At 42.9% G+C, this 71,301-nt stretch overlaps 2 protein-coding genes, 2 long non-coding RNA genes and 2 pseudogenes across 6 annotated transcripts; 1 reads left to right on the top strand and 5 right to left on the bottom strand.

The window, feature by feature from the left end:
* Window positions 1-12,235: 12,235 nt before the first annotated feature.
* LOC105940604 (uncharacterized) lies at window positions 12,236-14,323 on the bottom strand. Its single transcript, XR_003022206.2, has 4 exons — window positions 14,220-14,323; window positions 13,756-13,857; window positions 13,032-13,226; window positions 12,236-12,796 (listed from the first exon to the last, which is right to left on the bottom strand). It is a non-coding gene; the product is annotated as an uncharacterized LOC105940604 (long non-coding RNA).
* Window positions 14,324-20,559: 6,236 nt separating this feature from the next.
* On the bottom strand, window positions 20,560-24,640 carry LOC112432090 (nuclear factor 7, ovary-like; annotated as a pseudogene). Its single transcript, XR_013095159.1, has 2 exons — window positions 24,358-24,640; window positions 20,560-24,256 (listed from the first exon to the last, which is right to left on the bottom strand). The product of XR_013095159.1 is annotated as a nuclear factor 7, ovary-like (transcript).
* Window positions 24,641-32,787: 8,147 nt separating this feature from the next.
* On the bottom strand, window positions 32,788-35,320 carry LOC112432086 (uncharacterized). The gene is made up of 4 exons (XR_013097177.1): window positions 34,869-35,320; window positions 34,405-34,506; window positions 33,669-33,863; window positions 32,788-33,433 (listed from the first exon to the last, which is right to left on the bottom strand). It is a non-coding gene; the product is annotated as an uncharacterized LOC112432086 (long non-coding RNA).
* A 5,634-nt stretch (window positions 35,321-40,954) lies between these two features.
* Window positions 40,955-43,047, bottom strand: LOC112430858 (nuclear factor 7, brain-like). Its single transcript, XM_024799358.2, has 2 exons — window positions 42,917-43,047; window positions 40,955-42,815 (listed from the first exon to the last, which is right to left on the bottom strand). Exon 2 carries the CDS (start codon window positions 42,796-42,798, stop codon window positions 41,404-41,406), a length of 1,395 nt encoding a protein of 464 aa, XP_024655126.2. The 5' UTR covers window positions 42,799-42,815; window positions 42,917-43,047; the 3' UTR covers window positions 40,955-41,403.
* A 4,417-nt stretch (window positions 43,048-47,464) lies between these two features.
* Window positions 47,465-58,088, top strand: LOC112431198 (piwi-like protein 1; annotated as a pseudogene). The gene is made up of 21 exons (XR_013097022.1): window positions 47,465-47,541; window positions 48,673-48,778; window positions 49,079-49,196; window positions 49,300-49,514; window positions 49,821-49,942; window positions 50,157-50,237; window positions 50,627-50,824; window positions 51,180-51,288; window positions 51,560-51,686; window positions 52,032-52,149; window positions 52,519-52,633; window positions 52,713-52,900; window positions 53,057-53,129; window positions 53,369-53,569; window positions 53,925-54,028; window positions 54,195-54,265; window positions 54,350-54,503; window positions 54,791-54,913; window positions 55,030-55,177; window positions 57,505-57,558; window positions 58,083-58,088. The product of XR_013097022.1 is annotated as a piwi-like protein 1 (transcript).
* A 15-nt stretch (window positions 58,089-58,103) lies between these two features.
* Window positions 58,104-67,017, bottom strand: LOC143416644 (E3 ubiquitin-protein ligase CBL-like). Its single transcript, XM_076882086.1, has 11 exons — window positions 66,814-67,017; window positions 65,707-65,828; window positions 65,453-65,590; window positions 64,898-65,007; window positions 64,692-64,731; window positions 63,141-63,426; window positions 62,752-62,859; window positions 61,427-61,644; window positions 59,834-59,937; window positions 59,484-59,666; window positions 58,104-58,378 (listed from the first exon to the last, which is right to left on the bottom strand). Exons 1-11 carry the CDS (start codon window positions 67,015-67,017, stop codon window positions 58,104-58,106), a joined length of 1,788 nt encoding a protein of 595 aa, XP_076738201.1.
* Window positions 67,018-71,301: the final 4,284 nt, after the last annotated feature.

Raw genomic sequence — 71,301 nt, 5'->3', positions numbered from 1 at the left:
TCCCCAGCCGCAATAAAGACACTGTCCGGGTGTGCTACCAGGCTGTTATTGATGCTGCTGCTCAATTGTGCTAACGCTAGCTTAGCATTAGCATCTGGTGGAATGTAAACAGTGCAGATGTAAACGGCAGAAAATTCCCGAGGGAGATAGAATGGACGGCACTTTAACACCAACAGTTCTACCTCTGTACTGCACAGTTTTTCCGTTACCGTGACGTTCGTGCACCAAAGGTTGTTAATATAGATGCACAGCCCCCCGCCAGTCTTCTTACCCGAGTCCGCAGACCTGTCGGCTCGATAGGCGGTGCGGCCTGCTAGATCGATAGCCGCATCGGGAATGGCGCTGTCCAGCCAGGTTTCAGTGAAAATCATGCACGAACAGTTATTAAAAGTCCGTCGAGTGGCGATCTGCAGTCGTATTTCATCCAGTTTGTAACGGATTGAACGGGCGTTGGAGAGGAATATGATCGGGAGTGGTGGTTTAAATGGACTAGTCTTTAGCCGTGCCCACAGGCCTCCCCGCTTGCCTCTCTTCTGCCTCCGCTCGCAACGTCCCTTCCTGCGGCTTGCTGTTGCGGGTAGCCCCGGGGGTTGCTTAACGATCTCCGGGGGGATGAGATACTCGGATGTTAGTTGAAGATCTCCACGGCTTAGTTGTAGTAGATCATCTCTGTTGTATTGAAGTAACCCCAGACTGTGTGAAATAATACACAGTACCACCAAAAGTGCAAAAGTGTAGGAGCTCCGGGCCGCTGCGTCTGTGCGCGCCGCCATCTTCCAGATATAAGGAGCATAAAAGCTGAATGCAGCTTCTCCGTGTCTGGTTCTGACTCTGGGAACTGATAAAAGACCGGATCCAGATGACCTGAGGGATCTGGAAGGTTCATACTGGGTCAGGAGGTCACTGATGTATTTTGGTCCTAAACCATTCAGAGCTTTATAGGCCAGCATTAGAACTTTAAAGTCTATCCTCTGACGGACAGGCAGCCAGTGTAAAGACCTCAGAGCTGGACTGATGTGGTCCACTTTTTTGGTCTTAGTGAGGACTCGAGCAGCAGAGTTCTGAATGAGCTGTAGATGTCTGACTGATTTTTTAGGTAGACCTGTAAAGATGCTGTTACAGTAATCAAGCCTACTAAAAATGAATGCATGGACTAGTTTTTCCAGGTCCTGTTGAGACATCAGATCTTTTATCCTTGAAATATTCTTGAGGTGATAGTAAGCTGACTTTGTTATTGTCTTAATGTGTTTTTCTAAGTTTAGGTCTGCATCCATCACTACACCCAAATTTCTCGCCTGGTTTGTGGTTTTTAGATGTATAGATTGAAATTCTCTGGTGACCTGTAATCGTTTTTCTTTGGCGCCAAAGACTATTACCTCAGTTTTGTTTTTGTTTAGCTGGAGAAAATTGTGGCACAACCAGTCATTGATTTCCTCAATGCATTTACCAAGAGCCTGTACAGGGCCTTGGTCTCCTGGTGACATTGTGATATATATTTGTGTGTCATCTGCATAGCTATGATAGTTTATTTTGTTGTTCTTTATAATCTGTGCCAGTGGGAGCATGTAAATGTTAAACAGAAGGGGTCCCAAGATGGAACCTTGGGGAACTCCACATGTGATACTTGTCTGCTCGGATGTGAAGTTACCTATTGATACAAAGTATTTCCTGTTTTCTAAGTATGTCTTGAACCAGTTTAGTACAGTTCCTGAAAGACCTGTCCAGTTCTCTAGTCGTTTGAGTAATATGTTGTGGTCAACTGTATCAAATGCTGCATTGAGATCCAGTAAAACTAGGACTGACATTTTTTCACGTTCTGTATTCAGACATATGTCATTAAACACTTTGGTCAGAGCGGTTTCAGTGCTGTGGTTCTGTCTAAAACCTGACTGGAAGGCATCGTAGTAGTTATTCTGTTTTAAGAAGTAACTGAGCTGTTGAGAAACTGCTTTTTCAATGATCTTACTTAAAAATGGGAGATTTGAGATCGGCCTGTAGTTGTTCATTTGTGTCTTGTCAAGATTGTCCTTTTTCAGTATAGGTTTTATTACAGCAGTTTTTAGTGATTCTGGAAACACACCTGATAATAAAGAAAAGTTGACGATCTGTAACAGGTCTGACTCTAAAGTCTTTGAGACCTTTTTGAAAAAACTTGTTGGCAGGACATCTAAACAGCAGGAGCAGGAGTTCAGTTGACCTTAGATGTCCTCCAGGTCTTTGCTGTTAATCGGGTGAAGCTGTTTCATGGTGTTTAAACAGTTTTTTGGTGGACACAGTACATATCCTGGATCTGCTGTTGATGTACCAATTGCTTGTCTAATTTTTTGGATTTTTTCTGTGAAGAATTTGGCAAAGTCATTGCAGGCCATGGTCGAATGAAGTTCAGCTGCCACTGACACAAAAGGGTTTGTTAGCCTGTCAACTGTAGAAAATAAGACCCGAGCATTATGGCTGTTTTTAGTGATGATGTCAGAGAAGTAGGACCTCCTTGCACTCCTCAGTTGTAAATTATAATTGTGAAGTTTCTCTTTATATATGTCATAGTGAACCTGGAGGTTTGTTTTTCTCCATCTGCGCTCAGCTTTCCTACACTCTCTTTTTTCATTTTTTACCAGTGTGGAGTTTCTCCATGGAGACTTTTTCCTTCCAGAGATAACCTTCACCTTAATGGGAGCAATAGTGTCCATTACATTTAACATGTTAGCATTGAAGCTATTGACGAGCTCATTGACTGACCCTCTGGACAGGTCAGGTGTTAATGGGAAGACCTGGTTAAAAATTGCACTACTGTGTTCAATTATACACCGTTTTGTGATCACTGTTGTTGATATATTTGTGTGGACTGAGATTTTACTTTCAAAGAAAACACAGTAATGATCAGACACGCCCACATCAGACACAGTAACCTTTGAAATGCTCAGGCCCTTGGAGATCAGTAGGTCAAGAGTGTGTCCTCTATTATGTGTGGCCTCCAGCTTTCTTGGAGTCCCGCCTAGGGACTCCAAGAAAGCTGGGTACTCTGAAGCACAACTCGGCGCATAAGCGCAGACGACAGTCAGGACCCGCCCGACCAGAAGGAGCAAGCAACAAATCCTCCCCTCCACTGGGAGAAACCCAAATATACAGGCAGCAAGCTGAGGGATACTAGAATACCCACCCCAACTCGTCGCATCTCACCAGGGGCAACTCCAGCCCATGGACAAAATAGCCTCTTGGATCCCTGGGACACACAAACCTCTCCACCACGATATGGTAGCGATTCACAGCAGGAATTTTTAATATTATTTAACGGTAATAAACAACATTTCTGACTGAAATCGTCTATGAATTAGTGAAAGTCAAATTGAGGGAATAAAGACAAGGACTTAAACTCAAAGGTTAAACTCCATCTTGAGCCGTTGTTTGTGTCAGACAGAATTTGATGTTGATGCTGTTACAATAACTGCTAGCACTTCAGTGAGAGGACCCAAAATCTGCAACAAATTAAATCCACCTTAACATCACCTGTATTTGTGTGACAGCACTACACTCCAATTAAAGGGGACCTGACAAATAACCAGAACAGTCTAAAATAAAAACTGCCAAACAGCTAAGTCACACTTTATTGTATGAGATTCAAAAAAGATTTTGTTTCCTGACTTGCAGTGAACATCTGCACTCTGCTGTCATACTCACACATTTATAACAGGAAGTGGAAAGAAGCTCGATCCCTCACGTCACTTACATGCAACAAACCAGGAAACAGGATGTTCTTCTTCATCAGTGCAGAGAGACGCACAGACGATCATACTGAGCTCAGACCAAACTAGCAGCTTCCTCTGAGTGAGTCCAGCTACAGGAGAGAAAAGTGGAAAACTCCAACACTGCTGCTTCAAGCTGCTGACGCTCCACACACTGAATGTGAGTTTGAGCAAAAACACGACTCAAAGTAAGTTTCAGTGAAGGTGGTAGAGGAGGGAGGGGAGCCAGGACTGACTGTACTTCCTGTCTGCTGTTTTCAGCTTCACTCACAGACTCAATGGCTTCCAGATCAGAGGTGGATCTCTGCTGTCCGGTCTGTCAGGAGGTCTTCAGAGATCCTGTTCTTCTGTCATGTAGCCACAGCTTCTGTGAACACTGTTTGAAGAGATGGTGGAGAGAGAGACCAACACACGAGTGTCCAGTTTGTAAGGAAATATCAGTTTATGAACCACCTTTAAACCGAGCTTTAAAGAACCTGTGTGAGTCGTTCTTACAGGAGAGAGATCAGAGAGCTTCAGAGGCTCTCTGCAGTCTGCACTGTGAGAAACTCAGACTCTACTGTCTGGACCATCAGCAGCCAGTGTGTCTCGTCTGCAGAGACTCAGAAAATCACACCAATCACAGATTCAGACCCATCGATGAAGCTGCACAACAACACAAGAAGGAACTTCAGGAAACTCTGGAGCCCTTAAAGAAGAAGTTAAAGGTTTGTGAAGAAGTTCAAGTGAAGTTTGATCAAACAGCAGAACACATTAAGGTCCAGGCCCGACACACAGAGAGGCAGATTAAGGAGCAGTTTAAGAAGCTTCACCAGTTTCTCGCAGAGGAAGAGGAGGCCAGGCTGGCTGCACTGAGGGAGGAAGAGGAGCAGAAGAGTGGGATGATGAAGGAGAAGATGGAGGCTCTGAGCAGAGAGATAGCAGCTCTTTCAGACACAGTCAGAGCCACAGAGGAGGAGCTGAGAGCTGAAGACGTCTCATTCCTGCACAACTACAAGGCTGCAGTGGAAAGAGTCCAGCGCTGCCCCCTGCTGGATGATCCACAGCTGCCCTCAGGAGCTCTGATAGACCAGGCCAAACACCTGGGCAACCTGACCTTCAACATTTGGAACAACATGAAGGATGTGGTCTCCTACACTCCTGTCATTCTGGACCCAAACACTGCTGATCCAAACCTCATCCTGTCTGAAGATCTGACCAGTGTGAGAGAAGGAGAGAAGCAGCAGCTTCCTGATAATCCAGAGAGGTTAAATGGATTAATCTTCTCAGTTCTGGGCTCTGAGGGCTTTAACTCAGGGACTCACAGCTGGGATGTTGATGTTGGAGAGAGTACATGGTGGGGACTCGGTGTGTTAGCAGAGTCTGTGCAGAGGAAGGGAGACATACAGTCTGGATTATGGGTAATAGGGTGCAGTTTAGGTACGTACTACACACACTCGCCATCAGCTCCTCTCACTGATCTCTCAGTAGAGAAGAAGCTCCAGAGGATCAGAGTGAATCTGGACTGGAACAGAGGAAAGCTGTCGTTCTCTGATCCTGATACTAACACACGCATACATTCCTTCACACACACTTTCACTCACAGGATGTTTCCATACATTAACACTGATGATACAGTGAAGGTGTTGCCGTTGAAGGTGTCAGTGTCAGTGCAGCAGATGAGTTGAGGATGATGATGTTTCTAATGTTGTTTCCTGTCAGTGAGTTGAAGCTGTTAAACTGCAGCTGTCCTCCTGCTGCCCCGTTGTTCCAAAGCTCTTTGTTTCTCTTTTAGTTCTCACTGTTTCTTTCTGTTTCTTCTGTCCACCTTCTCACATGGAAAATCATTTCACTGTTTCTCACTGAATGACTCCCCAAACTAGATTTGAAATTCTATCAAGTTTCTAATCATTACAAGTGATTCATGTTTCTATTTGATGTGTAAATGGAGATGATTTAGTTTGCTGGGATATGGACTGACATGTGTTGAATGGGAGGAGCAGTTTGTTGTTGTCTTCTTGTCTGTTTATGACAACAATAAATATGTTGTTGAAACAATGATTCATGTTTAACTCCATATATGAAATGTTTCTGATCTTTGAATTCTGTTTGATTAAAGACTTTCTTCATGACACAAATGAGATTTCAGTGTATTAATAGAACTAAATAAGCTCAGAGTTGAAAGGCTGGAGTATTATGTACGTGCTTCACTGTCAGGATCTTCAGGGGGATTCAAAGGGAAACATCAAACTGCTGTAATGAGATAAACTAGTTGGGCTGAACACACTTATCTGTAGTTTGTCTCCATCCAGGATCATCAGAATATAATGAACATGTGTGAAGAGCCACAAAATGCTGCTGCCCTCTCAGCATGATGAGCCTTTGTTAGCAGGACAACAGGAAACATGAGACAACTTTCAGAGACAGTAACCAACTGTGGCCACAAGATGGCAGCAGCTGATCTGAGATCCTTTATTGGACAGAATGACTCTGCTCTGTGACATCATCAGAGAGACGGCCTTCACTTTTATATATCTGAAGTCATGTCTGCACTGCCTGCCTTGTTTGTCCTGAGCTCCTATATGTGAATGTAAGGAGAGAGAGCAACAGCACAGTGGATCAAAGCTACAGATGATGATCACACACACACCTCAAAGTGTCACGATCTTGGGTCTTATGACCCAGCGTTTTGAGTTTTAGTTTATTTTGATGTTTATAGTAAATGGTAAATGGCCTGTATTTATATAGCGCTTTACTAGTCCCTAAGGACCCCAAAGCGCTTTACATATCCAGTCATCCACCCATTCACACACTGGTGATGGCAAGCTACATTGTAGCCACAGCCACCCTGGGGCGCACTGACAGAGGCGAGGCTGCCGGACACTGGCGCCACCGGGCCCTCTGACCACCACCAGTAGGCAACGGGTGAAGTGTCTTGCCCAAGGACACAACGACTGAGACTATCCAAGCCGAGGCTCGAACCGGCAACCTTCCGATTACAAGGCGAACTCCCAACTCTTGAGCCACGATCGCCCACATAGTGTATGGTTAAGCTCATTAGGTTTTCTTTGTTCATTTGCTTATTAGTCTGCCCTTGTCTTTTCAACCCCTCTGTTAAGTCTCTCTTGCCCTTCATGTGTTTCATGCCTGGATGTCTTTTGTTAAGTTCATGTGTCAGGTTTGCGTTTCAATATGTGTCCTGTTTTATCTTGAAAATCTGGGAAAGTCTATGCCAGCACCCTGGCATAGACTTTCCCAGGGAGGCTGAGGAGTGTGCCCCTGATCTCCATGCAACATTGTAGAGGCGTGTCAACCAGGATAGCCCTACAACGTCCAGAGCCTTCAGGAACTCGGGGCGGACCTCATCAACACCAGGGGCTCTGCCACCAAGGAGTTGTTTAACTGCCTCAGTGACCTCGCCCCCTAGAAATTGGCAGATCATTCCACTCATCCCCAGACTCTGCTTCCTCCTCGGAAGACGTTTCAGTGGGATTCAGGAGGTCCTTGAAGTATTCCTTCCACCGCCTGACAATTTTTCAGTTGACGTCAGCAGCGCTCTGCCAGCACTATACACAGTGTAGGTAGAGCACCGCTTTCCCCTCCTGAGACGCCTGACGGTTTGCCAGAATCTCTTCGAGGCAGTCCGAAAGTCTTTTTCCATGGCCTCTCCATACTCCTCCCACACCCTAGTTTTTGCTTCAGCCACTGCCTCAGCTGCATTCCGCTTGGCCTGTCGATACCTGTCGGCTGCCTCCGGAGTCCCACAGGCTAACCAAGCCCGATAGGACTCCTTCTTCAGCCTGGTGGCTCCTTTCACCTCTGGTGTCCACCATTTGGTTCGGGGTTACCACCACGGCAGGCACCAGCCACCTTGCGGCCGCAGCTCAATGCAGCAGCTTCAGCAATGGAGATACTGAACATAGTCCTTTCGGACTCAGTGTCCCCAGTCTCCCTGGGAATGCTGTTGAAGCTCTGCCGGAGGTGTGCGTTGAAGATCTCGTGGAATGGGGCCTCTGCTAGACGTTCCCAGCACACCCTCACTACGCGTTTAGGTGCACCGGGTCTGTCCAGCGTCCTGCCCGCCACCTGATCCAACTCACCACCAGGTGGTGATCAGTTGGCAGCTCAGCCCCTCTCTTTACCTGAGTGTCCAGAACATATGGTCGCAGGTCTGGTGATACGATTACAAAATCGATCATCGATCTGCGGCCTAGAGTGTCCTGGTGCCACGTGCACTTATGGACACTCTTGTGTTCGAACAGGGTGTTCGTTATGGCCAAACTGTGATTAGCACAGAAGTCCAATAACAAAGCATCGCTCGGGTTCAGATCAGGGAGGCCGCTCCTCCCAATCACGCCCCTCCAGGTCTCGCTGTCGTTACCCACGTGAGCATTGAAGTCTCCCAGCAGGACAACAGAGTCTAAAGGTGGAGCACCTTCCAGCACCCCCCCGGCCCACGGACTCTAAGAAGGCTGGGTACTCTGAACTGCCACTCGGCGCATAAGCGCAGATGACAGTCGGGACCTTTTCCCCGACCCTAAGGCGCAGGGAACAAACCCTCTCATCCACCGGGAAAAACCCCAACATACCGGCAGCAAGCCGAGTGCATATTAAAATACCCACCCCAGCCCGCCGTCTGTCACCAGGGACAACTCCAGACTGAGACAGAGTCCAGCCCCTCTCCAGGAGACTGGTTCCAGAGCCCAAGCCATGCGTAGAGGTGAGCCCGACTATATCTAGCTGGTACCTCTCAACCTCACACACTAACTCAGGCTCCTTCCCCACCAGAGAGGTGACATTCCATGTCCCTATTGCCAGTCTTGGCAGCCGGGGATCAGTCCGCCAGGGCCTCTGCTCCTGGCCGCCACCCGGCACACAATGCACCCGACCCCTATGGCACTCCTGCGGGTGGTGGGCCTGCGGGAGGATGGGCCCTTGTCTCCTCTTCGGGCTGTGCCCGGCCGGTCCCCATGGACTAAGGCCCGGCCACCAGACGCTCGCCCTCGGGCACCCTCCCCGGGCCTGACTCCAGGGCGGGGCCCCGGTAACCCTATCCCGGGCAGGGTAAACTGTTCCCTCGATGTTCTCTTCATTAGGGTCTTCTGAATCGCTCTTTGTCTGGTCCCTCACCCAGGACCAATTTGCCATGGGAAACCCTAGCAGGGGGCAAAAGCCCCCAGACAACATAGCCCCTGGGATCCCTGGGACACACAAACCCCTCCACCACGATAAGGTAGCGATTCACGGAGACATAAACATAAAATAATTAGAACACCATACATTACAAATTTTCACAATATTACACTACAATTATGCCAAATACCTTGTAGTGTTGGTAAACTAACCAGGCTTTTGCAGATAGCTCGCTGAAGTCCTTAGCGTGATTATTAAAAGTGGGCCTCACAGCCTATATTATCACGCCCAAACCTCGTGATAATAGTGGTGCAACAAAACCTTGTTCTTTGTGACAATGTAACTCATGGTTATTTTATTGCCAATTGTATTCTGTTTTTTATCCTAATTTGAAGTTTTACTGTTTTGTTAAATGCTGAGTTTTCCCATGTACCGTGAATGCACCATAGCGCGTGCGTGGTGACTTTCTTTCACTGCATCCGCCTGCACGGAGCTAGATGCGCAAAGCTGTGTGGATATTCAGTCTTGTAACGTGTTGCGCTACGGAATTAATGTTTCTATGAAGAATATCCCTGTGAGTCTCACAGTTGCAGTTTAAGTTGTGATTCATAGTCTAGTTTCTGGGCATAAAACCAGTCAGGATACAATGCTTGTCGGAAATGTGATATTTGTCTTAGAACCTGCTAACGATTGCTTAGCTGTGTTAGCCTGTGGAAAGTATGCTAGCGTACCCACATGTGCTCCCTGGGCTAATGCGCTTACATGTGAAGTTTTAGCTAACGCACCACGGAGACACTTTTCATGCTTCATGATTTGCATTGAAATGTATTTTTGTTGTTGATAAATTGTTATTGGCCAATAAGAACTGTATAGATGTGTGATGTGTGAGGGGGGAAAAAAAGGGATAACACTAGAGAAACACGTTTTATTTTACAAGTGAGTGATTGCACTGCACGTTGTGTGCAGGCTGGTTTTTTTTACGTGGTAGGAATCTGCTGCAAGGACCGAGCGGTGCCATCTAAGGACTGGATGCCAGTGGAGGTGCCTAGAAAGGATGTTCTCAATCTGAAGGCCACCTGTTTCCTTGGAGGGTGGTAGGATACAACGATTTGCAATTTTTTTTTTGGATTAACGTTTTTTCTGAGACACTTTATGTTGTTACTTTTTTTCTTTTTTTTGGGTCAGATCTGATTCTACTTAACACAAAAAACTGATGCATCAAAAAGCAAAACTGTGACTAAAGACAATTAACACTTACTAAGAACACTGAATACTAAGTGCACTGAACTGAAATGGACAGCCTACCTGATACATTTATGGACACTTTAAGTGATATATTGTACATTGTTGAGATTTACATGGTTGAAATGGTCTAAATGTTTTGTTCATGTCTATGTTTTGGAGCATTTAAATGTTGAATACACTCAAATCACTTTTCTCCCTTTAAGTTGTTGTCAGTGTCTCATTCTGAGTGGAGGGATATTCCTTCTTTAAGTTGAGTTACCACTGCCAGTCTCCTTACGATCCTAACTGAACCCAATGAGAGTAGATTCTCAAATATTGTTTTTTTCTTGACTTTGTATGACAGATTACTGTGGATTTGACTGATTTTGGACTACTCAGTTAAAAAGGGTGACAACTAGATAAACATTTATTATTGTTAAGGTTCAAATATTGAGGAGGGATACAGGAGGAATCCAAATAACAATACTGGTCTGGCCGGTTTAAGTCAAACGATGATTTTTAATGAACACACGTGGGGAGATGTACACTGCAAAACATCAGCTGTAGATCTCCGCCCAAAAATACACCCGCAGTTGTTTTGTATCATCAAGGTATTATTTGTGACGCCCCCTCATGCGTCAAAGCAGATACAATATATGCATAAGTCTCAAAACCACAAATGTTCTATTGACAACTTTTGGCACAGTTTGAAAAGAACATTCTCCTCGCCTACAAGCCAGGTGCTTCCTGTTCATCTTCTGACTCTCGCTTATTGTCTGGAACATCAGCAGCACGTCCTACAACAAACTGTCACGTATGCCAGCACAAAATGCAGCTACAAGCAAAATATGTCTGAACTCTTACTTAGACCTAAGTTCACCTACTCTGCATGTGTGTATGTCACGACCTCAACTGCACTGTCTCACCTCTCAGCAGACAGAGGCCACTCTCATATGGGAAACACACCTGATAATAAATCTAAGTATGTAACTGCTTTAATTAAATGCCACTACTGAAAGCTTAATCAAAAGATATAAATGAATAAAAGATAATAATGAATAACCTGATTATTCAAATAGCATCATCCAAACAGCTCCTCAAAATAAGTTACACTTACTCTCTCTTAGTTTCACTTTCGCAAGCACGCTCTGCAAAAGCATGCGTTTCCTGTCAGCCTGCAACCTAGTCTTTCACACTGACGTCTGGGCCTCTCCCATACAAACCAAAATAATCAGCATATAAACATTTAAGATTATAAAAAGCATTTAGGATTATAAATTAAACTCAACAGTTTAAAGTGGTTATAACTGCACCTGCAATAAAGGCTAATTGGGTGCCAATATGTTTAAACATCTGAATGCAATATCTATACTGTAGACTGTATTATTAATGCAATGGTAATGATAATGATTATGAAAAATAGCAGTAAAATATTTCCCTTATCTCCACATTATACACAAGATTAGACACACCTTTACAATATTGTGCACAGAAATGTACAAGCAAAAACATTTTAACTGCTGGAACCAACAATTAACCTTCTTTTTAACCTACATAAGCCTTTTCCGTGACACTTACAAAAACAATATTTCACAGAGCTTCACAAATGAGTGTAAACACCTTAAACAAATTATCCATAATGACTGATAATGCAGGAAATGGCTCTTGAAAATTTCAGAGTTTGGAGTTTCTTTAGTTCATTCCTGGGATTCCGCCTTCCTCAGTTTGTAGTCTGTCAGCTTTAGTCAGACAAGATGGCATCCAGGCAGGTTCAGTTTCAAAATGGTCCTGAATGAAAAAATTCATGGATATTTTTGTGTTTTGTATATATTTATAGATATAAATCTTAAAAGGTTTGACATTCAGGCACACTGGGAAGAAAAAGCTAAATTTTCTGTATCACAATAATTTGGGCCCTGGGCCTGAATTCAACATCAAAGAATTTATTGACAAACAAAATCAATAACATTTAATGGATTCCTTGATGTTCATATAGACTTTTGTTTCATTATCATTCATGTTTTCGTACACATATTGTATACAAAGACCATTTGTTAAGTTGTTAGAGCTGTGTACATCATGCAATCTTTTGTATAGACAGCATACAAATGCAAAATAGGCATGCTACAATAAAGTGTTACCACAAAGGAAACTGAGGACTCATCACAAGACTTTATTTCATTTTGACATGAACAGTATGAGCATTTTCATTTATTTAATTGTAACATTAAATCTCATATTGTAAAGACTCAACATTGTAATAAGCATTATGTTGTTCATTTAGACTATTTAGGTTTATCCTTTTTTCATGCAAAGTGTAAATCTCAGCTAAAACTATTCTCAGCTAAACAGTCTTTGTCATTGTCAGTGTCACCAGCTGTCTTACTACATAATCAAACATGGATTTTGATTATGTGGGACATTAGGTCCCTGCCTCTGTGGAACAGGCAAACTCTCACTTTGGGACGGGGCCAAAGGACCCTGTGCTCCCACAGTGTTGGTTGGTTCACTAATATCATTGTGTTTCTGTAATCCTTGTTGTATCTGACAGACTGCCTGTGCATTCTTCTGACATCTCAGTAATCCTCTCTCAGTCTTATGAAAGAGAACATCAACATGCAGGATTACATTTGGAAATATCTGAGACCATCCTGTCCCACTTGTTGAGTAGTTTGTCTTTCGGGTATGGTGCATCACAACCAGGATGATGTCTTTATTACCTGCACACAGCAGAAACATCCCTAAATAAATATAATCAAATAAAAAGCCATTGCATTGTTACTGTTTTGGATGGTTAGAGGGCTGAAACCATAAGAAAAGATGTTTCCATGATTATCTTGAAAACTGAATTAAAATATTCATATGTATATTGATAGTGAGTAAAGTAAAAGAGAAACTATAAAACTATAAAAAACTGAACATACTTTATATTATTGTGACCAAGCTTTATGATACCTGGTGCTTTAGCCATGGCTGCCTCCACATCTGACCGAACACGAGAGTTGATTGGGCAGAAAACAATGACAGTGTTGCATTCCTGTAGGTCTATGCTTTCCACCAGTAGCTGTTGAGACAAATTTACTTGGTACAGCACATCTTTGTCTGCCCCGAAGGTCTCAGCTGTACAGTAACTGTAGAACTTTACTGCATCTGCACACATTTTGAAAAGAGGAAAAACTTAACAGAAAAGCTTTAAAACTTTTTTTTACTTTGATTGGACGCTCACTCAGATGGCAAATTTTGTCTTCTTGATAAGAAACGAGGTTGTATTTACCGTGTAATGAAGTAATGCATACTGTGGTACACAATGTGGTGTGATTTGTTAAAAAAGGGGGAATTGGCAAGAGGTTGAAACTCTTCTTTGTCCCTCCCATGGAAAATACTCTGGAAGCACCGTTAATCTACCAATTATTTAATTATTTTGTACAACTTTCAGTGTCATGTAGAGAATATTTATGAAAGTCATCTAAACAAGTTCAGAGGGTAAATGTATAACCACTGCATTTACAAGAATATTTAAATTTATTTATCAAAAAACAAATGAAATCATTTTAGTAGCTCTCTTTTATTAAAGATATAAGAAATCTGATAAATGCTATTTTTTCATACCATTTTGGCCTGAAATTGTATAATGAAAAGGTGAAATTTATATAATTCATACAGGTATTTATGCACATACCTGTATGAGGGTGTGTCACGAAATCAACGAAGCATTTGAAGAATTTGTTGATTTTATCATCCTCATGGCGTTTTTGATAGGCCACCAACAATGTTTTAGCAGCTGAAAAGATAAATGAGAGTTTCAGGCTGCTTCACTGTGAATGGTTTTTAGCTGCTTCAGCTGAAAAGTAGAAAAGTATTTAGTTTTCGCTTCCAATTGTTTGTCCAAGGTATACCAGGAGGCATTACTGATGGAGCTTTGGAAAGCGAAGGTTTTCTGTGTCAGAAATTCATTAACAAATTCTTACAGTGTGACAGTTACACGACAAAATGAGCAGATTAATATATGGCATGAAATGATTCAGAACATACTGACCAATAGGGCATGTGGCAGAGAAGAAAACTTTGCATAATTTTATTTAGAAATGGCAATACGGTTTAAGAAGTCGAAGAAGAAATACCCTTTAATTAGTTGGTACATACCCTCCCTGTATTCTTCTGGAAGATTGTTAATGTGTTTGTGCAGCTTCTGGAAGAAATTGCAGACAAATTGATTTATTTACAAATCAAACTACTGTTGATTTGCTGCTTTGACTCACTTAAAGGAATGACAGCTTTATTTTTGTTGTTTTTAATGAAGTGAATACTAATTAAAATCAGAATCAGAATCAGAAAGGGTTTTATTGCCAAATGTTGAGCAGGTTTACAACATTAGGAAATTGCTGCAGTGCTTCAGTGCAAACATACTGTCATAAAAATATAAAAATAAGAATAAGAATTAAAAGTGCTAAGTGGATAGATATATACATGATATATACATGAGTGCAGGTGGTGATCAGTGCCAAACATGGAATGATTCAGTGAACACAGCGTAGGGTCATGTGTTAGTGGCGGGTACAGTCATATGGTTATTGTTCATGTGTCCAACAGCAGAGGGGAAGAAACTGTTCTTATGGCGAGAGGTTCTGGTGCGAATGGACCGGAGCCTCCTGCCTGAGGGGAGCAGGTCAAACAGACTGTGTCCAGGGTGAGAAGGGTCAGCTGAGATCCGAGCTGCACGCCGCAGTGTCCTGGAGGTGTACAGGTCCTGCAGAGATGGGAGTCTGCAGCCAATCACCTTCTCAGCAGAGCGCACAACACGCTGCAGTCTCTGTTTGTCCCTGATAGTGGCTCCAGCGTACCACACAGTGATGGAGGAGGTGAGGATGGACTCGATGATTGCGGTGTAGAACTGCATCATCGTCCGTGTTGGCAGGTTGAATTTCTTCAGCTGCCTCAGGAAGTACATCCTCTGCTGGGCTTTCTTAATGACGGAAGTGATGGTGGGCTCCCACTTCAGGTCCTGGGTGATGGTGGTACCCAAGAAGCGGAATGAGTCCACAGAGGTGATGGGGGTGTCAGTCAGGATGATGGGGGGGGAGTGGGGCTGTGTGCTTCCTGAAGTCAACAATAATCTCCACTGTCTTCTGGGCATTCAGCACCAGGTTGTTATGGCTGCACCAGGACACCAGACGTTCAGCCTCCCTCCTGTAGGCAGACTCATCCCCGTCCGAGATGAGTCCAATAACGGTGGTGTCATCTGCAAACTTGATTAGCTTGACAGACTGGTGGGTGGAGGTGCAGCAGTTGGTGTACAGGGAGAAGAGCAGAGGAGAAAGAACACAGCCCTGAGGGGAGCCGGTGCTGATGGTCCGGGAGTCCGAGACATTCTTTCCCAGCCTCACATGCTGCTTCCTGTCCGTCAGGAAGTCAGTGATCCACCGGCAGATGGGATCAGGCACATTCATCTGGGAAAGCTTGCCTCGGAGATGGTCTGGAAGGATGGTGTTGAAGGCAGAGCTGAAGTCCACAAACAGGATCCTGGCGTAGGTTCCTGGGGAGTCCAGATGCTGCAGGATGAAGTGTAGGGCCATGTTGATGGCGTCGTCTACAGACCTGTTGGCTCTATATGCAAACTGCAGGGGGTCCAGGAGGGGGGCCGTGAGGGTCTTGAGATGGGAGAGAACTAGGCGCTCAAATGACTTCATGACCACAGATGTCAGAGCCACGGGTCTGTAGTCATTTAGTCCAGTGATCCTAGGTTTCTTGGGGACAGGGATTATGGTGGAGGACTTGAAGCAGGCAGGCACATGACATGCCTGCAGTGAGGAGTTGAAGATGCCAGAAAACACTGGGGCCAGCTCGTTTGCACAGTGTCTGAGGGTGGCAGGAGACACACCGTCTGGGCCGGGAGCTTTTCGAGCATTCAGACTCTTAAACTGCTTCCTCACATCTGCTTCATGAATATGAAGAGTTGTGGTGGGAGGAGGTGGTGTGAAATCCTCTTTTGTGTGGGGTGAGGAGGGGGGTGTTGTAGGTGAACAGTTTGAAGGTGGTGATGGCTCTATGGAGGGGGGAGAGGTGGGGGAATGAGTGTCCAAAGTGTCTCTATTGTTGGGGCCGTTGGAGGTGTGAAGGCTGCCTGATGGCTCGTCAAAACGGCAGTAAAAGTCGTTAAGGGTGTTGGCCAAGAGCAAGTCATCAGTGGAGTGGGGGGTTTTAGGCTTGTAGTTGGTGATATTCCTAAAACCTTTCCACACAGAGGCCGAGTCATTCTCTGAGATCTGCTGCTGCATCTTCTCAGAGTGCTGATGTTTAGCAATGTCCACTTCTTTAGTGAACCTGTACTTGGCCTCTCTGTAGCAGTCCCTGTCTCCGCTTCTGAACGCCTTTCTCTTTTCCAGCCACAGCTTTTTGAGTTTAGGAGTAAACCAGGGTTTGTCATTGTTATAACTCACCCTGGTGCGTGATGGCACAATGCTGTCCTCACAGAAGTGGATATAGGAGGTGACAGTGTCCGTAAACTCGTCCAAGCTGTTAGAAGCAGCCTTCATTGTGTCCCAGTCTGTAGACTCCAAAACTCCTGTTTTTTGCATTTACGTGTGGACGAGGAATACAGAGTTCGTCACGCAACATCACAGGTATGAGCATTTTTTCACGTCACGCTGTGCGCCACGTTATTGTTTACATGAGATTAATTGCAGAATGGCAGATAGTCAGATTAACAGTATTTTGTCACTATCTTCAGGTTTTACATGCTTACACACACACACACGCAGTTACTGTGCCTCCATTTAGAAAGTCAGAGGCGTTATGGTGTAATTATTTTACATGTAGTTGTTTTTTCCCTGTGTAATAATATTCAACATTGCTATCAATATATTTTTCAAAAAATGCCTCTCTGTGTAAAATGGGCTTAAAAACATAAACAACTGTAGGATACTGTTTGTCCGTGATTTGAACCGGGGGAACAAATCGTGGCAGGATCAGCCTGATATTATTTGTATCCCGCTGTAACTTTACTGTATAAAGAGCTAACATCTCCAAAATGTCAGGAGTAGTTAGTCATTATGAGAAGTGTTTGTGAACTAAATATCAAGAATGTGGGATCCTGTTTGTCCATGATTTGAAGAGCCCAGCACTGCTCCCGACGAAGGGAAAACCAATTCTGCAGGGGAGACCTACCTTGGCACTTGTGCAGGTGAAACCAAAGGGAAGATATGCTTCTTCATATTTATAGTCTTTGGCTTAGAATGAAGTTGGTTTGGAAACATATTCAGCGATGCTTCATCTCCTGCTTTGCGTTTCTGTGGGCGCTAGCAGTGTCCAAGCGTTTTGTTTTTTTCCTTCGATCAGTAGATGACCTGCTCTACCGCCTGATCTACAGCCACCCAGTACATATACTGAGACTAAGTCGAAGTTAAAAGACAAAAAATACAAAAAATGATAAATAAATATGTTCCATCTATCTGTTTGCTTCCTCTTATCCTCTTCAGGGTAGTGGAGGTCGCTGGAGCCTATCCCAGCTGTCATAGGGCAAGAGGCGTGGTACACCCTGGACAGGTCGCCAGTCTGTTGCTAAGAAATAGAGAAATATTTTTAATGCGTATCCGCTCATTAGATTGTTTTATGTATAAAAGAAGGCCAGCTTTGAGACTAGGTCACAGGCTGACAGGAAACTGCATGTTTTTTGTAGAGTTATTGCAAGTTATTACAAGCTGCACAGGAAGTTTTAGTGCACAGGCATATTAATAGATAAGACACAGAAAAGAGGAACTTTGCCATATAAGCAATGTTGGTATCGAAACTGTGTGACGTGTAAAGTACAGAAATAACACCATATAAGACACATGTTGAGCTTGTAATGTTAGAGATCCTGCAACTGGCATTTGGGCTGTGCAGGGGTCTCTCTCTTCCAGAAGATGATTGAATAAAAAGAAATAGAAATGCTTTAACACACTGAGTCAGTTTTCTTTCTTTGTGCTTTCATGTTATATGACCCTTTGATCAACACACACACACACACATACACACACATACGCTCAATGGAGTATAAATAAAGACCGGGGCAGTTCTCTCACTGGAGTCTCTTAGAGTGGAGGCTGCCCTTGCTAGCAAGAAGTTCTGTGTGTTTCTCTTCTCTGAGTCTTTACTGAAGAAGTGTTTTAGAACATTTTCCCTAACACATTACTAGTTACTTCTCTCAAAAGTAACTCAGTTACTTCAAGTTACTCGTTACTTTCAAAGTAACTAGTTACTAGGGAAAGTAACTTTGGTTTTACTCAGAATTCTCTGGTTAATGTGTTTCTTCCATAACTTTGCCAGTCTTCTAGCTTGCTTACTTGCCACAAGTGCACTGTGCCACCTACCAATAGAAAGGAAAAGATAATGTACATATTTCCACGAGAGAAATCCCACGCCAGGACCGTCATTGACTGCTGCCATGATTCAAGCCTACGTCACAGCGTCATGTGCGCCTTTTACATCCAACACAAAAACTGCAGTCGTGGTGCTTTCGATTGTACTCAGAACTCTGAAATTCTGCCTTCTGAATAGGAAGATGTAGGTAACACCAGACTGCAGATGAGCTGCATACAGGGCTGGACTGGGACAGAAAATTGGCCCGAGCATTTTGACTAGAGACTGGCCCACCATTATAGGAAAAATCATAAAGCCTTTGAATGAAAACAAACGCTGTTGTGACAGTGATGTACACTGTTTTGATGGTATATATGCATCAATCTATCAATCGTTTGTTGTAAGATTCAGATAATTATTTTTTAAAAGCGAGACATTTTAAATGAGAATAAGAAAGAAAAGTATTTCTTTGTGCCCCCCTCTCCCTGTTAATGCCCTACATGCCCCCCTGGCAACACTTTCCTAGATCCGCCCCTGCACAGTTACCAGCTGTCAGCTACACAAAAAAGGATCCTGGGGTTATTTGTCTCTCAGAAACAGTTCATAACTTCCCTTCAACTCATTCATGTCACCTAAAAGGTAAACCTGTTTCTCCATCACCTGTTCAGCTCTGATGATTCAGTAAGGTTTCATCTTCATGTTTCCCTCTCACCAGATAACCAAACCATATCATGACCAGCAGCTTTTTTGCAGCTGTGGCTCCAGCAAACATCAGCTGATACTAGAAATTAATATTAAATAAATTCTAACAATAGCTGATCAAGCTTAAACGTGCTGCTGTTGTTTAGCGCGACATCCGCTGGTTTCCTCTTTCGGCGCAAAGTGAGCGATAAACAAACAAGAGAGCCGATCAGCTGATCATTGATCAGTTTTCATGATTGAAGTAGAAACAGGAGAGGGAGGGGGGAGAATGAGAGAAGAAGAGGCAGCTGTGCAGCAAAGACACAGAATAACTCCAGCTTTGTGCCTTTTTCATTGTAGCTGAATTACGGGACAAACTGTTCCTTTACACCTCAATAAGAAACGCGTAATATATTTTCTCTGAATACCAGACGGGACGGTTGGCAACTCTAATAACTTATGAACAAAATAAAGTTCAACATCATTAACTTCATAGCACCACCCAGCTGTATAGAAACTCCGTCATGCTAGCTAGCACGCAGTACGGAAAAAGTCAGCATAACGAAAATAAACTCCACCTAAACTTGGTTTATATCTGACCCAGAGAGACTGCAGGTCAGAACTTCTTACCTGAAGTTCAGTTCACACTTGGACCGGCGGCCGCCTCGGGTCTCTTTTCCTTCTGCGTCCCTTTTCCTTCATCCACCTGCTGGCCTCCACCACTTGCTAATGTTACTGAATCTGTGGAAGCTCCGCGATGCCACCACACGAAGTAACGAGTAACGACCCTATCTAAATCCCAGTAACGAGTAACGCGTTCCTGATTTTGGCATAATAACTAGTTACCGTGCTCGTTACCACAATAATAACGTAGTTACTGTAACGCGTTATTTAATAACGCGTTAGTCCCAACACTGCACTTAATACAGGAAATACATGTTTGTCTGTTTTGATGATGAAGGACTTCTTCAGCTCTGTAAACAGCTACACTTGAGAGGACAGAGGTGATTTCATGGATCAATAACAATGTGTTTATCAGCTTTCATCATCGCAGTGCAGACATGACGTCAGATCTATCAGAGTGAAGGCCGTCTCTCTGATGATGTCACAGAGCAGAGTCATTCTGTCCAATAAAGGATCTCAGATCAGCTGCTGCCATCTTGTGGCCACAGTTGGTTACTGTCTCTGAAAGTTGTCTCATGTTTCCTGTTGTCCTGCTAACAAAGGCTCATCATGCTGAGAGGGCAGCAGCATTTTGTGGCTCTTCACACATGTTCATTATATTCTGATGATCCTGGATGGAGACAAACTACAGATAAGTGTGTTCAGCCCAACTAGTTTATCTCATTACAGCAGTTTGATGTTTCCCTTTGAATCCCCCTGAAGATCCTGACAGTGAAGCACGTACATAATACTCCAGCCTTTCAACTCTGAGCTTATTTAGTTCTATTAATACACTGAAATCTCATTTGTGTCATGAAGAAAGTCTTTAATCAAACAGAATTCAAAGATCAGAAACATTTCATATATGGAGTTAAACATGAATCATTGTTTCAACAACATATTTATTGTTGTCATAAACAGACAAGAAGACAACAACAAACTGCTCCTCCCATTCAACACATGTCAGTCCATATCCCAGCAAACTAAATCATCTCCATTTACACATCAAATAGAAACATGAATCACTTGGAATGATCAGTGTTGGGGAGTAACGGAATACATGTACCGCCGTTATGTATTTAAAATACAAAATATGAGTAACTGTATTCCGTTACAGTTACCGTTTAAAAAGCTGGTATTCAGAATACAGTTACTTTGTTGAAATAAATGGATTACACTGCGGTACTTTCCTGTTTCATTTTGTCGCGGGTCAGGACTGTTTGGGTTTTGTTAGACAGCTACGTTCTGTTGTTCCAGGCGGCAGCGTTACGGTTGCCATGGTTACGACGCTCTCTCTCTCTCTCTCTCTCTCTCTCTCTGCGACTGTGTGTTTCCTGGGTGAGAGAGCGCCTTTTCGTTGTTGTTGTTGTTGTGCTAAGCTAACAGGCAGAATGCTACAAGCATAGCTCTAAAGAATGTAGCATCATGGGCAGTGTAGTCAGTGCTGCAGGGAGAATGGACTGCCATACACATTATGGGTCTGTGAGCTCGAGGAGGGAGAAAAAGGGGAGTGGAAAGGTACGAGTTGTCCTCGAGGAAAAATGGGAGCTGGAAGCATGTAAATATAATAATAACCACTTCAGCCAAGAAGAGTGCCTGACGAGCCCAGTTGTAAGTAAGCTATTAAGACTCGACTGTACACCGTGTTCGTGTTTTCCTCCGAAAACAATAAGTTCCGTTGGAGCAGCCTTTCAACGCCTCTCTCTGTCTCTCGCAAGAAAAGTTGACCCACACAACAAAGTAAAGCTATTTTTCGGCTACGAGCCGACAGGGACCCCGCCGTATTAGTCAGAGGTCCCTTTACTACAGTTCAGAGTCGCGGACCTTCAGTAATAGTAATAAATCACACAGCAATAGTACATTCACGTTGTTGTAAAAAGCATGATAATATATTAAGTAATCCAAAGTATTCAGAATACGTTACTGTCATTGAGTAACATAACGGAATACGTTACAGAATCCGGTTGTTCAGTGATGACGCGATGAATCCTACTTCCGGGCCTAAAGTAGTCTGCGTTTAATATGGCTTTTGTGTTGTTAACATGTTTAATGTTATGTATTTTCTTCTATTTGATCTCAAAAAGCTCATAAAACAGTCAGTGATCACTGTTGACCTCCCTCGGCTTTTATTACCACTAATCATTTATTTAAGCTCAGTTTTTAAAACCTTAGGATGTAACTACAGCCCAGCCCATGCAGCAGTATATGAATGACTAACCTCGTATTGTGGATGGATTATCTCAGTTGTTCTCCTGGCTGAAGTTTGGTCCTTTTACAGCGATTACATTTGTTCCTGACCACCGAGAACACTCACGTTAACTTTTATCGAGTGGAAAAAAAGTTAGCTTGTTTATATTATGCTAACATAGCTGTGTTGCTAGCGGTCATGTAGCACATCATTATATACCAGCTAGCCCAACTTCAGTAACTCTAAAAACGTCACTGCTGTTTAATTTTCTGTCTTCATTTATGCTGGAAGTGATAACAGAGCTGTACGTTTTAATTTGTTTCCAAAACCCCGCAGTCAGGACATGCTATATTGTATTTAGATAGAAGCTAGCGAGCTAACTCCCTGCTAACTTCTAACTCCGTTAAATGTCATAAATTCCGTTTTCATGGATGCCTGGATGTTAAACTCAATTGTTACACCTGGTAGAGCAGAACGCTGATCATTTTATTAAAGATGAAAGACTTAAGACAGTTTTTCAACTCTCAGTAATGCCATAGTGATCGTTTGATATATGGACCTGCAGCGGAGTTTAGGCCCAGACACGGCTAGTGACGTCAGACTGAACAACCGGATACATTTTGGGGCATGCATTCTGTATTCTATAATGGAATACATTTTAAAAGTAACCTTCCCAACACTGGTAATGATTAGAAACTTGATAGAATTTCAAATCTAGTTTGGGGAGTCATTCAGTGAGAAACAGTGAAATGATTTTCCATGTGAAAAGGTGGACAGCAGAAACAGAAAGAAACAGTGAAAACTAAAAGAGAAACAAAGAGCTTTGGAACAAGAGGCAGCAGGAGGACAGCTGCAGTTTAACAGCTTCAACTCACTGACAGGAAACAACATTAGAAACATCATCATCCTCAACTCATCTGCTGCACTGACACTGACACCTTCAACGGCAACACCTTCACTTTATCACCAGTGTTAATGATTGGAAACATCCTGTGAGTGAAAGTGTGTGTGAAGGTGTGTATGTGTGTGTTAGTATCAGGATCAGAGAACGACAGCTTTCCTCTGTTCCAGTCCAGATTCACTCTGATCCTCTGGAGCTTCTTCTCTACTGAGAGAGCAGTTTCACATGATGGTGAGCGTGCTGAGTATTTACCTGTAGAAAACCATAATCTCCATAATCCAGACTCAATGTATCCCTTCCTCTGCACAGACTCTGCTAGCACCCCCAGTCCCCACCATGTACTGTCTCACACCTCGACATCCCAGCTGTGAGTCCCTGAGTTAAAGCCCTCAGAGCCCAGGACAGCGCAGGAATGATCAAACCTCTCTGGATTATCAGGAAGCTGATGTTCATCTCCTCGTCTCACACTGGTCAGATCTTCAGACAGGATGAGTTTTGGATGAGCAGTGTTTGGGTCCAGAATGAGAGGAGTGTAGGAGACCATGTCCTTCATGTTGTTCCAGATGTTGAAGGTCAGGTTGCCCAGGTGTTTGGCCTGGTCTATCAGAGCTCCTGAGGGCAGCTGTGGATCATCCAGCAGGGGGCAGCGCTGGACTCTTTCCACTGCAGCCTTGTAGTTGTGCAGGAATGAGACGTCTTCAGCTCTCAGCTCCTCCTCTGTGGCTCTGACTGTGTCTGAAAGAGCTGCTATCTCTCTGCTCAGAGCCTCCATCTTCTCCTTCATCATCCCACTCTTCTGCTCCTCTTCCTCCCTCAGTGCAGCCAGCCTGGCCTCCTCTTCCTCTGCTAGAAACTGGTGAAGCTTCTTAAACTGCTCCTTAATCTGCCTCTCTGTGTGTCGGGCCTGGACCTTAATGTGTTCTGCTGTTTGATCAAACTTCACTTGAACTTCTTCACAAACCTTTAACTTCTCCTTTAAGGGCTCCAGAGTTTCCTGAAGTTCCTTCTTGTGTTGTTGTGCAGCTTCATCGATGGGTCTGAATCTGTGATTGGTGTGTTTTTCTGAGTCTCTGCAGACGACACACACTGGCTGCTTATGGTCCAGACAGAAGAGTCTGAGTTTCTCAGAGTGCAGACTGCAGAGAGCCTCTGAAGCTCTCTGATCTCTCTCCTGTAAGAACGACTCACACAGGTTCTTTAAAGCCAGGTTTGAAGGTGGTTTTGACCGTGAAGATCTTCTCTTACAAAGTGGACACTCGCGTGTTGTTGTCTCTTTCCACTGTCTCTTCAGACAGTCTTTACAGAAGCTGTGGCTACATGACAGAAGAACAGGATCTCTGAAGACCTCCTGACAGACCGGACAGCAGAGATCCTCCTCTGATCTGGAAGCCATTGAGTCTGTGAGTGAAGCTGAAAACAGCAGACAGGAAGTACAGTCAGTCCTGGCTCCCCTCCCTCCTCTACCACCTTCACTGAAACTTGCTTTGAGTCGTGTTTTTGCTCAAACTCACATTCAGTGTGTGGAGCGTCAGCAGCTTGAAGCAGCAGTGTTGGAGTTTTCCACTTTTCTCTCCTGTAGCTGGACTCACTCAGAGGAAGCTGCTAGTTTGGTCTGAACTCAGTCTGATCGTCTGTGCGTCTCTCTGCACTGAAGAAGAAAAACATCCTGTTTCCTGGTTTGTAGCATTTCAGTGACATAGAGGCCGGAACATCATTCAGCGTGAGTGTGACAGCAGAGTGCAGACGTTTGTTGCAGATCAGAAACGAAACCTTTTCTCAAGCGTAGAAAATAAACTGTGGCTCAGTCGTGCAGCTGCTTGGCAGTTTTTATTTCAGACTTTGTTCTGGTTATTGTTCAGGTTCCACAGCAGTGGGAGTGTAATGTAGTCACACAAACACAGGTGGATTTACTCTGGAGAACTTCAAGACATGGTGAGGAGGTAATTTAGCCATGTAAATCAGCTGTATTGGATCAAGGACACATCTAAAACCTACAGGACACCGGCCCTCAAGGCCTGGAGTTTCCCCATCCACGAGTTACTGTAACAGCAGCTACTTTTCCATCAGACCAACACCAACATCAAATTCTGTCTGATACAAACAACACTTCTAAATGGAATTTATCCTTTGACTTTAAGTCCTCCTCTTTATTCTCTGAAACACACTTTCATTCATTCATTGATTATTTTAGTCAGAAATGTTGTTTGTTACTATTAAACATGAAATATTAACATTAAAGAAGATGTGATGAAGGAATATTTGGAATATCTGGAGCTCTATTAAGTCATGTAATAACAACATGTGCATCATAGTGCAAAAGTAACATAACAAAGCTTTGTTCAGACAGTTACCTTTCAGTCGATTCACTCGGTATAACACATAAATATTAGAGATGGACCGATCCGATATTACGTATCGGTATCGGCCCGATACTGACCTAAATTACTGGATCGGATATCAGAAAAAAATAAAAAATGTAATCTGATCCATTAAATATCATGAAAGCACCTCACAAAACTTGCAACACGCCGTAACTCGCCTCAGAATGTTAGCAGGTCGGAGCAGTATGCATCAGGTGATAGAGCGGCTGTGGCCTGTCGGTGGTCTGGATAGTTTTGGAGCTTCGTTAGCAAACTGGCATTTCATCTCCGACAAAAGTATCCCCGAGAGAAGTAAAGCAAGTGTGTAAGTCCATCTCTGAATGTTTGTAAAGCATTCCTGCGTTAAGCTTAACAAGCGACTGCCTCTTCTTGCTGCTACTTCATCCATCCATCCATTCGCTTCCGCTTATCCTTTTCAGGGGCGCGGGGGCCTATCCCAGCTGTCATAGGGCGAAAGGCGGGGTACACCCTGGACAGGTCGCCAGTCTGTCGCAGGGCCAACACACAGGGACAGACAACCATTCACACTCACATTCACTCGCACAGTCACACCTAGTGACAATTTGGATTAATCAATTAACCTATCCCCACAAGCTGCATGTCTTTGGACGGTGGGAGGAAGCCGGAGTACCCGGAGAGAACCCACGCAAACACGGGGAGAACATGCAAACTCCACACAGAAAGACCCCAGCCTGATGGTGGAATTGAACTCAGGACCTTCTTGCTGTGCGGCAACAGTGCTAACCACTGTGCCACCGTGCTGCCCACGGATGGATGGATGGATGGATGATCGGCTGTCCGTCTCTCTTGTTGGTTTTTGGCCCACTTTGCACCAGAAAGAGGAAACCAGTGGATAAACAACAGCAGCACGTTTAAGCTTGATAAGCTGTTGTTAGAATGTATTTAATATTACTTTCTACACCAGGATCTTTTTCTACATAGCTGACGCTGGTAACTGTGCAGGGGCGGATCTAGCAAAGTTTAGCCAGGGGGGCCGATAGATATTAACAGGGAAAAGGGGGCACAAAGACATACTTTTCTTTCTTATTCTCATTTAAAATGTCTAGCTTTTAATAAATAATTATCTGACACCCAAAGTTTTAATTTGATGTAAAATGAATAGAAGTCAATTACTGTATATAGTAACTATTAAGTCTAATATACCCTAGTAAGCTATAGTACTTTTTCCTTTGGGAAGGTACCATCTATGCAGTCTGCAATTTTGTTGAAAAAAGATGTTGAATCTATTTAATATTTCTTGAAAAATAATTGATTTCTGTGCATTTTTTTTCCACACTGCATCAAATTAAGGTTGATTACGTCGATTAAGCATCATGAGGTGGAGCGTGAGGGGTGGTTCCCTATTTTTTATTTATTTATTTTTGTTGTTGCTGGGAGTTGGAACCCTATTAGTTAGGTTGCTTAATATTTACGCTAAGTACTCTTTAAAATACCAGAATAGGGAGGATGGTGTAGGTTTAAGTTTATTAGATTGATCAGTATTGCTGAACTATGAAATTTTTTTTTTTGCATACAGGTATAACAGAATAGCTTTAGTGTAGTGTTGTTGTTTTAAACTTATACAACTTATACAAAATGCAGCAAGATATTTAAAAAAACAGTTTTGTTGATTAAAAAACACTATATCGGATTCATATCGGTATCGGCAGATATCCAAATTTATGATATCGGTATCGGACATAAAAAAGTGGTATCGTGCCATCTCTAATATATATGGGATATCACGCTCCTTCGCGTGTCCTGGCTGAAGAAACCTTTATTCACGCCTTTAAGGCAGATGACGTGTGATGACACGCACACGGCCCCGCCTGCACATATAGCCACTGTCATCACAGTCATCCCTCAGTTCTTACGCTCTTCAACTCGCCGAGAACACCTCTGCTGAGTTGGGCTAGCTAACTGCTGCTAGTTAGCTCCGTTGTCTGCAGACTTGAACTTTGCTTAACTGCCCCTGTTGGTGTTAGCCTCCACCGCACAGTTGGTGTGTAGGCTGCCCGTGGTGCGCTAATTTCAAGTTTTTCCCGTGCAGTGTTTTGCTTTGTGTTTTGTTATGGACTCTAAACCGAAGCGAGCAAAGCAGAAATCTTCTGATCGCCCCTGTCCTCAGGGATGCCCTTTCTCTTTGCACGACAGCGACTAGCACAATGTCTGCCCTGTCTGCCTGGGGATCGTCCATGCTCGGAGAGCGTTGACGGAGCCCGAAGCCTGTGCGTTTTGTCGCCAGCTCCGGCGCTCGACCCTGGAAAGACGGGTGACATTTGTGGAAAAAGTCGGCTGTCGCAAGGCAAGACCCTCACCTTTCCGAGTCTGGAGCCCCAGCTTTCTCTGAGTCCAAAGACGAGGATTTTCCGGTCGATGTCCCTGCAATTAGCTGGGCTGACCACATGGAATATGTTGACAGGTTAGCCGATGACGAGCCGGAACCATGCAGGAGCGCTGACGGGCTTCAGCAGATGGAAGCTCTGCGCGACATCATCCCCAGACGTCAGCCCAAGCCCGCAGCCAGCTCTCACAGGCCCGCCGCTCCTCTAACGACTGGCAAGAGACCAGCGCCCACTGCTGAAGTGGGTGTGCCGCCAGCGAGAGCACATCCTCCGGCCCGAGCTCCACGCCAGTCGGCCTGGAGCAAAGGCCCACCCTCGGGCCCCCGGCTGGACCTGACGTCCAGGAGGAAGAAGCCTCAGCCCTCCTAGTTGTGGCTTTGAGTGGAGAAGGGGTCTAGCAGCAGGGAGATGCTGTTTTTACCCCTCTGTTGCCGCACAAGAGGTGCCGCTTAAGTTCTGTTCAGGTTGTCAGCCCCAGAAGGTGTTGCACATTCCTAACAATGTCTCCCAAGCACAAAACCTCTGCACACAAAATGCCTCAGGTAACCCTCTGTTCAGGTGTGCTAAATGTTCAGGTGACCACATCGAGTGTTCCCGCTGTTTTTCATTGTTGTGTCCCAGAAAAGGTGCCTCCAACAAAATGTATGAATGTACATGTGTCATGGTCCGTGGTCCTGTGCCTGCAGAATGCGTGATGCTCGGGTAGCCACACCCCCGGGCTGGGCCATCACCGACACACCTGCTCTCCATCGCGGTGATTACATGAAGAGCTACTTAACCCGGCGCTGACGGATGCTCCACGCCAGTCCGTTACTCACCTCACAGTGGTAACTAGACTTCCCCGAAAGCGTGCGTTCACTTCTGGTTGGAACTGTGTTTAATCCGCCTACTTGTGTCCAGGTTTTGACCCGGCATCCGGCATCTGCCACCTGTCTGTCCTCTGGCTCAACTGGATCACTCGGTGCATCATCTGGCCCATTCGCTATCCCCACGGACTTCCTGCTCACGGACTGCCACACTTCCCTCCCGAGCTCCCACGGTCCCGCTCTATCGTAAGCCCCCCTACTCTGACTCAGTCCCCACTTCCCGGCTCCCTAGTAATCCTCTCCCCTTTCTATTGCAGCCTCCCACGGTCCCGATCCCGGCTTCCTCGTGTCATTGTTTCCCCGGGTTTTTAGTTCCTCGTTTTGCTCCCTAGTTTTCCCGGGTCGCCTTTCGTTATTATAATAAAGTGTCTTTTTCTGTTAGCGCTGAGTCTGCGACTGGATCCTTTTGTGCACGCGCGGCGCATGACAGTACGGACTGGCCAGAATGGATCCAGCAGAACCAATACGTTCAGCTATTAATAAGCAGGGTGCCATGCTCGGCCGACACGATCAGTTACTTCTCTTACTTCAGGATCAGTATCAAGAGCTTAGCGAGAAACGGGGAGAAATGCGCGCTAAACAGCCCGACCCCGGCATACCGTTGTGTGACGTTGTGTTTCCACGGCGAATTGGACCAGTGTGGGGTTTCCTTTTTCAGTGTACCCTTTTCTTCAGTCGCTCGCCACTCGCCTTCCCCACTGACGCGGCCAAGATTTCCCACTTTGTGGGACTGCTGAGTGGAAGCGCGTTGGCGTGGGCTGAAGCCTATTTATCTTCTAACCCGATACAGAGTTGCGACTTCGATGACTTCCTCCAAGAATTCAAAGCAACTTTCTCCCCACCAGTTTCCGAGGATGATGCTGCTCAAAAGCTAGTGGCGCTCTGCCAGGGCCGGTGTAGTGTTGCGGAGTATTTAGTGGAGTTTCGCACAGTGGCAGCCGCTGTTGGCTGGCCCGATTCGGCCCTAAGGGGCATTTTCCTACGCTCCCTGAACGATCAGATGAAAGATCAGCTCGCGTTTCACGAGGCAGCTAAATCATTCAAGGATTTGGTGTCACTCGCCCGTAGAATTGATAAGCGTCTACGGGAGAGAGAGGCTGAACGGCGGTCCAAGCCACCGAAACCCGTGTTGTACCCAGAACTTCGCGTGTCACCGCCCCTGCCCCCATTTAGCTCTCCAGCGGCGTGCGCTCGCTCACTGTCTCCTCCTCCGCCGGAGCCGATGCAGATCGAGCGCTCTCGGCTCTCGCCGGAGGAAAGGGAACGCCGTTTTCGGGCCGGGGACTGCTTATACTATGGGAAGCTGGGACACCGCATCGCCAGCTGCCCGGTTCGCCCAAACGGACCAGCTCACCGGTAGGTTCGGGGATACGGGTGGGCAGCACATTAAATGCTATTAGACCCCGATTAGTTGTGTCCGTTGCCATAGTAACCAACAAAAAGACTGTTACATGCAGCGCATTAGTGGATTCTGGGGCGGAGCAAAATCTCATAGATGAGAAGCTGGCTAAAGAGCTGGAAGTACCACTCACTCTGTTGGAACCTCCCCTCCCTGCGTCAGCGCTGAATAAACAAGTGTTTGCTTACATCACCCATCAGACTGCGCCTGTGAAAGTAATCACTTCCGGGAATCATAACGAATCACTTTCATTCTTTACCTTCCCGTCTCCCGACACCGCGCTTGTGTTAGGTTACCCGTGGCTGCAAAGACATAATCCCCACATTGATTGGGCAGGGAGCAAGATCGCCAGTTGGAGTTTGTTCTGCCTAGCTAATTGCCTGAGATCAGCAGTTCCCGCTGCACCAGCTAACCTGACTCCACTTGTTACACAAGCACATGACCTTTCCTCCATCCCACCCGAGTACCATGACTTACAGGAAGTGTTTAACAAGGACAAGGCTATCTCTCTGCCACCTCACCGCCCCTATGACTGCGCCATTGACCTGCTACCTTGAGCCCCGCTGCCCTCCAACCAGTTGTACAACCTGTCTCGCCCTGAGAGGATGTCGATGGAAAAGTATATCCAAGAATCACTCGCGGCCGGTATTATTCGACCCTCTTCTTCCCCTGTAGCTGCAGGCTTCTTCTTCGTGGGGAAAAAGGACGGTTCGTTGCGGCCATGCATTGATTACCGGTGCTTAAATGACATCACTGTAAAGAACAAATACCCTCTTCCGCTGATAAACTCTGTTTTTGGATGTCTCCAGGAAGCCACCATTTTCACGAAACTGGATCTGCGAAACGCGTACCATCTGGTCCGGATAAGGGAGGGGGACAAGTGGAAGACCGCTTTTAACACACCACTGGGCCACTTTGAGTATTTGGTTATGCCATTCGGCTGGTTTAAAATGGAGCACTGTAACAAAAAATAATTTCCCCCAGGGATCAATAAAGTATTCTGATTCTGATTCTGATTCTGATTAACAAATGCCCCTGCAGTTTTTCAAACTCTAGTGTGCTCCGAGACTTCCTGAACGTGTTTTGTTAAGTCTAATTGTTGAATGTTGCCATTGTGTTTCTTAAATTTGTACAGTCTTAGTTTAAGCAGTAGGATCAAAGCCATTCCTTTGATCCTGACCACCTCTCCAACCACTCTGTGCTGGGGGAGGTTTTATTGTAGATACATCCTATCTGAAAGATCTGTTTCTTTTGATGTAAACTTCCTGGGTTTACGACCCTTTGGTCAGCAGGAGGTCTGACACACACACACACACACACACACACACACACACACACACACACACACACACACACACTCTTACAGAAGTTCACACATATACATAAAATGCTTTGTCTTAGAACACGCACCCTTTGTCTTAGAACAAAGGGTGCGTGGCTTTGTTCTGACGTGTTTTGTGTGAACTGTCTCCCAATAAAAGGTAGCAGGAGGAGGTCAGATCTGGGGGTCATTGTCGTGCTGGACACAGATGAGAGGCCTCCCTTGCGCAAATAATAAATCGATCGACTGTCTTGTTTTCTTCATGATGAATAAGTCTCTAGAATTAGCGGGGCTTGTGGAAACACAGACCTTGTTGTCCTTCGGAGCCGGAACCTTGCATCCACCGAGGAGAGGGAGAGGACGCCACCGCAACGTCTGGGATGATTGACGTAAAGCCCTGGTGTTTCACTTTGCTTTGTCACCAGGCCGGGAAGTTTGCGCCTGAACTCCCCTCGGGATGGATGACGATTGATGGGATCCAGAGACTCTTCCCATGAACGTAAACAAACAGTTAGTACAGAAGGCCTTAGAGAGCGGCTACGTGACCCTGCGTTGACCGCAGGTACGGGAGCGCGCTAGCCGCGTGAGAGAGACGCAGGCTTCTCCGCCGTTTGGGGCGTGGAGACAACCTAGGTTCGGTAGCTCCGCCGTGAGGAGTGTTCGGAATCTCCGCCATTTGGGTCGTTTGGAGAGTGTCCGACGGTTGAATTCTCCGCCATTTGGGGCGTTTGAGAGTTTTCAACAGAGAGCGCTAGCTGTGCGTGCAGACGCAAGCGATAGGCCTATGTTGTGTGTGTGTGCGGGCCAGACGTGGTCTGCGTGAGTGTGGCTGATTGTTGTCTTGTAATGGAGAATAAAATGTGTAAGTCTGCCTTAGAAGGTAATGTAAAATTTATGGAGAAATTTTTACCAGGCAGCACGCAGTATGTAGGTTGTTGGCGTGAGAAATATGGATTTGAAGGGACATTAGTGGAAGTTCAGTGTAAAATGCTTGTAGAAAGAATAGCTGTAAGTGTAGCAGGTAAAACAGGGAAAGCGAAGCAGAGGAAGGAATTGCAGTTAGCAGTTGCTAAGTTGTGGCTGGAGCAGGCTCAAAAGAGAAGAGAAGCACAGAATGTTAAAAGAGCAATATTGCAAGCAGTAGTTGTGAAACCTGAGGATGAAACAGCTCAATCCACTGCAACTACTTTAGAACAACAACACAAAATTTCAGAGTTTGGAGTTTCTTTAGTTCATTCCTGGGATTCCGCCTTCCTCAGTTTGTAGTCTGTCAGCTTAGTCAGACAAGATGGCATCCAGGCAGGTTCAGTTTCAAAATGCTCCTGAATGAAAAAATTCATGGATATTTTTGTGTTTTGTATATATTTATAGATATAAATCTTTAGAGGTTTGACATTCAGGCACACTGGGGAAAAAAAAGCTAAATTCTCTGTATCACAATAATTTGGGCCCTGGGCCTGAATTCAACATCAAAGAATTTATTGACAAACAAAATCAATAACATTTGAAGGATTCCTTGATGTTCATGTAGACTTTTGTTTCATTATCATTCATGTTTTCATACACATATTGTATACAATTACAATATACCATTTGTTAAGTTGTTAGAGCTGTGTACATCATGCAATCTTTTGTATAGACAGCATACAAATGCAAAATAGGCATGCTACAATAAAGTGTTACCACAAAGGAAACTGAGGACTCATCACAAGACTTTATTTAATCATTCATTTTGACATGAACACCTACAGTATGAGCATTTTCATTTATTTAATTGTGACATTAAATCTCATATTGTAAAGGCTCAACATTGTAATAAGCATTATGTTGTTCATTTAGACTATTTAGGTTTATCCTTTTTTCATGCAAAGTGTAAATCTCAGCTAAAACTATTCTCAGCTAAACAGTCTTTGTCATTGTCAGTGTCACCAGCTGTCTTACTATATAACCCAACATGGATTTTGATTATGTGGGATATTAGGTCCCTGCCTCTGTGGAACAGGCAATCTCTCACTTTGGGACAGGGCCAAAGGACCCTGTGCTCCCACAGTGTTGGTTGGTTCACTAATATCATTGTGTTTCTGTAATCCTTGTTGTATCTGACAGACTGCCTGTGCATTCTTCTGACATCTCAGTAATCCTCTCTCAGTTTCATGAAAGAGAACATCAACATGCAGGATTACATTTGGAAATATCTGAGACCATCCTGTCCCACTTGTTGAGTAGTTTGTCTTTCGGGTATGGTGCATCACAACCAGGATGATGTCTTTATTACCTGCACACAGCAGAAACATCCCTAAATAAATATAATCAAATAAAAAGCCATTGCATTGTTACTGTTTTGGATGGTTAGAGGGCTGAAACCATAAGAAAAGATGTTTCCATGATTATCTTGAAAACTGAATTAAAATATTCATATGTATATTGATAGTGAGTAAAGTAAAAGAGAAACTATAAAACTATAAAAAACTGAACATACTTTATATTATTGTGACCAAGCTTTATGATACCTGGTGCTTTAGCCATGGCTGCCTCCACATCTGACCTAACACGAGAGTTGATTGGGCAGAAAACAATGACAGTGTTGCATTCCTGTAGGTCTATGCTCTCCACCAGTAGCTGTTGAGACAAATTTACTTGGTACAGCACATCTTTGTCCGCCCCGAAGGTCTCAGCTGTACAGTAACTGTAGAACTTTACTGCATCTGCACACATTTTGAAAAGAGGAAAAACTTAACAGAAAAGCTTTAAAACTTTTTTTTACTTTGATTGGACGCTCACTCAGACACATGACTAGATGGCAAATTTTGTCTTCTTGATAAGAAACGAGGTTGTATTTACCATGTAATGAAGTAATGCATACTGTGGTACACAATGTGGTGTGATTTGTTAAAAAAGGGGGAATTGGCAAGAGGTTGAAACTCTTCTTTGTCCCTCCCATGGAAAATACTCTGGAAGCACCGTTAATCTACCAATTATTTAATTATTTTGTACAACTTTCAGTGTCATGTAGAGAATATTTATGAAAGTCATCTAAACAAGTTCAGAGGGTAAATGTATAACCACTGCATTTACAAGAATATTTAAATTTATTTATCAAAAAACAAATGAAATCATTTTAGTAGCTCTCTTTTATTAAAGATATAAGAAATCTGATAAATGCTATTTTTTCATACCATTTTGGCCTGAAATTGTATAATGAAAAGGTGAAATTTATATAATTCATACAGGTATTTATGCACATACCTGTATGAGGGTGTGTCACGAAATCAACGAAGCATTTGAAGAATTTGTTGATTTTATCATCCTCATGGCGTTTTTGATAGGCCACCAACAATGTTTTAGCAGCTGAAAAGATAAATGAGAGTTTCAGGCTGCTTCACTGTGAATGGTTTTTAGCTGCTTCAGCTGAAAAGTAGAAAAGTATTTAGTTTTCGTTTCCAATTGTTTGTCCAAGGTATACCAGGAGGCATTACTGATGGAGCTTTGGAAAGCGAAGGTTTTCTGTGTCAGAAATTCATTAACAAATTCTTACAGTGTGACAGTTACACGACAAAATGAGCAGATTAATATATGGCATGAAATGATTCAGAACATACTGACCAATAGGGCATGTGGCAGAGAAGAAAACTTTGCATAATTTTATTTAGAAATGGCAATACGGTTTAAGAAGTCGAAGAAGAAATACCCTTTAATTAGTTGGTACATACCCTCCCTGTATTCTTCTGGAAGATTGTTAATGTGTTTGTGCAGCTTCTGGAAGAAATTGCAGACAAATTGATTTATTTACAAATCAAACTACTGTTGATTTGCTGCTTTGACTCACTTAAAGGAATGACAGCTTTATTTTTGTTGTTTTTAATGAAGTGAATACTAATTAAAACTCCTGTTTTTTGCATTTACGTGTGGACGAGGAATACAGAGTTCGTCACGCAACATCACAGGTATGAGCATTTTTTCACGTCACGCTGTGCGCCACGTTATTGTTTACATGAGATTAATTGCAGAATGGCAGATAGTCAGATTAACAGTATTTTGTCACTATCTTCAGGTTTTACATGCTTACACACACACACGCAGTTACTGTGCCTCCATTTAGAAAGTCAGAGGCGTTATGGTGTAATTATTTTACATGTAGTTGTTTTTTCCCTGTGTAATAATATTCAACATTGCTATCAATATATTTTTAAAAAAATGCCTCTCTGTGTAAAATGGGCTTAAAAACATAAACAACTGTAGGATACTGTTTGTCCGTGATTTGAACCAAGGGAACAAATCGTGGCAGGATCAGCCTGATATTATTTGTATCCCGCTGTAACTTTACTGTATAAAGAGCTAACATCTCCAACATGTCAGGAGTAGTTAGTCATTATGAGAAGTGTTTGTGAACTAAATATCAAGAATGTGGGATCCTGTTTGTCCGTGTTTTGAAGAGCCCAGCACGTGCTCCCGACGAAGGGAAAACCAATCCTGCAGGGGAGACCTACCTTGGCACTTGTGCAGGTGAAACCAAAGGGAAGATATGCTTCTTCATATTTATTGTCTTTGGCTTAGAATGAAGTTGGTTTGGAAACATATTCAGCGATGCTTCATCTCCTGCTTTGCATTTCTGTGGGCGCTAGCAGTGTCCAAGCGTTTTGTCTTTTTCCTTTTCATGGCCCCCCCTGCCATGGGGGGGCCATGAAAGACCATCAAAGTGTGGGGCCCGTGAAAGGCCATCAAAGTGTGGATGGGCCCCACACCTGGAGCTAAGGGGGCAGTGTCCAAGCGTTTCACTCCACATATTTCACATACAAGGGTCAGTTCTACAGGCAGAAACATGGGTGTGTCGTGGGCTCCCAGGTTCACCAATTGTGGCCAATTTGTACATGGAAGAAGTGGAAAAGAGGGCTTTGCCATCCTACCCTGGAACACCACCAAGCCATTGGTTCAGATATGTGGATGACACCTGGGTGAAAATCAAATCTCAGGACATACCACAATTCACGGATCACATTAACTAGGTGGACCGACACATGAAATTCACCAGGGAGGATATGAAAAGTGGCAGATTAGCCTTCTTAGACTGTGAGATTTCCATCAGTAATGGGGGACATCTAAAAGCTGATGTTTACTAGGTAAAAACTGGGTGTCATCAGGACGCTACAACACAGAGCGAATACCATCCCCACTGACACAGCGGCCAGGGAGGCAGAAGAACAGCACATCAAGAAGGCCCTGAGTGAATGTGGATAAAAGCTGGACTTTTGTCAAAGCTGGAAAGACACCTAAAGAAAGCTCCAGCCGATCCAGGAGAGAAGGACAACCGCTGCCCAAGCGAAAACCTGCAGTGATCCCATATGTGTCAGGAGTATCGGAGCAGTTGAGATGCATTTTTTCTAAACTCTCTGTGGCTTTTAAACCCCAAAACAAGCTGCGCCAAAAATTGGTCCACCCCGACACAAACAGAGTAACATAGGCTACGTTCACACTGCAGGCGAAAGCACATCAAATCCGATTTTTTGACCCTATGCGACCCATATCCGATCATGCTATGACAGTGTGAACGGCGCAAATCCGATATTTTCAAATCCGATCTGGGTCACTTTCGTATGTGGTACTGAATCCGATACATATCCGATGTTTTAGAAAGCGACTGCTGTTTGAACGGTCAAGTCGCATTAAATCCGCCTTTTACGTCACCGACACAAGACTGAAGCCAATTATCAGCGCCAGAGAAGCGCCCGAGAAGACATCGCGAACGCTTCCTGGCCATCCAGTGTGGATGTCAGTGAAACTGTTGGGAAGACAACGTAAACATTTTATTTGTACTGTATAATCTGCAGATTCTGACAGAAATCTACAGCTATCCTTTGAAGCACCGCTCCTCTCTTAAACGGCAATAAGGATCATTATTAGGTTATTTACATTATTATGTAAATAACAAAATAACTTAAAGCAAAAATTGGGAAACGTGAAGACCGAAGTCTTTATATTAAGGGCCATCAGTCAAACAATACTGTTGCTCTGGGTCTAAACAGAGCGCGTTGTGTGTGACATCTTCTTTTGCGCATGCGGGCCGCTTTGAGCGTTCACACTAGAGAGCGTTTGCTGTCGCATTTTATTTGTAGTGTGAACGAGCAGACAAAAAAATCGGATTTGATCAAAAAATCGGAATTGAGCATTAAGACCTGCAGTGTGAACGTAGCCTTAGTGTACGCTGTTAAGTGCCAGGACGATTGCCAGGATTTATACATCGGGGAAACCAAACAACCTCTGTCGAAGCGGATGGCACAACACAGAAGAGCCACCTCATCAGGCCAGGACTTTGCAGTCTATTTAAACCTACCGCCCAGTGGACACTCTTTCAATTATGTGGATGTACACATCCTGGACAGGGAGGAACGCTGGTTTGAGGGCGGAGTCAAGGAGGACATTTATGTGAAAAGGAAAGACCATCTCTGAATCTGGGAGGGGGCCAAAGGGTTCATCTTTCACCATCTTACAATGCTGTGATTGCAGCCATTCCCCAACTCTCTGTGAATGGTACTCATGGCCATTGATCAGTGGGTTTTGGTCATGAGAATTTGCATAATTGTAATTAAGGAACTGACCTCACAGTCCATTGTTCCTTCAGTGGGCTGGTTTCAGTCATTATGCAAATGTACTGGTTATAAGACTAAGGAGCTTGGAAAGAAAACCGCCTGGACTTCTTGAGTTGCTTGAAGACGTTTCACCTCTCATCCAAGAAGCTTCTTCAGTTCTAAGGTCAAATGGTGGAGAGTCCCAGATTTAATCCCAGTGGGAGTTCCCCCCCAAAGGGGGACAAAGGACCCCCTGATGATCTTCTACCTAATCACATGAGCCAAGGTGTGAAAGCGGGTGTGGGTCCTAATCAGCCAGAGTTTCGGGTGAGCTCATTGTGAAACCTGGCCCCACCCTATCGTGTGATTTCCTGAGGTCAGATGGCCCAGGATGTGAGTGGGCGTTAAGGCGTCTGGGAAGGGATCTCAAAACTGGATTGTAGATGGCAGAGAGTTGGTGTCGTAAACCCCCGCCTCTGTTCAAAGATGGTCGCTCACAGTGGACATAGATGGCTTCTTTCACTCCTCTTTCAAACCATCTGTCCTCTCTGTCCAAAATGTGAACATTGGCATCCTCGAAAGAGTGTCCTTTATCCTTAAGATGCAGATGGACTGCTGAGTCTTGTCCTGTGGAGGTGGCTCTTCTGTGTTGTGCCATGCGCTTGTGAAGTGGCTGTAATTGAACCTTTCCGTCGCGTTCGGGTGAAATCATTACAACTTAAAAATCATAAATACTGTGTTTTACATCTGATTGCCTCAAGGCCTTATGATATCATCCACACTATGCACTTAAACATATAAAAGTGATGATCACCTGTTTTTGAGTGTTTTAATCAACTTTCACGGGGTTTGGGCAGGTAAGGGCAGCAGAGAATGGAGCTGATCATCCACAGAAGCACAGAAATCCAAGGAAGAATGTTGAGTCATTTTTCCAGGAGATAACAGGCTTTGTTATGGTAAAAAATATTTTGTACTTGTAAATCAAATGCGTTGTTGTGAACTTTTTTAACCTTGCAAACCAAAATGTCTGAAGGTTTTATGTTTGTGCATCTATAGATAAAAAGAAGTTACATTTTGTTTTCTTAAGGCCTGATTAAATATACAAAGCAAAACCCTACCTGTAAAACTCCGCAATCAAATTGCCTGGCTGTGTGTGAGTTTCAACTTGCCAGTACGACCCAATTGTTTTTTTGTTTTGGTTTTTGTTACCCAATTTTTTCTTCCTTTCAGCTGATGGTTCATGTCAATCCCAAATGTAAAACTCCAAAAACAAGATTCAGGCATATCTAGTACACACAGAGCTGCCACACAAAGAAATGACAGAGCATAGAGCGTAGCCAGCACTACAAATTTTGGATCCTCAGCTCTTAGTGGTGAGCGCAGTGCATGCTACGTCCGCTGTGAAAGGGCCTTTACCCTGCGTAGTGTGACTCACAGCAATGGTCCCGGGTCAGTCCTGACTTTGTGTTAAACTAACCCTAAAGCAATAATAGCATTTCTAACCACTGATATACCACAACTTCAACAGCTAGCAAAAGTTAGGGACCTAGCTTGTAAGAGCCATGTGTGACCAACAAGGGAAAGATGGTTCACAACTTCACCTGAGAGTAAAAAGATAGAAAGAGTGAAGAGGTGGAGAGAGACAGAAAGAAGGAAGAACACTCCAGGCCAGCCAGGACTATGACACTATTAGATTTAAAGGTCCAAGATTCAGCTGCTTAGCCTTTTTCTTCTGTGACACCAGGAAATAATCATCTTTTGAAAACCACAGCTGTTACTTCTCCACCTTCTACTCAGGTTGTTACTTATCAATGTTTTAACTGGGCTGGTTCTTTTCTATCTCAGCCTTTACAACACTTTATATAACATACCTTGTTCAGTTTTATTTTTTGTTTAAATGCTTTCTGTGTAACATTCACACTCTAAACAAGTTTCTTGTTGTTCATTTAATAATGTCTTGATTAGATCTTTAAGAAGTTATTACCTTATTACTAGTGATGGGACGTTCTGTATCGAGGCTTCGGAGCGTGTGTCGAGTAATGGAGGGGGCGTTTCCGCGAAGCGCGTATCGAGGCTTGCTTCATTTATGGGAGGAGCTGAAAATGATGACGTCCGAAGCCTCGCTGCCCGGCTGTACCACGTGACTGGTTCAGGAAGCGGTTTGAACTTTGCCGCAAATAATCATTTTCCATACTGCCAGTATAAATATACACAGTATACTGCCATCACTACAATATAGATGTTTTACACACTCCTTTTGTTGTTGATATTTACAGGCTGTGTGCAAAATGCCACACTCTTCAAATTCATGCCAGCTATTATTTTTACGTCCAGTAGGTGTCCTGCTAGAGCAAATGAAGCTTCATGAAGCTTCGCGTTGGGGTGAACCAATTGGATGAAAAGCTCCAGTGCTTCATGGGGCTTCATCTGCCCATCACTACTTATTACTTACTACTACTGCTACATTGAAAGTGCTTTATAAAACTATCATTATTATTGTCATTATTATAGTTATAAATTAGGATTTGTTCATACTAAATGAAACTGTTTGTTTAATCTGCAAAATTAGTGGCTGAAAGTTTAGATAAATGAAATGAATCGACAAACAGCAGCATTTTTTGCTGCAGCAGGAAAACTGAACAGAATGTATGTAAGAGGTCAGAGTGAGGATGACGTCACTTAATACAGGAAATACATGTTTGTCTGTTTTGATGATGAAGGACTTCTTCAGCTCTGTAAACAGCTACACTTGAGAGGACAGAGGTGATTTCATGGATCAATAACAATGTGTTTATCAGCTTTCATCATCGCAGTGCAGACATGACGTCAGATCTATCAGAGTGAAGGCCGTCTCTCTGATGACTTCACAGAGCAGAGTCCTTCTGTCCAATAAAGGATCTCAGATCAGCTGCTGCCATCTTGTGGCCACAGTTGGTTACTGTCTCTGAAAGTTGTCTCATGTTTCCTGTTGTCCTGCTAACAAAGGCTGGAGCTCATCATGCTGAGAGGGCAGCAGCATTTTGTGGCTCTTCACACATGTTCATTATATTCTGATGATCCTGGATGGAGACAAACTACAGATAAGTGTGTTCAGCCCAACTAGTTTATCTCATTACAGCAGTTTGATGTTTCCCTTTGAATCCCCCTGAAGATCCTGACAGTGAAGCACGTACATAATACTCCAGCCTTTCAACTCTGAGCTTATTTAGTTCTATTAATACACTGAAATCTCATTTGTGTCATGAAGAAAGTCTTTAATCAAACAGAATTCAAAGATCAGAAACATTTCATATATGGAGTTAAACATGAATCATTGTTTCAACAACATATTTATTGTTGTCATAAACAGACAAGAAGACAACAACAAACTGCTCCTCCCATTCAACACATGTCAGTCCATATCCCAGCAAACTAAATCATCTCCATTTACACATCAAATAGAAACATGAATCACTTGTAATGATTAGAAACTTGATAGAATTTCAAATCTAGTTTGGGGAGTCATTCAGTGAGAAACAGTGAAATGATTTTCCATGTGAAAAGGTGGACAGCAGAAACAGAAAGAAACAGTGAAACTAAAAGAGAAACAAAGAGCTTTGGAACAACGAGGCAGCAGGAGGACAGCTGCAGTTTAACAGCTTCAACTCACTGACAGGAAACAACATTAGAAACATCATCATCCTCAACTCATCTGCTGCACTGACACTGACACCTTCAACGGACACACCTTCACTTCATCATCATCAACAGTCCATATGTATGGAAACATCCTGTGAGTGAAAGTGTGTGTGAAGGTGTGTATGTGTGTGTTAGTATCAGGATCAGAGAACGACAGCTTTCCTCTGTTCCAGTCCAGATTCACTCTGATCCTCTGGAGCTTCTTCTCTACTGAGAGATCAGTGACAGCTGATGGTGAAAGTGTGTAGTACATACCTAAACTGCACCCTATTATCCATAATCCAGACAGTATGCTTCCCTTCCTCAGCACAGACTCTGCAAATACACGCAGTGCCCACCGTGTACTGTTTCCAACCTCAACATCCCAGCTGTGAGTCCGTGAGTTAAAGCCCTCAAAGCCCAGGACAGCGCAGGAATGATCAAACCTCTCTGGATTATCAGGAAGCTGCTGCCTCTCTCCTCCTCCTTCTCTCACACTGGTCAGATCTTCAGACAGGATGAGTTCTGGATGAGCAGTGTTTGGGTCCAGAATGAGAGGAGTGTAGGAGACCATGTCCTTCATGTTGTTCCAGATGTTGAAGGTCAGGTTGCCCAGGTGTTTGGCCTGGTCTATCAGAGCTCCTGAGGGCAGCTGTGGATCATCCAGCAGGGGGCAGCGCTGGACTCTTTCCACTGCAGCCTTGTAGTTGTGCAGGAATGAGACGTCTTCAGCTCTCAGCTCCTCCTCTGTGGCTCTGACTGTGTCTGAAAGAGCTGCTATCTCTCTGCTCAGAGCCTCCATCTTCTCCTTCATCATCCCACTCTTCTGCTCCTCTTCCTCCCTCAGTGCAGCCAGCCTGGCCTCCTCTTCCTCTGCTAGAAACTGGTGAAGCTTCTTAAACTGCTCCTTAATCTGCCTCTCTGTGTGTCGGGCCTGGACCTTAATGTGTTCTGCTGTTTGATCAAACTTCACTTGAACTTCCTCACAAACCTTTAACTTCTTCTTTAAGGGCTCCAGAGTTTCCTGAAGTTCCTTCTTGTGTTGTTGTGCAGCTTCATTGATGGGTCTGAATCTGTGATTGGTGTGTTTTTCTGAGTCTCTGCAGACGACACACACTGGCTGCTGATGGTCCAGACAGAAGAGTTTGAGTTTCTCAGAGTGCAGACTGCAGAGAGCCTCTGAAGCTCTCTGATCTCTCTCCTGTAAGAACGACTCACACAGGTTCCTTAAAGCCAGATTAAAAGGTGGATCATTCACTGATATTTCCTTACAAACTGGACACTCGTGTGTTGGTCTCTCTCTCCACCATCTCTTCAGACAGTCTTTACAGAAGCTGTGGCTACATGACAGAAGAACAGGATCTCTGAAGACCTCCTGACAGACCGGACAGCAGAGATCCTCCTCTGATCTGGAAGCCATTGAGTCTGTGAGTGAAGCTGAAAACAGCAGACAGGAAGTACAGTCAGTCCTGGCTCCCCTCCCTCCTCTACCACCTTCACTGAAACTTCCTTTGAGTCGTGTTTTTGCTCAAACTCACATTCAGTGTGTGGAGCGTCAGCAGCTTGAAGCAGCAGTGTTGGAGTTTTCCACTTTTCTCTCCTGTAGCTGGACTCACTCAGAGGAAGCTGCTAGTTTGGTCTGAGCTCAGTCTGATCGTCTGTGCGTCTCTCTTTACTGAGGACAAAGAACTTCCTGTTTCCTGGTTTGTCGCATTTGAGTGACGTGAGGGGAGGAGACAAATGTTGCTGTTTGACTTTTAACTAAGGTGTTGTGGATAGGCGTAGCTTTGGGTCACGTGGTGTCGGTAATAGTGATTGCTATATCACCTGTTCACGGCCCGAGGGAAATTTTGTGAATGAGTGGGTGATGGGGGAAGTCGACTTTTGCTGACCGCTCAAGCTTGGAATGTTTTTTGATCACTGTTTTTCTACGGATTTTAAGGATTTGATAACAAATAAAGGAGTTTTAACTTGGAACTTTGACTTACGTTTTAAACAGCGGGCACGTCAACATTATTCCCCTATCCAGCTGCTCGGCGACTCAAAGGCTTGACAGTCGCCAATATTTGTCAGCAAAAATGTGAGACGGCAATGGAGCGTCCCGCAATCAGCGCTGAATAAACGCCGACGCGAGCCCACACACCGCCACCACTACACCCATAAAATCGGCTAGTCTGACAGATAAGGAGAAGACGACGGTGGTATGTAAACTGTGTTTTTGTGCTGCGTGTTGTTTGTTTGAACGCAGTTTGGATTCTGACCATACGAAGATGTTTTTGTGACACGCCCACCGCTACGTTTGCTGTTCGGTTTGGTGTGTGTGAGTTGTGGCTCTGCAGGCGTTCAACTGAGTTTGAAGGAATCGCTGTTGCCTTTGTTTTGGATTTTGGCATGCTGCTTATGTTGAATGCTTAAAATGAGTGGATCACAGGCTGCATCTGTTGTTGGAAAAACTGAAAAGGATAAAAGATTAATTTCCCTCACTGAGAAAGCTCTTGCAAACAAAATCGAAACCATCCAAACAGATCGGAAAAGGCATGTAAACAAAATGAGAAGTGTTATTATGTCTCTTAAAGAGCTAATGACAGATGATAAAAATCATTCACAAGTCAAAAAACAGTCTGATGAGTTAACACACCTGTTTAAGGATGCCAGTGCATTGCATGAATCTTTACTTTCTCTAATCTCATTTGATGAGAAAGATAAACAAAATACATGGTTCTCAAGCATCGCTAAATACAATAAAGGATGTTAAGATATGGCTTTCTGAAACTGATAAACGTTCGGGGAGGCCATCATCTGACAAAGCACAGTCACAGGAAACTTCCCTGGGAGGAGAAATGGAGGTGCGAGAGCACACTGGAAAAGAACCTCAATCATCTCTTAATCCCCAGAATGATGTTAATGATGACGTGTTGCCATCCGACAGTGTGTCAAATCAAGGCAGTAGGTCAAGCTCAAGAGTATCATCTACTTCATCTGCACGTCATATATGATACTGCCAACATGATCACAAATGTGGAAGCCAAGTGGCCAGGCCCTGTCCATGACTCACAAATATTCCGTGAATGTACACTGAGCACAAAATTTGGACATGGTGAGTTGAAAATACTTTAAAATATATAAAGACCAATTGCTTCAGGGACATTTGAACTGAAGTGTATCCTTCTGTCTTAGGAGAGTTCACTGGCTACTTGCTTGGTGATAGGGGGTATCCATGTTTACCCTATTTGCTTACCCCTTACCCTGACCCTGAACCGGGCCCACAGCAGCGATATAATCTGTCTCATTGCAGGACAAGAGCCAGAGTTGAAATGACTATCGGAATGCTTAAGGCCCGGTTCCAGTGCCTTCAAAGACTCAGGGTCACCCCAGAAAGGGCATGTGACATTATTGTGGTGTGAAATGTATAGTTTTCAGGGTTATGTTGTTATCGTTTACTCTGTTTTCCTTGGTCTTTTCACGTGTGTTATGAATAAGTTTTCTTTTTTTCGGTACCGGGGCCCTATTTCAGGAAGCCGGTTTAGAAAACTCAGAGTGAAAAACGATACGCAGGGTTGAGTAACCCCGAACTGTCCAACTCGGAATATTCGGTTTCAGAAAGGCTGATAACAAGTAGTTCAATCAACGCGGAGTTGCTTTAACCCCAAGTTAAGCGCGCGCACGAGGATACATAAAGCCCTGATTAGTGGAGCACAGATTAAGCGAGTCACCATGGAGACGGAGGGAAAGAAGGCGCGGTCAATGTATCTTACAGCGCTTGAGGCTGAAATTCTGATGGCAGCATATGCCGATAACATGCAAATTTTGCGGAAAAAAAGTAACACAGCCTCAGCTGCAAAAGAAAGGGAGCATGCATGGCAAAACATAGCCGACAGAGTCAATGCGTGAGTGTTAATTTAAACATTGATCTAGGGATTTCCACCCATTTAACACGTTATTTTATTATATATTATTTTGTTTTATTTTTTATACATTTTATTTCGTGATGTGATGTGAGCGCAGGTGCAACCCAACAGGCCCCAAACGTTCCTGGCAGCAAGTAAAAATGAAATATAAAAATATAGTCCAAACAGGTAAGGTGTAATTGTATTATGAGCCATAGTGCTTGGTCTGTTTGTCCCATGTAAATCAATTGCAGTTAGAGGCTACATTAATTTTCTTTCTGTAAGCACTTATTGAAATTATCTGAACACATTACAAGTACATATTTGCTTACTCTGTATGCTCAAATGTGACCCGTTATGGCCACTAGAAAAAGAGCGGAGGCCCGAAAAACAGGTGGGGGTCCTCCACCACCACCACTCACAGAGCCTGGCCACTTGGCTTCCACATTTGTGATAATGTTGGCAGCATCACATATGATCTTCACAGTGCAGAGAACACAAATTAGCATCCATTACTATGATGAAATAATTTGTTAGTTTGAAATGCTACAGGGAACTATGTACCTGCACATTAACGCTGTGGAAAGACTTCCTGTTCACATAGTCTCCTTCATTTACTGAAGGAGCAATGATTGGAATGTGAGTGCCATCTGTACAGCCAATCACGCCTGGGAACCCTGAAAATAAATGTAAAATTTAAGTAGTAGTTCAAGTATCACCACATCATAAATTAAGTTTTGTTCATCCTGATACCTGCAATTTTGTGGAATCCCTCTTTGATAAATCTTGTGGGTCTGTGACCGGGGAACACCACAGACGAGTACAGGAGACGTTTCAGTGCAACTGTAACATTCCTGACTGCCCGACAGACGGTAGCCTTGGAAACGTGCTCAGCGTCACCAATATTATACAGGAAGCTCCCGTTTGCAAAAAACCGAAGTGCAATACAAATAATATGTACAGAACTGAGAGCATGTCCGCGATGTGTCACATGAGCAATATTAGGCCTGAAGATGTTATTCAAATAAATTATAGATTGTGCTGAAAAACTGTAACGTTCACACAGAAAATCATCAGGAAATGATAAAATGTCCAAACGCGCTCTAATCACTCTCCCGGCGGAGAGCTCTGCGGAGAATTTGGGCTTCAACATCTACTGGCTCTTCAAGGAAGGGGCACGCCATGTCTGACACTTATACAGTCAGGTTTCCGACACAGAGGCGGAGAACGTCAGGGTTAGTTGAAGTAAACCTGCTAGGGGGCAGGTTAGCTTCACGGAGTGTGTCGTCATAGTAACTCACTCAGGATGAATCTAAACTCGCTTTGTGAAACTGAAAACCCAGAGTTTTCGTTAACTCAGGGTATACTTACTCAGAGTTTGCACTAAACCGGCTTCCTGAAATAGGGCCCGGTACTAGTTTTATTTTGTTGTATTTATCTACGACACCACTCCGCTTAAAAACATAGTTCGGGGGGGGGGGGGGGTGCATTTTGTAATTACAGGTATCCCGTCATGGTCGGGTCCGTTTTGCCCGGATATAATTATAATATACTTATAATATATGGTTGATATGTGGATTAAATACATTATTTAATATCAAGACGTTTGTTGAGAAAGTCGATGAAACTCAGTGGCGTATTAATTTTTTCAGTGATGCGGCCTATAAGTACATTGTGCACATTTCATTTTCCTCTTTGACCGGCACACCTGCTGTAAGGGAAAGTTAGGACGGTTGGAAAAAATAATATAAAGTGAGTATTCTTAGTTAATATCATACAACATGTGTTGAAAACGACACTGTAAATATTGAGAGTGACTCTTAAGGTTGATATTGAAATTGATTAATGATAGCCTTACCGTTAATGGGCAGATGTTAATTAGCTAACGCATTGGTCTGTATTTATTTGACAAAAAACGCTACAATTTAAAGTCAAAATCTTGGATAACGCATGCAATTAATGTGCAAACAAGAATGTCACATTTTATTCTGTAAAACAAACGTACACAAAAATCGGGTTTCTCGTTAGCATGTGGTCATTAGCTAGCATCAGGTTTAACGATGCTACTTGATCACAAAATGGCGGCGGGGTAAAAGTAGAGGGCCTTGATGTTTTTGCAACGGTAAATTTTGGTTGGCAAAAATTAATTGGATTTTTTTAATCGCTGAAAATTTAGAGTATCGCTTTTCATCAGAGAGGGGGCGAAAATGACTGGCAGAGCACGAGCGAGATCCAGAGGAAGAGCGCGTGGGCAGGAGACTGCAGCACCTGGAGCGGTAAGGACACCTTTGAATTTACAGTTAAATAATCCTTTAAAAAAAATCATATTCCCGTTACACGCTGGTTAACTACTTTGATTCAGCAGGGGACAGTGGTGCATACAGCTTAGGCCGCATGGCCGATAGAAAAAAGACAACAGGCTGATATTTACTGTGCCAAGCCTTATATTACCCAGTGGTCTGTATCTGTAATGCCAACAAGTTATTATGGGTTTTTTTGTTATTTCTTTTGTACCCCTCACCCGGAAAAGGCTTATAGGATGTCCTCACACTGCTGGGCATGCGCACTGGACAAGTTTGTGAATTCAAAACTGGAGAAGGAAATCATCTAGGCTTTTCAAATTGGTACCATGTGAGTTAAAAGGTTGAGGGATGGCAGTGCCGACTGCCAGTATTTTTCCCTCTATACTGAAATTTGCCTCAAACACGCACCAGCAGGGTTGCTCCATTTGTTTTTGTGCTTGTATTATCAAGATCTACCTCACTATATAAAATACCTTGAAAGAATTAGCTGTTAACCCATTCTGTATAAATAAAATAGAAGTGAGTCATGAAACGAAGAGAAATTATGTGTCAGGACGGCATTTCTGCATTATTTTTTTTGTTTTTTTGTCACCGTGGGAATTCTCTCCATTATCCACAGGACTCACTGTTGTCATTGCCCATACTCTTTGAAAAAGACATGTAGTGCATAAAACATGCTCAGCATTTCATTTACAGAACGTAATTGTTCTTCTCACCTGTTAAAAGTGAAACGGCACACAGTGGCAGTCATTTCTAAAGTTGGACTTTAAATCTGAATTTTTCCAGATTAGAATGATTTTACATAATTTTGTCTCACCCTGTTGCATAAAATGCAGAAACAAGCCGAGGTGTGAAAAACGTTTTCCAAGCGTAATTCTTTATTTACTACAGAAAATACTGAGAACTTGCAGCATTAATGTGCTGTGGAAAATGTAAAGGGAAAACATTCTCTCTGGTATATTTATCTCATTCTTGGATGCGCACATTAAAAGTAATTGTCAAAAATGTGTCTGCAGAGTTAAGTTCCTTCTTGTGAAAAGAATGACCATGCTTAAAGCGACGTCACTTCTCCAACCTTCCTTTTGTTTTGTTTCTTTCTTCAAGAGTCAGGCCCAAGAGCCGGCACCAGCAGCTGCCCCTCCCCCAGAGGCGGGGGACCTGGGTGGTAGAGGGAGGCAGAAAGGTGCTCCAGGACCCTTCAGTGCAGAAGGTGCAGTCAAACAAAAAGTCGAGCTACATTTCTTCTGTTAAATATCTTTGTTTGTCCTTTCTTTACTCCATTTATAAGTAAAGTTAAAAATGTAAACTGATGAGGACTGCACTGCAGAGGAAACCATCTCTTCTAATTGTGGAAAGAAATAAGGCAGTCCGATTCGATAACACTTTCTGTGCATTGCTAGAAATGTAAAATGCAGATTATATATTTGTAGACCAACACTATTGCCTTGTTGTTTTTTACATTCATATTAGTGCATGTGGACTGTTAACAGTCTTCACTTGTTTTCATTAGCTCTTCTACAGATTTCAGCAGGTAAAGCTTGGAGAAAGAGGTGGACGCCGCCGGGATTTTCATGATGCAGGCGTTAACACGAGGCAGGCAATGGAGCATGTGAAGGAATCCAAATGCGGTCAGTAGTTTTAAACTCGAAACGATGCCAAATGTAACTTTCTGTAATCTGTGTTGAGGTTTGAAAATTACTACTAAAATTCTGTGTGTGTTCACTTCCTCAGGAGTAACTGGTAATCCCATTCAGCTGACCGCAAACTTCTTTCGCATCCTGTCCCGCCCTCAGTGGGTTCTGTATCAGTACCATGTGGACTTCAAACCACAAATGGAGTTGCGACGCCTGAGATCTGCGCTCCTCTTCCAGCACGAGGAAACACTCGGCTCAGCACGGAGCTTCGATGGAGCTCTGCTTTTTCTGCCGAACAGATTGCACAGCAAGGTACTGTGATGCTCCAAACATCGCGCGTTATGAAGAAAGTGTTTGTGCACGCAGATGGAATTGCCTGTTCGTTATCATTGTAAAAAAAGTTGGTTTCCATAAATCAGTCAGCCTGAATGATCAGGTTAGTGTTAATCTCTTGAGAGATCGGAGTTATTGATTGCAAAACACTGAATTCCTGTAATTCTTTCAAAGTAGTAGTTGTTATATTATAGATGGCACAGGAGTTGACAAAGGCGTTGCTTGGTGGCTTGGAAAGTTGTGGTCTTTTGACAAGCCTGGATTTTCCTCTTATCTCGTGTTTAGGAGACTGTGGTCTGTAGCGAGACCAGAAATGGAGAGAAGGTTCAGATAACAATCACCCTGACGAATGAACTGCCACCCTCTTCACCAGTGTGCATTCAGTTTTACAATATCATATTCCGAAGGTAAGCTTTCCACCTTTCAGAGCTTCTTTTTAAAAAGTGATGCGCAGCAATATTTTTCCAATGCATCTGCCAATTGAATGAAGTGATTTGCAACTGATTCGTAGTTAACGGTTGTTGATCGGTAAAGTAAATAGTTGCATTTAATTGCAAACATTTTGACGTTGGTACAACTCACCAAAGTATTTTTGATGACTGGAAGCTTTAATGTCTACAGGATTTTGAGAATTCTCAACATGCAGCAGATTGGACGCAACTACTACAGCCCCAGTGATCCCCTTAACATCCCACAGCACAAGTATAGTTCTTTTGTTTTTTCTTATATTAAAATTTAAGGCCTAACATTAACTGCAGAAGTTTTTATATGTATCAACATGAATGAACTTTTTCTCAGTACACAGTAACATCGACCGTCTGCAGGCAAAGTCCTCACAGTTTTTGCCCCCATGTGCCTGGCATAGTTGCCAGATGAAAAGGGTTTGGGGGGTATTTGCTTATCAACAGGTATTTAAAAAAACATTACGAGCTAAAACAATTTCCTCTAAAACCTGATGGTGTCGGTTAGATCTGAAACTTTTAAACTCCTCATAAATGTCAAAGTAAAAGCAATGTATTCTTAACTGTTTTAGAAATTACGTAATTTAAAAAAATTATTATTATTTGTATTTATTTAAAATTTTATGCTAGGTTGACCATCTGGCCAGGGTACACCACCAACATCTTGCAGTACGAGTCCTGTATCATGATGTGCACTGACGTGAGCCACAAGGTGCTGCGCAGTGAGACAGTCCTCGACTTTATGGTCAACTTGAGGCAGCAATGTGGAAGTCAACGCTTTACTGAGATCTGTGAGAAGGAGCTTGTCGGGCTCATAATCCTCACCAAGTAAGATTTGCATTTAGCATCTTGTTTTTGTACTTGTGATGTGTATCACTCTAATGCAGGGGTGTCGAACTCCAGGCCTCAAGGGCCGGTGTCCTGGAGGTTTTAGATATCACCTTGGGTCAACACACCTGAATCAAATGATTAGTTCATTACCAGGCCTCTGGAGAACTTCAAGACATGTTTAGGAAGTAAGTTAGCCATTTAAATTGGCTGTGTTGGATCAAGGACACATCTAAAACCTGCAGGACACCGGCCCTCGAGGCCTAGAGTTCGACACCTGTGCGCTGATGCATTAGTTTCACAGTGCTTATGTGTAATCATATGTGACTTACTAGTGTTTATTTCCAATGTTTAGGTACAACAACAAAACCTACCGGATTGATGGTATTGCTTGGGATCACACTCCCAGCAACACATTCAAGAGGGGAGATGCTGACACTTCCTTTAAGAACTACTACAAGAGTGTGGGTATTGTGCACTCAACATTAAAAAAAAAAACCTCAAGTTCTCATTACATGGACAATTACTGGCAAAGGCAAATATAAGAAATGCAGCACATGGAGCTAAAATTATCTAACTATTTAAAGGGCTAAAATTCAGATTGTGCAAAATTTAAGAAAGAATTTGCATTTAGTGTCACTGGTGCAAAGTTTTTAAAGTGCTGCAAGTAGTAACTTTATGGTAAATTGCCTCAGTTTCAGTCCACACTCAAATATTTATACTTCCTGTTCTTAGCAATATGGCCTGGACATCACTGATGAAAACCAGGTGCTGCTGATCAGCTATGTGAAGAAGATGGGTCCTGCTGGAGCGCCACCTCCTGGTCCAGCCATGCTTATCCCAGAGCTGTGCTACCTAACAGGTTTAACCTTATTCTGTGCCGTTTGGCCCTTTTCGGATAAATGTGCCTCTTTGTTCATCTGCAGGCATCTGTAAATATACGTTTCACGTCTAAGGACCTCAGTCCGTCTGCATTAAAGTTACAATGCTAATCTTACAAACATGTATGTACCACTTTCAACAAGGTACAAGTCAGAAATGTTTGCAGTTAGAGTCACTAATAGTAATCCACAAGAAGGTATTTAGTTTGTTTATTCTGATACCTGGAACATTGGCCTCAGATGTGTTTTACAAGGAAGTTGTTTTATTAGAACTAACTTTTTATAGGAATTTGATATTTTACATTTTGATTGGTTGTGTTTAACAGGCTTGACTGATAAGATGCGGGCTGATTTCAGCATCATGAAGGACTTGAGTACCCACACCAGACTGACCCCAGAGCAGAGGGAGGGACGCCTCAACAGATTTATCACTAATATACAGAGGTAGGTGACAGTCACTAGTATAATCACAATCAGAATAGAAATAAACGGATTGTTTTGAGTTATTGCCTAGGTGGTCTTTAATAGCTAGGCAATAATATATAAAACAATGATTTAGTGTTAACACTGGACTTGTCACATCTATACTGTGCTTAAGAGGAGAGGTGATTTTTGAGGCATATATTTTCAATTGATTATGACAATTAAAGCTCTGATTTTTTTTTTTTTTTTTTTTCCCTAGAAGTTGTCTTCATCTCAGACACACTTTGGGTGTTCTGATAATATACTCAAAAGTTGACTGCAAATTTCTTCGTCATTATGTTCTGTCTGTAAGATTCCTGGCTTTGATTTACAGCTTAAATTATTTCACAGGAACGCTGACGCGCAAGCCGAGTTGGATAAGTGGGGACTCAGCTTTGATAAGCAACTTCTAAATCTGGCTGGCAGAGTCCTCCCTGTGGAGAGGATTTACCAGGGGTCAAGATCGGTATAATTTCTTCTTCTCAGTTAATTAAACAGATACATTTAAGGGCTCGTTTAATATGTTTAATATAATTATCACATAGTATGACTACAACCCCTGGGCCGCTGACTGGGCCAAAGAGATGCGTGGATTAGCTGTGATGAGCGCTCCTCCCTTGAACAACTGGCTCCTCTTTCACACCCGTCGTAACGGCAATGAAGCCAGTTCTCTTCTACAGACTCTCAGCAGAGTCTCAGGCCCACTGGGAATCGCCATGGGAAAACCTGTCATGTGAGTTTAGCACTTTTAAGTATTTCTGCAACACATTTTTTTATCACAATGGACTGTCATGTATGTAAAGTGAAGTTTTTGACTGTAACACTTGTAGGTTTTTTTTTCTTGTCTTTTAATTCACAAACGTTATCGTGCATCCTTGTTTTTCTGTAGGATACAGTATGAAGATCATCAGGAGTCTCTCCTCGCAGCCCTGCGGCACAGTGTCGGACCCCAGATAGAGATGGTTGGTGATGTGTGAAGTGCACACACTTGTACATTTACTTTTCAGTTTTCAGGTCTAAAATGTTTTTTATGAACCACATTTGCATTTAAATGCTCGAATTGCAGCCATTTTTTTTATAACTGACAGAAACTGCAGGTCAGTGTATTGTAGTTATGTCACAATGCATTTTTGTCATCAGGGATCTTAATTTTGACGTTTCCCAAAGCGGTACCAGACCTCAGGGTGTTTCTGTTTGTTAGGTGGTGGTAGTCCTCCCCAACAACAGGAAGGATAAGTATGACAGCGTTAAGAAGTTCCTTTGTGTGGACTGCCCCACTCCCAGCCAGTGTGTGGTGGTCCGTACCCTCAGCCGACCTCAGGCACTCATGACTATAGCTACAAAGATTGCGCTGCAGATGGCTTGCAAGATGGGAGGGGAACTCTGGAGTGTGGAAATCCCTGTAAGTCCCACACAAACTAAATACTTCAGATGTCAGAGATTAAAGTTTAAGGTGTTTTGGAAAGCAAAGAGTAGTAACTTTTGAATTGATTAAACTTTCTGGTGCTTTAGATGAGAATGTTTTTTGTTTTTTTTCTCCTTTCATCCAAAACTGGTTTGATTGGGTTCACAATGCCTCTGACTGTCCTTGGGATGACTTCTTAAAAATAGATCCCCAGTTTGATCTCTGGAGGTGCAGAAATCATCTATGGTTCTGTAGCTGTCCAACATTAAGAAAAAGAAAGAAAATCTGCTAAGTCATACATCTGGAGCTACCTGCTGTGGCAACCCCTTGTGATATTGTCATGTTTGTGCAGCTCAAACAGCTGATGATCGTGGGCATCGACTGCTACCATGACACCGCTGCTGGGAAAAGGTCTATTGGTGCTCTAGTGGCCAGTCTCAACCAAAGCATGAGCAGGTTGGTTTCTGTAACTGAGGTGGGAATTCACACTGGGAGCAGTGCAATGCTCTCGGTTATGTTCAACATGTGCAAACAAGGCCTCACTTGGCCTTTTGTGTGTGTGTGTGTGGTTTCCCAGCCTTTAAATGCAATAGTACAGTTAATGATTCAGATGTTTTTCAAGGTGGTTCTCAAAGTGTGTGCTGCAACACAAAGGTCAGGAGATCATGGATGAGCTGAAGAAGACTTTGAGTGGCAAGTTTCTTTTGTCATTTCAAAAACTTTTACTTTTAAATACACAGAGGATCTCAGAAACTGTCTTAACACTTTGTTTTCCAGCTGCCCTGAAAGAGTATTTGAGGTTCAATGGCTGTCTGCCTTCACGCATCATCGTTTACCGAGACGGAGTGGGGGATGGGCAGTTGCACAGTGTGGTGAACTATGAGGTTCAGCAGATCATGGACTCCATCAAGTCAATGGGGCAAGACTACAAGTGAGTTTTTACATCTCCAACGGTTATGGTGTTTTTTAAATGTCTAAAAACCGTTGCCCTCAGAGGCAGTTAAATTTGCACTGTGGGGTTATTGATAATACAAATGGTCATACATGATTCCTTCCTTTGATTTGAGAATTGTAAGGACAGTAAAGTAAAATGACTGGTTGGAACATGGACGTTTTTGTAGTGCTGTTAGTATTTATTCCTGAGCATCTAAAGAACAAAGTTGAGATTATTTAGTAGAAGTGTCAGGTTTTCCCAGAGCCTCTGTCTTTTTGTTGTAGCCCAAAGCGTGTGGTGGTGGTGAAGAAGCGCATAAGCAGCAGGTTTTTCGCCCACATAAATGGCAAGGTGTCCAATCCTCCTCCTGGCACCATCGTTGACGCAGAGGTCACCCGGCCAGAGTAGTACGTCTTGTTTTGAGGGGGGCGGGGTTTTTGTTGTTTTTAGCTGTTAACGGTCTTTTGATATTTACATAGGAGCAGTTGTATTGTGACAGTACTGTTGCACGTTTGTTTTCTAGGTATGACTTCTATATTGTGAGCCAGGCTGTTCGCAGTGGGAGTGTCTCACCAACCCACTACAATGTCGTGTATGACACCAGTGGACTCAAGCCAGATCACATGCAGCGGCTCACCTACAAGCTCTGCCACATGTACTACAACTGGCAGGTAGGCTGGCATCAGAGTGACCTTTTTGAGTAGAAATCTTTCTACACTGAAAATGTTGTCTTCATCTAAACCGCTCATAATCAGGCGTCTTTCTCCTCAGTGTTTTTAAGGAGTTTTCATTAAATGATGACGTTTTTGAATGATCGACTCTAATTTAAAAATATACAAAGCAATACAATTTAATTTTAATGGAGGGAGAATATCAGTCAAAAATCAATGAGTGATATAATTATTTGATCCCCTACAACCCAGCCAGAATTCTGACTCAAATTGGCAAATTACAATCAGTGAGTTCAAGAGTGTCTAATTATAAAGCACACCTGTCTACAGAATCAATTTCTTCAATTAATTATATTTTTCAGTAATTGAAAAAGAGCTGTCAAAGGACAAACGGGGAATGGGATGTAAGAAGGTGACAATTACTGGTGCAATTATCTGGAAATATAAAAGGACCATCAGTTGCCCTCGGTTTGGAGCTCCACATACGATCTTTGCTCATGGGGTGCACAAGAAAGGTGGTCATCAGCACAAAACTACATGCCAGGAGCTTGTTAGAGATCTGAAGGCAGCTGGGACTACGGACACCAGGAAGGCACATGGCACACCCATCTTAAGTTCGCCAGTGAACAACTAAATGATTTAGAGAAGGCTTTGAAAGTGCTGCGGTCAGATGAAACCAAAATTGAGCTCTTTGGCATCAGCTCCACCCGCTGTATTTGTAGGACAAGAAATGCAGAGTATTGCCAAAGAACATGATCTCTGCAGTCAAACATGAAGGTGGAAACTTTGTACTTTGGAGGTGTTTTTCCGATAAGAGCACAGAAGACTAAAGGTGGGTCCGAATTAGGGCTGCCACAAACAATTATTTTGATAGTCCACTAGTCACCGATTATTTTTGCCATTAGTCGACTAATCAGATCATCATCCATTGGACGTAAAACGTACCGCTTATTGCACCAGCAGCATCTGCTCTTATATAACTATCATTAGTTTACAGCTTTAAGTGTTTATGGTTTGTGCTAACTAAAGATAAAGACTAGATGATAGTTTATTAAAGTTTAATGAAATCTGCAGATTGTTTCGGTGGAGTTTAATAAACTCAGCCGTTGCTCCTTGCTATCTAAAATATAACAGACACCGGAGTATATTCATCTCACACTCCTGATAATCAGTTGTCTGCTTGATGTTTATTCAGCTGTGTAAAAACTATAACTTTAATCTCAGCCAAACCGATTTACTCAGGAACAAATAAAATACTAACAAAAAAAAAGCCAAACGATAACATTTTAAGTTATCTAAGTGACTTATATATGTTTAACCTGAGTAGCGAAAGACGGCGTTGGCTTTGAAAACGATTTGCTGGGAGTCCGGTGTTCTCACGGCTCTAGTTAGCCTCGCCCCCGGCTCGCTATCGAGCTAGTGGGTAACAGACGTCTCCAAAAACGTCGGAGCGCTTTTGAAAATATGTGGTGTCTTGATAAACTGAGCAGATATTTGAGGTTTACACAGCTACATTCTCGCCTGAAAATATGTTAAACGTTTATTTTGTGACCCAGAAAGAATAATAAGAGTAACATTAAAACTAACTAGCTGCCACCATTGTTGGAAACTGAGCAGGGCTGCGCTACGAATTCTGGGACAAGGCTTCCTCTTCTTCAAGGTTTAACGGCAGCTGGCATCCTTGTACATGCAGTGCTGCCATCTTCTGTTTCAGTCCGTTATTACACCCTTAAATACTACTACTTATTCCTGCGTCTTTTGGGATCTTACAAAGCTTCAAACGACGCGTCGACTATTAAATTAGTCGTCGGCGGCGATTTTGATAGTCGACTAATCGTGGCAGCCAAAGAAGTAGTACATTAAGGTCATTGAGTGGTCTAGTCAGTTTCCAGACCTCAATTGTATAGAAAACCTGTGGAGGGAGCTTAAGCTTTGAGTTCCCAAGTGGCAACTGAGAAACCTAAAGGACTTAGTTTCTGTAAAAAGGACCCGGCCAAAATCACTCCAGAGATGTGTGCAAACCTGGTGACAGACTATACGGCTGTACTGGCCAAGACTTCCTTCACAAAGTACCCACTTGTGTTTTACTTGTGTATCAAATACTTTTTTTCACTCAGTGACATGTGAATCCATTCATAACTCTGATATAATGGTTTTTTTTCTGTATTTGTTCAAATAAAACTGCCATTAAAAATTAGACTTCATTTCTGTGTAAGTGAGCAAACGCATAAATTCAGCAGGGATCAAATAATTTTCCCCGACTGTGTAAATGTCACTGACTTTGGCATTGTGTTGGTCATGCCTGATTGTTTTTCTTTGTGCTTTAGGGGATCATCAGAGTGCCTGCTCCCTGCCAGTACGCCCACAAGTTGGCTTTCCTTGTTGGTCAGAGCATCCACAAAATTTCCACAAAATTTCCAGGATTATCCGTTATGATAACCGAGACGACAGACCAGCTCGAGAGACAAGCTAGCTGCCATCAGGACAGTGTGGGATAAGTGTGTGCACCACCTGCCCCTGTTTTACATCCCTGGGCCTAATGTCACCATTGATGAGCAGCTGATCCCATTTAGTTGTGAAACATATTGCTTCACGTGTAAATATGTTGTGTCTTTCCACTCACTCCACTTGATTATAACTGATTTATTTTTTTATAACATTTTATACAAAAACAAACAAACAAACGAAAAGCACATTAATTCATAAATGTGATCTAACAAAGGTAAAGGGAAAAAATTAACCATGTTTGCTGTTCATATGGCTTGTAATTGGGATGAAGTAAACATCTGTTGAGTAATTTAACATAAAATTGTTTGATAGTGTTAATTTGGAAAGCCAAAACTCTAGCGGGTCCACCAGACCCATGAGCACTGGCTGAGTAACAAAAATATGAACACCACACAAGGGTTAACTGACTCTCAGAACTTCACATATAGTAAGCGCCAAAATCTCCACCCCAACACTTCCCTTCAACTTGGGTGTGAGTGGAGCCACCTGGTGGTCCTCCACACATAATCTCCCCAGGACCTGAAGGAGGAATAGTCGGAGGTGGAACAGGGGAGGCAGATGAGGAGGGGCCAGGGAGGTCTGGCGGCGGCGGAGGTGGCTTGCGGTTTAACGGACGAGGCCGTCGGTCAGAGTTAGCTCGCTGCGGGAGAGGTTTTAGGGGACGTTCGGGGTCGTCGCCTGCTACAAACATACCTGAAACAAATGAGAGAAAATGAAAGATAAATAAGAAACGTGATGAGTCAAATACAAAATAAACACATCAAATACACATTTACATTCAAACAGATGATTTGTGGGAAAAATAATTTAAAAGTTCCCTTTATAACCAGACATTTGCTAACCTGAAACATCTGAGAAACAGAAACATTTAGGAAGTCCTTAAAAACTTAAAGTATCCGCACTCTAAAAAAACTAAAACACTGGATAAATCATCTGTAACAGTCTGTGAAAGGCAAAGAAACGCAGCATGCGTCACAGAATTAAAAGTTGCAGGAAAAAAGGCCTTTAGGTTATCACTGACATTAAAGTTCTGGCTTCAAAATAACTGTTACCAAGCAAACTGCCAAGCAGTGACACTTGCTCCTAGAATGAATGTGGCTTCCTAACAGAAGGCTGATTGGTCCAAACTACCTGTAGTTCATCTAGAAGCACATAGCTTCAAGCCTGGCACGATGGATTCTGTTGTAACTTTGACCTCATGAATCGCCTGAGCAGTTTCACAAGCTGGCCTGACATGCAGCATGTTGTGGTTAGAGTATCTATGAAAGCAATTTCCATCACTGATTTCAGTGTGGTTAAAGCAGTAATTTGCTGAAGCCAAAGTTAAACAAGAAGTTTCAAGTTACATTCGTGTAGCCCAATTACTTCTCAAATTAATATTCATTTGTCCACTGCTACTGAGTCTAACTAAGACTACTTTTCTTTTTGGACTTTTTGATTTTTCTTTAATTGTGATTAGCTTCAATGCAAAAAAAAACTGTTTGGCACTTTTTGTTTTATTTCCAGCCTGAGGAAAAATGCGCAATAAAACAACATTAATACCGTGGACTACAGCCTGCACACGAGAACTGGATGTCACCGGTTTATTTCGTGCATCATCTTGAAGCCTCAAGCTGAGCATACTGGTGATCACTATTAAAATATAAATCACGCTGTGTTCAGTACGACGTAACTAATGACCACAACTCCCTTTTTGCAACCAGAAATTTCGCCACCTGCTGATCATTAGAAATTAAAAAGGGGGACAAAAACAAAACAAAAAACAAAACAAACGACAAAAAACCCCCCCCACACATACTGGGATCTACTGCAGAGTCTATGTTGAGATTGCTGAAGGCTGCAGAAGGGCCGCCGATATCTGATAGGGCTCTTCTGGCGGGGGCAGGAGGGACCACTGGTCTGGGAAAGTCATACTCGTAAACATCCTCCACACTGGCCTCCTCCTTTTTGTCCTGCGGAACAGCTGAATGCTGAGGATGGTCTTGGAGGGGGAAAAAAAGTAAATAAAAATGAGGTTTTACCCTGATATTCTTAATTCTGTGATGTCAGTTTATCCACTACTACTAGAACAAATAGTGTGATTACTGTTAGTAATCCATAATGATCAAGCACTTCCCATACACTGAAGTGAGAAACTGAGAATGTTACACAGCTCAGAGTTCTGTGTCGTCTCCGACGAGCCGGCCTGGGCCTGGATGTTACACATGGATTCGTAAACCTGGGGGTCCTCAGAGTCACTGTCCCCCACCTCACTGCAGGCACACAGCAAGACGGAGAGAGATAGAGGAATCATTTAAAGGGGAACAAACTGTGCTCATTTTCATTTAAAGAATCTTACTCTTGGACTCAAAAAGTTTTCCATGATTTTAAATAAATAAATAAAGCCATTTATACTTTCAGGCCACCGTCCCCTTAAAGTCAATTTTCTTCTGATAGGATGCCCCGTGCAAACAGCAGGTTTGAACTGTAGGTGGTTGGGGACAGAGCGGTGTGCCTGGAAAGTCTGCATCCTGAGCTGACTTGCAGGGCTTATTTGCAATTACACTTAACTCATAATCTGAAATTTTGTCTAGTTACCATGGTAACACTACATGACCAAAAAACAAAAAGAAAGGAAAAAGTATTAGAAGCAGATTTTCAAAAGGGCCATTGTTGGCGATCCTCTATGGCTGACTCTTACACAAACTAATCCTCACAGAGAAGGTAATATTCTCAATGACTGAATCTACCCTTTGTAAGCTAAATCACCAAACCTCTGATCAAAAGTTCATCATTTCAGTATGCTAACATCACAAATAGACCGCTAAACATCTAGCTCTGCTTCAAACAAAAATCCACCAATCACACAGAGGTATGAATGCTTCCAAATATTACACATTTTAAGCCTAATTAGTCGTGCATGGACCCAGCGAAGGCATCTTTGTAGGCTCACACCACAACTTTCAGCTTTCGAGTTTTAAAATTTAAGCAGATTTCCTATCCATTCGAATTCCCTACATTTTAGACACTGTCATCATTTTAATCAAAGAGACAAGCTGAGATCCAGCTGCCTTCATCTTCAAGCACTGTCCTTTAAATTATTTAAGGAGGTGAAAAACAGAGAGTTCTCTCTAAGGAATGGGAACCTCGAGAGCCCCCTGCTGGACAAAATACACAGCTTCAGATTTGAGGGTTGCATTACTGTGTGTCACAATAACCTAACTGAAACTACATGTACTATGTTGAATAAATGTTTTAATCAAGAACCTCTAATGAAAACTTAATAAAAGACTATAAAAGTATAAAAGACAATTTGAATAACCTAGTAATTCAAATAGCCTCGTCTAACCAGCTCCTCAGAATAACTTAGACTCTGCGTTCACTTCTGCAAACTCTCTGCAACTTAGTCTTTCTGAAAGACACACACTGTTTAAACCTCTGAATGCAATATCAATGCTGCAGATTATATTATTAATGCAATCGTAATGATGATGATTATTTACCAATAGCAATAAAATAATTTCCCTGCTCCACACTATCCCTTTAACTTGTTTATAGACCAACTTTCTCACTTTTCACTCTACGAACTGTTTGAAAGTCACTTGTAACCTTTCCCAGCGAGATTTTGTTCTCTGCAATTCACTATACAATTACATAACCACACACATAAGCACATTTTATTACCTGCCGGAAGGTCTGAGCATGTTTGTTGATCTGCTGGTATTTCTAACAACCCAAGATCTATATGTTTTCCTTAAAGACAGCGCCATATAGCCCTGTTGTGGTGGGGCCTTCGTTGTAGGGCGTAGCACCATGTAGTTTGCTGCCCAGGCTGGCTGGTCCGGGGTGGAGGGGAGGGGTCTCCTTTGGAGTCTGGATTCCTGGCCGACCAGGGAGGGGCGCTCCGGTGGGAGAGGAGGGGGAGGCTCTCTCAGTGCTGGAGGCAGAGGTAGAGGCTTGTCCCTGTGAGTGGCTACCATCTGGGTCAGAAGACACAGGACAGGATGTTTTTTTGTTAGAGATGTGAAGACTCAAGTACACACACACACATCCTATTTTGGTAATAACAATAATTGTGTTAGCAGGGCTGGCAGCACACTGGAGGTTTAATAAAAAGGCGTCACTATTAATCTTTAAGTCACAGGCAAACAGTCGAGCAGTTGTGAATACCAACACTTAGCCAATTCACATAATTTCCAGGAACCTGCAGCCACATTAACACATGATTATTTTTGACTATCAAATGGACATCTGACAACTTCAAGGCTTCTAGGAAATATTGACTTAAATATACGGACTCATTACAGATTTATCTCACAGGCTCTTTTGATCACAACTAAAACTATAAATGCTCTTTTCTAGAGAAGATATTCATATCGTTAGCTACTCATATACGTGTATTTATTGATATAAAAAGCGAGTTAAAGCTGGTAATAGGAGGTGGTTAGTTTGTGATATTACTCTGACCTAAATGTACTGCGCTTGTAATGAAGTTTGTGTCCCAGCAGCAGGTGTTGGCCTTAACACTTTGCATATGACTTCCATATGATTGAGCAGTTATTACTTCTGGTTCAACTTCTTAGTGTATGTTTGCACAGGGCTCTTCTTAAAGGCACTATTCAGAGTGAGAATATTTCAGTGACCAGCAAGTCTTGAATGCACCTTTGGCCAACGCAAGTGTTTTCTAAAAACTATTTTTCCACCCTTTGAATTCTTTTCCACAGATAGTCGGTCTCAAAGTCTTTTGTCTTTAGTGGGACTGTGGCTCAGGGGGTTGGGAAGCGTATCTGTAACCGGAAGGTCGTGGGTTCGATCCCCGGGCTCTCTGTCCTGGTCGTTGTGTCCTTGGGCAAGACACTTTACCCTACCGCCTACTGGTGTTGGCCAGAGGGGCCGATGGCGCGATATGGCAGCCTCGCTTCTGTCAGTCTGCCCCAGGGCAGCTGCGGCTACAACCGTAGCTTGCCTCCACCAGTGTGTGAATGTGAGAGTGAATGAATAGTGGCACTGTAAAGTGCTTTGGGTGCCTTGAAAAGCGCTATATAAATCCACTCCATTACTATTAGTGCACTCAGGCGTGTACTTACTTTGACTGTGGCTCCCTGACTCAGTGCACTATGGGAGGTGGAGGACCTCTGCTGTAAGAGGTCCAGTCGCGGAGGCAGCTGAGACACTGGAGACGGAGGGCGCTCCACCTGCACACCCACACATTGATTTACAGATTTTGTAGTGGATGAAGTGCTTGTAATATTCCTCAGAGATATTTACACGATAAGGATCACTCAAATCACCTTTCATTCCTTTTCGGATGCTCAGCTTGAACTTGAGCAGGTCATCTTGACCATATCTATTAGCTAAATTTACTGAGTTGTTGTAGCAATTACCTGATTAATATTGTGCATTAATAAGCAATCGAACAGCTGCATCTAATAAAGCACCCAGTGAGCGTCTAAATATATGTACGTGCTCGTCTTACTTTGGTGCAGGCCAGCCAGATCATGATAAGTTGCTGGTCTTCCAGCCGATCATCCTCTTCCTCTTCGTTGCCTGCGGCTTCTGCTCTGCTCGACCCCTGGAAACCAGCAAAGGAAGCCCCAGTGGCCTTTGGGTGAAAGGGGTCCACTACAATAGGCTCCGTGCCTTTAATCTCACATCGGCAAAACGGGCAGCCCTGACCCTCCGATTCCTGAAATGCACACACGGAAAGACACAGCAAGGTTAGGAGGTAAAGGCAAAGGAGCTGACTGAAGCTTTCATCATTTGTGAAAGGCTTTGCTTTGATTTAAATCCAAATTACAGCTGCAAGTCTTTTCAAGACTGAAAGCTTAAGGAGGAAACCATGAAAACTACCACAAAAAGAGTCACCCGGATAGGATGAGTTATAATGTAAATAAAACTGAAGATGTCAAATAAATGTTGTACATCAAAGATCTGCAGAAGGAGCACTTTAACAAAAACTATGTCTAAAGAACTCTGCAGTCATGCTGCGATTAATTAATCTGTTACGTTAGCCCGGAGAGCATTTCTGTCCTGAAGGCAGAGTATTGAGAACAACACGACTGCGCTTGGGAAGACAACGATTATATTGTTCGTCTGATGTGAACATCAATCAAAATAAATTCCGTATAAGGAAGTCTAAAGTCCAAAGTCCATCAAGAATAAACAGCACATCAAATTCATTCATTCACTCAGGGCAAACAAGTCCTTTGTGTCACTCTTAGCAAGTCTATGTTCCCAGCCAGTAAAGTCTATTTAATCTTTTATGTTTGAAGAGGAAAACTCGTTACAGTTGTTAGTAACAAGAAGGATTTTATTAAAGGAAGTACAAAAAGAAAGTGCTTCAGCTTCACTGACTGTAAAATAACATTAATAAAACAATAAAGTTACAGCTACGTGTGACCTCGGTGCGTTGGTCCAGTCGTCACCTTGTTGTGTTTTTATCAGCACCCTCGTTAACCTGATCTCACTTTAGATTTATTCTTAGTGCCGATTGGCTGCTGAAGCTTGATGGTCAGTAACTGGAATCTCTGTCCCTCCCATCTGTCTTTCTGTTGCTACAGGCCTGTTTTGGATTTTGTTTTTGGTTCTTAGTTAAAAAAGGAAGAAGAAAAAAAGTAGTTTAGGGGTGAAGCCTGAAGCAGACAGTCTGGTGTGGTTCGTTCATGGACTCCTTCCTCTTTTGTTTGTTTGTTTTAGCCGGAGTTCCCATCTCTTTTGCTTCCCTTTGTTTCACACTTTCATTATTAAAACTCAGCAGCACTGTGGGATCTTATGGCTCAAAGAACCGAACGTATAACTTTGGGGACTGCAACAGTTACACTGAGGAACATGACACGACTCCTCTACTGCAGGAACTACTGCTAATAATTAAATAATAATAATAAAAGACTTTATACTTAAGTTTAAACATGCAGATCAGAGAGTGGAGTAAAACACTTGCAATCTGAGAATGAATCTAAATCAAAGACTTATTATTATTATTAATTGACCTATTTAAAAAGGCACCGTTGAACACAAAAAACTGAATTTAAAGAAAATTCTACAGCAGGAAAAAGAAGATCCCTGTCAGGATTTATTGAGCTGCTTCAAATCAGTGTAATAAAAGACACAGAGAAACGAGGGAAAAAGGGAGACCGTTCAACACCGGCTGCTCATGTTACTCTCATCCTGTAGAGATTTATTCCTAAAATCAGTCATTTTATGCATCTGTATTTGTTCTCTGCATTAAAAACATGCACGCACATGAGAAACAAACCTGAGTAACTTTGATGTGGTCCTGTGGAGACGGTTCACACAACCCTGTCAGGTCTGGGTTCTGTGCACGGCCATCTGGGAAAAGATAGCTGGAGAACCACGGCACACAGAAACGCAACCAAGTCACGAAAAAAGGGTCATTTTCAGATTTTATAAATCAACAGTAAGAAGCAACAACCTTGCCATGTTTTTACAATTCATCGAGGCTGCCAAACAATTTCTCATTATAAAATCCTTAAAAAACAAAACAAAACAAACAAGTTTGTTTCTCTGCAGGATGACACAAACTAGTTTGTGTCATAATTGTGACACCATTTCATCCACACTCTCCAACCTGTTCCTTGTAAGGTTTTTTGTTAAAATTTGAGGAACTACTACAAAGACTCCACCCTCCTCACTATTAATTCAGGAACCTAAAGTAACATGTACTCAGTAGGCTGAAAAACAATACTCTCCCCTGACAGCTTGCAGTTTAATAGTGCTATAAATCTACACTAAATACTAGTTCATTAACCCTGATGATATGCGACTCACAATCCCTCTCTGTATCCATCAATGAGTGCTTGGAAGAGTGGTTTGTTATGCGGGATGGTCTGCAGGATGTTCCCATCAGCTGTCACATAGCCAATTGCCCACTGGCCCAGCCGAGTGCAGCTCAGCCTGAAGATATAGCTGTGAGAGAGAGTTATTTCAACCAACAGCTACAAACTCCTGCAACAAAATATTTAATACAGTAGGGATTTCCCCCCCAAAAGTATTATAGGATATATCTGATCTGTGAGGCCTACCTGCCAGGTATGTGGATGAACCTGTGCAGTCGAGCCTTCGCCTCATCGTAGGTTAAGAAGGCTATATAACCAGGGTGTGTAACACCCAGGCTGTTCCAGTTCCTTAGAAGAGATGACCATGGCTACAAGACACAGATTCACAAATGCAAACATTTTATTTATGTTGTGTACATCAGCTGTTTTGAAGTTGAATTCACAACAAAAATCAGGTATGAGACTATAATGCATATAGGACAGAAGATCTGTTAGCAGCAATAAAATTACAAACACCAACTCTGATCGCTGGCAACACTACAGAAAAACATATGCGAGTGGGTTCAGACACTGCTGCTGCATTTACACAGGAGAGACTAAGCGGGACTCAAATTTAAACAAATAAACAAATTTAAGCATCCTCGTGTAATTCACCGCCTTTACTAAAATGTTATTAAAGACCAAAAAAGACCAAAAAAGTGGACCACATCAGTCCAGCTCTGAGGTCTTTACACTGGCTGCCTGTCCGTCAGAGGATAGACTTTAAAGTTCTGATGCTGGTCTATAAAGCTCTGAATGGTTTAGGACCAAAATACATCAATGACCTCCTGACCCAGTATGAACCTTCCAGATCCCTCAGGTCATCTGGATCCGGTCTTTTATCAGTTCCCAGAGTCAGAACCAGACACGGAGAAGCTGCATTCAGCTTTTATGCTCCTTATATCTGGAACAAACTCCCAGAAAGCCTCAGATCAGCTGAAACACTCAGTTTATTTAAATCCAGGTTGAAGACTCACCTGTTCTCAGCTGCATTTGAATAAAGCACCAAATCCACACTTTTAAGCTTAAATTTCAAAACTTACATTAACTACTGATTTTATCTACTGTTCTGATTTTATCTGTTTTGATTTTATATACTGTTTGTTTGTTTGTTTGTTAATTAGTTAGTTTATTTGCTTGTTTTAATAAATTTTAAATCATGCTTTTTATTTGTTTTTGTTTCTAATGTCTCTGTAAAGCACTTTGAATCACCTTGCTGTTGAATTGTGCTATACAAATAAACTTGCCTTGCCTTGCCTAAAGTGAAAACTGTGCAATTTTACAGTGAACTACTCTGAATGCTTTGTGACGTACCTGAAAGAGCCTTGTAAAGATGTCAAACTCGAAGACGGAGATGTAGTCGTTACAGGTGAGGTCGATAGTGGATTTGAGCGCCATGGCCTCCAGACTTGAGCTAATAGGGTGAAACTCATGAAGAGCCTGCCGAAATGTCCTCCATGGCACTATGGTCCTGGATAGAAGGGAGGGAGAGGAAACAAATGTTTGTTGTGGGGACATTGCCTTTCACTATTAGTTAAGACCAGAGGCGGAGCCAGACATTTGAAACACCCGGGAGAGAGATACTCCCATACAGTATGTGACAAAATTTGATTCGATTTGATTGACGACCCTAATCACGACCTTTTGACCTCCCCCCTCCCCCCCCCCGGAATTGTGTAATTTGATCCCCTAAGCGCGCCACCTGTTGCGCCACCTGTTGCGCCACCTGTTGTTGGAAAAAAAAGAAAAAAGTTTTTAGAGGGAGGGAGGGTCTGCAGCAGGGGAGGGGAATAAAAGCAGAGAGGAGGCCGTCACAATTTCTAGGCACAGACGCAAGATGGATCCTTTCATTCTGCAGCCCAGCAGCGTTCCTGTGTACTTGGACGGCGAAGAGATCAGAGAGGGAGGGAGGGTTCCTGAAGCATAGCGGTGATGCAGCAGTTGATTCTGTGCTGTATAGAGAGACAGAGCGGCAGTTAGTTTTCCACAAACTCATAGTTTGAATTCTGTTTCAATATTATGACAATTTTCTCTGTATTTTTTTTTTACAATAGCGGATGTAATTTTACTTTCTTAAGCTGCACCGGCGCTTGTAATGGGAAAAAAGAGTGACTTCCTATGGCCTGTAGAGAACCGTTTCTTTCAATAGTATTTTATTTTCCTATAATACAGACGCAGTAAAAAAACCTTTAAGATGATCTGCCTAGCAACAAATTGCATTTTTAGGTTACACCATAGCTTGTGATGAAAAGAAGAACTTTCTATTCGCTTGTAACCTACAGGCTGCCTACCCCGTATGTGTAAAAATGAATAAATATCCCTTAGTGAATACTTTTCTTTGAATACTACTTTTCCTTTTGAGAGTCCCTTTTACAAGGGACTGAAAAACAAAGCATAATTACCGTGACAGACGATCTTGTTTCACACACACACACACCTAGGGATGGGTATCGAAAACCGGTTCTTGTTGAGAACTGGTTCCCACTGTTTCAATTCCTTGGAATCGTTTGCCATTTTTGCAAACGATTCCCTTATCGATTCCAGTCGCCCCGAATGACGTCACCACGTTGCGGAGCGTCATTTACCCGGCAGGAAACACGGCGCCTAAGCGGCTCAAACGCTCAAAAGTTTGATTATACTTTACGAGAACGGATGACAACAGGGCAACTTGCAAAGTAGATATTTCATTTAAGGGAGGAAACACTACGAATATGCAAAAGCATTTGCTCACAAAACACGCGATGACACGTGTTTTTAATTCCGCTCCGGACTCGTGAATCTCAACCCAGCAGCAGCGGTAACGATTGCACGTCCTCTCCCGTTAATGCGGCAGGTAAATAATCAACTAACAGTGCATATTATGTTAGCGCAATCTGCCTTATTACAAGACCTGCCATTACTGTACATGTAGGTGACCATGATGAGAGAGACAGACAGAGTCTGGCTGGCGCTCGCTGGCAGTTCTCGCTGCAGTCTACCGGTAGCGTCTCCTTTCAGGCCAGGATAGACGAATGTCACCGAGCAGTGACTCAGTTTGTGGTCAAAGGCTTGCACCCATTTGCCACAGCAGATGCCCCGATTTTTGGTAAGTGAATGTGTTTAATTGTAGGCAGGGACATTACTGGATATTCTTGTGTAATTGCCACAGAACAATTTATGTTATACTTTGTTATTGCTACAGAAGAATATTTATTTTATTATTTTACATTTACAATTTTTTTTCCTGGGGTCCCTGTGACACCCCATTGAAGAGCCATAGGCTGGATCTCTTAAGATCTCACTGCTGGGTTTGTAAGGCCATGTTACTCCTAAATTTCTATCTTGTTCAAAGAGAAGATATAAAACAAAGTTCTAAGCTAATCGACCTTAGTGTTCTCCTTTTTTTAAAAAAATCGATAAGAGAATCGATAAAGAATTGAATCGTTAAACAGAATCGAAAATGGAATCGGAATCGTGAAAATCTTATCAATACCCATCCCTACACACACCGCGGGCCAAGGAGGAATGAGACAGCAGATATCAGTTTTTTCTCAATGCTTATAACCTATAACGCGCCCCCCAAAAAATATTATTATTATTATTATTATTATTATTAAAACATCTATATGAGGTAGGTTTTGCGCAGCCTGCTCCTTGGTAGAGTTTTTTTTTTCTTCATTACTTTTAGCTACTTTTACAATGGGTTTTCTCAATAGACAGAAAATGATGACGCTGAGGAGTCAACAGCCGATATTATCATTGCTTGTAACCCGGTAAATAATTTCGTACATCTCCCCATAAAATAAGCCTTAGTGGAAAAAAAGCTCATATTCGAATAAGTTTATTAAAGCACCCCCCTCTATGGGAAAGAGTTTTTTTTTCTCAGAGTCAAGTTTAAACCATGAGGCGAGTTTTGTCAACAGGAGGCGAGTTTTGTCAACAGGAGGCGAGTTTTGTCAACAGGAGGCGAGTTTTGTCATCAGGAGGCGAGTTTTGTCAACAGGAGGCGAGTTTTGTCAACAGGAGGCGAGTTTTGTCATCAGGAGGCGAGTTTTGTCAACAGGAGGCGAGTTTTGTCAACAGGAGGCGAGTTTTGTCAACAGGAGGCGAGTTTTGTCACGAGCAAGAACAAGGGTAGACAACTGTTGCCCATAAAGTAAAACAAATATCCGCCTCTAAGTCGTATTTTACCGTTGCAGAATGTGGAAAACAGACAGCGTTCACAAGAAGGCATTCAAAAAAAGGAAATTGGATACCCCAACTTTCTTCCCCCCCCCCTCTCCTGACTGCACACACACACACACACACACGAAACAGAGACCCGAAGGATGAGAAAAAACATAAAAAAAAAACAACCCCTCTCTAACTGACAATATTGTCAGGAGAAAGATGTCGCATTTGCGACCAAATTGGTCGCACTCTAGAGCCCTGTAGAGATGAACAGATGTTTACTGTGAGTTCAGTAGTGGTCCAGTCAGACTTTCTCATACAAGGCAAGAAACAGTGTTCAGATTATTCCAGTTAAGTCCTCAGAGTGAGTCATGAGTGATTTTTTTTTATGAATTTGTTATTTTTTACTCGTGTCTTGATGAAGAAAGTTTTGTTTGTTTCATTTTATTCAAATCGATAAAAACTTTTCTCTGTTTAAAAGTCCAAAAAAGACGTCCAGATGATGTTGAAAGTTTGATTTTTCACAAAATGTAGTTAAATGGACAAAATCAGATTTAACTTGCAGCGTACTGTGCAAACATCCCGAGCCACTGCCCCTTTCTTTATATTTTGCTTTTTTGTATTTTTTTTCTAAATTTGGTCCTGAGGTAAAGTTTTGCAGGCTTTCTAAAGGTCTTTCAAAGTTGTTGTTTTTTGGTTTTGTTTTGTTTTGTTTCTTTAAAATTGGCTGCCTTTTCACCCATTTTCAGTCCAGTCTTTGTTCCTGGTCATTTTCATATTATGGTTAATGTCACTTAAAACTGACCTGCAAACCTTCAAGCATTACAAAGGGTACTTAACTCAAGGGATGAACTTTGTGTCTACACAAAACAGAAAACTTAGCAAAGAACCAATTTTAAATTATATCTGTAATAAAAACACATAATTTCTTCACATTTCTCAAGACGAAGTTATAAAAATGCCAAAGATAACACAATTTTACAGACTTGTAATAGGTGTTTGGATCAGTTCATCTGCTGTGTCCAAAAGTGTGATTAGAATTCAGCTCAGTGGAAGGGTGGGTGTTAAGAAGCCAACTGAAAATCAGCTGCAACAGGTCTGATGGTGTGATGAATCCAAATTTTTTTATTTTTGCTTCAAGTCATTGTCATTAAGTATGCAGGAGGTCAGGAAAGATGTACAACAATCAGCTTCTGTAGCCATCTGGAAAACACGATGAAGGCTGTGTCATGTTGATAAATAATAAACACAGAAAGGTGTCATCAGATCCACCATTGGATTGGCAACAGCAGGAAATCATATCTGGATAGAAAAACACACAAATAAACATTATCAGTCATGGATTGGCCTCCCAAAAGCCTGGACCTCAACATTATTGAACCACTGTGGGATCATCTAAAGGTAGCCAACATCCGAAGAAGAGCTTTGAATGTCTGTCAAGAAGTCTGCAGAACTATTCCTAAAGGCTACTTAAAGAAGTTACAAGAAAGCTGCCTCAGAGCGTTCAGACTGTTTAAGAATAAAGGTGGTCGTGCCAATGTTGACTTTCAAGCTCATTAAGATTCTGCAAACATTCAAACAATCCGTTGACTATCCAACTAGGAGTAATGCATGAACGATAACTTAACAAGCAGCGAGGAGAATTAAAGTTTA

The sequence above is a fragment of the Maylandia zebra genome, linkage group LG3 (assembly GCF_041146795.1).
Source record: "Maylandia zebra isolate NMK-2024a linkage group LG3, Mzebra_GT3a, whole genome shotgun sequence".
NCBI lineage: Eukaryota > Metazoa > Chordata > Actinopteri > Cichliformes > Cichlidae > Maylandia > Maylandia zebra.
Note: the sequence above shows the minus strand (reverse complement) of the source record. Positions and strands in the feature narration are given on the sequence as shown.

Excerpts from the sequence above, each read along its gene's own strand:
- LOC143416644 (XM_076882086.1), bottom strand. The coding sequence starts at position 67,017 with ATGTCCCCACAACAAACATTTGTTTCCTCTCCCTCCCTTCTATCCAGG. Across the intron at positions 65,591-65,706 it reads TTCATCCACATACCTGGCAG|CTATATCTTCAGGCTGAGCT; the intron begins GTAGGCCTCACA and ends TCTCTCTCACAG. Across the intron at positions 59,667-59,833 it reads GACACAGAACTCTGAGCTGT|ACCATCCTCAGCATTCAGCT; the intron begins GTAACATTCTCA and ends TCCCCCTCCAAG.
- LOC112430858 (XM_024799358.2), bottom strand. The coding sequence starts at position 42,798 with ATGGCTTCCAGATCAGAGGAGGATCTCTGCTGTCCGGTCTGTCAGGAG.